Source organism: Nesoenas mayeri (genome assembly GCF_963082525.1).
Source record: "Nesoenas mayeri genome assembly, chromosome: 4".
Lineage (NCBI taxonomy): Eukaryota > Metazoa > Chordata > Aves > Columbiformes > Columbidae > Nesoenas > Nesoenas mayeri.
Window position 1 is genome coordinate 7,842,704 of NC_137540.1, and position 72,089 is coordinate 7,914,792.

A 72,089-nucleotide genomic window follows, 5' to 3' on the forward strand; every position below is an offset into this window, starting at 1 on the left:
ATGTCATAGTCAACTTGATGAACAAATTTTTATCTGACCATAAGAAAATTATTAACGTTCTGTCTCTGACAGAGCTTTTTGTTGCTGTGTATCACCGTAGTAGTGTATCTTCCTCAAAAAAATATTATTCCCATTCTGAAAATCACACGTAACTTAAAGGTGTGAGGGGGAGTTAAATAAAGTGCACCTAGCTTTATTGTTAACCTAAGTATGTTTTTCAAAAACAACTTTCTTTTCTTTGAAAAGTAAGGTATGATCATTGTAAAACTATGCTGAACAGTTTGTCCTTTGACTTTATAATCTTTACACTGACTCATCAGAATTGAAAAACTATTGCACCATAGTTATGAGTTCTGGTAATTCAGCTGGGATTGCTTTGTCTGAGAGTCCAATAAGCGCTCTTCTTGGCTAAGCAGATATTTTTATGGAATTACCTAGTTTAAAATAACTCAATTTAAAGTCCTGTGCCATTACAAGAAGCAAGTCAACAGAATGAGAGCCTGTCATATAATGTGAATTACATATGTTGGATTATATTGGGCGTTCTTTTTCCTAAAGGAAGATTCCTGCTTAAGTCTATCATTGGGGTTTGAGGAAAAGGAAAATAAAAAAGTGAATTAAAGTGAGAAGGGAAAGAAGGCTCTGTGGGAAATACCTGTTAGTACAATAGTATTCTACCCTATAGCTTATCCTGTAAAACACCAGTGCTTAAACTTCTCCAGAGACAGCAGAGAAAGTGATCCTACAAATATAAATGTCAATTGATGGATAAGATCCAATCTCATTTGACATCTGACTCTCAGTTGAGAATGTCTTGGTGAAGGGGTTAAACTCTTGAGCCGGATCCAGATAGCCCAAGACACGATTTGATATTTCCCCAACTCTAAACATCTTTGGCTCCATTAGGTGTGGGATATAAAGGATGCAATACCATAGCTGATTTTGAAAGGAAGATGAAATATTGATTTGATCATCTGTAAGATCTGAAATTCCTGCATTTCTTCGATTTTGTTTGCATTGCTTTTTCTTCAGTGCAATATCTACCATGTGCTAAGTTCTGCTGTTCATTTATGGTCTTGCCAACCTGTACTGCTGCATACAGACTCAAAATAACATGTTATATGTCTGAAGAATAAAGACATCCTCATCCTTGTGTAGAAACACCTACGATTTTGTTTGCTACTGCTCATAATAAAAAATAATTTAGTTATGAGGACTTACTGTTGGCTGATAAAATTGTACTCCTGGGTCAGCTTGGGTTTGCTAAAGTAGAGAAAAATATTTTATAGTATTCTTTCTGTGTGAAAACATTTGGCCTGTTGTCGCTCATGACTCCCAAATAACATCAAAATAAACATTACTCATTACAGAGCCCTTCTCCTAATGTGACATCCCCTTTCAGGCAAACTTGCTACTCCAGTGCATACACCCCACCACCCTGCACATAAATACCTGCTTGTGAAAGTGTGTGCGGTGAGTGATTTAGGAACTTGCCTGGGAATTGGTCAATGATCTCTGTCTATCTCGTGCTCTACCCAGCCAGTGCAGCTACAGTTGGCAGTGGCTGTGGGGATGTCAGGTTTGATGAAAATTGAGCTAGTCCTTGAAAGAGAGAGATATTCCATGCAGGGCGAAGCTGGTGAAGTAAATGTGGTTGAAGTCCCAAAGGTGTAGCTTGTTCTATTTCCATTTTGCAGGCAAGTAGATTCATCTGAAGGGGAGGGAGGGAAGGAAGCCAGATCTATAATTGCTCACTTTCTTTCATCCCCCAATCTCTTGATTAATTTTCAAATGCCTTAATATAACTACAATCCTGTTTACAAAGGGAGAACAAAATGATTACTTTTTTATATAATAGTAAATGAAATAGTTTATGCCATTACAATTGTTTTTTCTCTTATCAACTTCATCATGCTGGCCAAGAAAACGAAACCAAGGACAAATGCAGAGATAGCAGACCTGGAAGTAACCTAAATACGTGCAGACAGAAAATTGCCCTGAGATTACATAAGCAACTGAACAAAAATGTTTAACTGTCGTCTCCTCTTCCATGAACTTGGTTTCATTTATGGGAATTTTCTAGTACTAGAAATCATACAAGCAATTATTTTTCATTGTATGACATGATTTCTCATGCACCTTCAACAACAAAGGACCACACAAATTTATACAGCAGGACAGATCAGAAATCTGGCATTAGATGCCTCATAATCAGCATCTATGGCCCCTCACTATAAATGCCACAGGTGAGGTATATGAGAGATTAACATGAAAAGTTTTATCCTAATCTCTGTCAAATTTGCTGCCTTTGAAAGCTCTGTGATTTTCCATGCTATTATATTGTGGGATATCTTAGTCTAAACTACCCACAGTTTTTACAGTTATCATACCCTATTGCTCCTTTTTCAGATTCTCAAGCACTTTGCTATTGACTGTTATGAAATTGCTCCCAGTGCACACAGTTGTAAGAGAGCAAGATTCAGTGTCTTAATCTCTTTTAGTGATTAAAAGGATGATTGATCCTTCCATTCTGTTTGTCTTGTCAGTTACGTTGATGCCTTCTTTAATTTCCACTGTATCTTTTTCAGTAAGATGCAAAACCCACAATTTACTGTAAGTGAAAACAGACCTTCAACTGCAAATACTGTTTTCCACAGTAATCTCCATTACCTGCTCAATGAAGCTACTATCATACTTGGATTTAGTACTATCACTGCATGCTGAGCAGACATCATTACTGGGCTGCCTAATGCTTCATTTTCATTTATTCAGCCCCTGAACTTCCCACTGCTTCTAAAGGAGAAAGTACTGCAAATAAGCCTGCCCTGAAGGTTAATATTTTTGAGCTGGGGCCAGTTAAGGTAAGAAGGAAATTTTATACCTCTCCTCCATGAAAATTCTTTTCTTCTCATGGCCTGCTATCTAGACATAGAAATGGATCAATATGACTGCGTACCGAATGACACAGCAGTGCTCAAGGGCAGAGGTGGCACCTGAGGGAACCGCAGCTCATATCAGACAGATTAAAGTAGTGCCCTGAATTGCAGGTGGAGAGGTAGGGTCTTCTAAGGTATTGCACTCACCAGAAAAAAAGTGAAGAGAGTGGAAAGCAAGCTTCTCATTCTAAGAGGACAACATGCCTCCAAAAGTTCAGCAAATAATTTCCCATTGAATTTCTAAACTGCAAAATTTGGTTTTCCTGTGGACCTGCTGGTGTTCCAATGTATCCTAGAGGCTACACTGTAAAAGCTTGTTGCTTTACTCACTTTTGCTTAGAAAGTTGTTAACCAAGGCATATGTTGACTGAGTTTGAAAAAACATCCATAGAAGTTAAATTGTATTTTGTTGATAAAGTAGAACTCTCCTCAGGCATGTTTTTAAAGACAAAAAGAAAATTTCATATTGGAAGCTAGAGCTTGAAGTGCAGAGCCATAAACTGTAACTATTTTAACGGCCAGTGTTAACAAGAAATAGGTGACTAAAATGTAAAAATAATAAAACATGTTAGAATTAGAAAGTTGGAACTGTACTGACTGGGATCCAGACTTTTGTTCTGGTTGTGTATTAAAGGTTAATGATTAGAATGAAAGAATCCAAGCAAGCTCATCTTGGTAACAATGCAGTGGAAGGTTAAATGATATGATATGGTTATGGTATGATAAGGTATAGCAAAGCAAATTAATACAGTTTGACTTGCTTTGTTTACACAAATAGTATAAGAGAGGGCATTCACATTCTGAGAAACAGAATTTGTGTCCAGGAATTTTTAAAAGGAAAGGAAAGGGAAAGGGAAAGGGAAAGGGAAAGGGAAAGGGAAAGGGAAAGGGAAAGGAAAGGAAAGGAAAGGAAAGGAAAGGAAAGGAAAGGAAAGGAAAGGAAAGGAAAGGAAAGGAAAGGAAAGGAAAGGAAAGGAAAGGAAAGGAAAGGAAAGGAAAGGAAAGGAAAGGAAAGGAAGAAAATTAAGTCTCTACTACAGTACAGTAAGTCACTGTACTTCCTTGTGAAGAGGCTTTGAGGTAACTCCCTGCAGCCTTGACCCTAGTGATAAATAAAGCACCCAGCACTGGCCTGCTGGGGAAACCCAGCAGAACCCAGAATAGGTGGTGGGACTGCGCTGCGCTTCAGCCAGTGTGTTATATATGGAGCTCATCACTCTGCAGCAGGAGATTACATCAGCCTTCAAAGGCACCACAGCCCACAGTGCCACACAGCTCGGGCCAGATTTCTAAGATCTAAATGGGGAAATAATTATGACTGAAGAAATCCTGACTGTCTTTCTCAAATCAGTTCAGAACATTTGCATTTCCAAACAACACAGATGTAAAAGGTATTGTGGCTGGAACAATGACCGCTGCAGGCCAGTAATTACTGAGACTTGTGAACTCTAGGAGACTCATGATCATTAAAGGGTTTTCAAAGCTAAGGATGGAGACCAAAACAGTCATTACAAATGTAGGAAAACACTGGACAAGGGAATTATTTCTGATATAGTTCATTTGTGACCTGATGGAACACCACAACCATTTCTCAAATTAATACCCTAAATTTCTTTTGGTAGAGGGCCACAGAGTAGAAGTCTACACGTGCAGCTCAGCCAGAAAGCAGTCACTGCAGCAGATTGCTTTGTCCCTTATTTTTTTGCAATGACAAATGTAATGAGGAGTGTTAGTTTAGCATACAGAGAGCCAAATTCCTCCCAGTGGAGGCAGAGAGCATCCATTTATTATCCCTAAGTCTTGTAGTGGGAGCAGCTCAGAGAACAGAAGGAAGTCAGAGGTGCTTAGACTCTGTTGCCCACATGTTGCCTTAATGTCCCTGGACACAGGGAGCCAAATACCTCCTTGGCATAGACCCAGTAAGTGTTTCATGTTATTCCAAGGATGGACTTGGCTTGGAGGAGTTTCATTTGTTGTGAATTGCAGTTTCTTTTTTTATTATTATTATTAATATACTTGATTTATTTCCATGTCTTTGATGCTTTCCAGAGCAGCTCTTTTCTCATTGTCAGCTTCAACTACAGATTTCCTGGGACTATGAGACCTCCCCCTGAATGCCTACAGCAAACCTGTGCGAGTGCTGCTCCTGGCTGTCACTTGCAGAAATTTTATTCCATTTTCTGCACTTAAAATCGGAAATTATACTGGAAATTTGTGGCTGACAATTAAGGGATAAAAATTATTATTCAATTATATCCCTGGTAGTTGTCAGAAAAGATATCTGGATAATGTTCCTTCAGGAATTTACATGTCCTCACCAGCAATGTCATGACAGAGACTTTATACAACGCTTCATTTTAGGTAACCAAAGGGACGCTGTTAAGTTAGTGTGGTAATTCTAGTGCTGACTGAGAACTAAAGCCTAACTTAAGGTGAAATTAAAAATCAACACCAAACAAATGATAGCAGTTGTTAACATCATCCCGGTGACTGATAAGATTGTTTTAATCTCTTTTCAGGTTTTTCTGGAAATTGAACTAAAGCAATTTAAACCCCTCCAAACCTGACCAGCACTTGACTGCAGTCATGCTTCCAGTTTATGCTGGAGCAGTCTGGAGTGAGCTATCTTCTACTTTCCATATGGAAATTCATCATCTTATGCCCTTTGGGAAGAGGACAGACAAAGCATCTACACCTTGTCGATAAAGGCCCTAGTGCTCTTTTCTTGGAGGGGCAAAGCCTGTTCTCTGCCCCTTTCTACCTAGAGACAGCCAAGCAGGGAGGGCACTGGCACTGCCTTGGGGAGCTTTGCCCTCCCTTTATGGCTCCTGTGCAGCAGAATTAATAGTTTGAGCCCTGCCTTATCCTTGGACATGTGTATTGGGTTGCTGACAGCTAGGCAGCTTCTTAGCACTGCTGGCTGACCCCAGTGGTGTCAGCTAGGAACAAAGCATGTTTCTTGTATGGGAGGGATCAGTGTGCTCATAACTACCACTCTCAGAAATATATTACACCTATTTTTGGCTGCAGCTAGGCTTGAACCTCACATTTATAGAGAAGATCAATGCTAGAGCTTGTGTATAAATGCACTACTGCTCTTGACTGGCAGAAGACACCACTAATCTCTTCTACTTGAGCTAATTCATTTGTCACTCCTCATTAGGTTGTAATGGCTTTTACTGCTAGTGTTGTTTTTAAGGCTTACGATACGAAAAACATATATTTTTGCTGTTTAGAACTAGCTCATCCACATATGTTTTCTAGCTCTTCCTGAAGAAGGAAATTGTTTCCAGTAAAAAATCTGCAAGTCCTGTCATAATTACAGTAAACAACTTCCTCTGCAGCCTATAAGATCAAGCAGGATTTTTCATCTTCAGATTAAAAATGTAACAGAAAACCTCAGGGCTAAGGAGAATAAAAATGGAGGTGATGTAAAAAGCATGCCTGAAATCAAGGCACATCTATTATCTCATCACTTATGGCATACTCTGGCTTAAGATGTCTTATTTAAAATCTGTTCTCGCTTTTTCCTTGTCCTGTCCAATTAGAACAAAAGAAAAGCTGAAATGGTTTTAAATGTTAAGACTATGATCTTCAGTGCTGGCTTAGTTGCTAGAAGTTAAGTTCTTACCCAATCCATTAAAGGGCACTGGTTTCCCATGTCATATCTAGTTTTGGTCACAGCAGAGAAATGGGAAACAATAAAAGCAGACATAATTTGAAACAGATTTTTAGCTTTCTGCTTGATTTTTTTTTTTTTGCATTGGTTTTTCACTTTTGAAAACAACTGAGTAAGAGTTAACTTGATACTCTGAAAAAAAAAAAAAGACCTTTTCTCAGTTTCTGTTCGAAAACCTTGCCTTTAAAACAAGATGCTACACATATAGTTGTGTGCTGTAAGATTGCTGATGACGATTAGGACGATTAGGTAGCTAAAGTTCCCCATGGTGGCTGGCAATATTTCAAAGGCAGACTTCTAAAGCTCGTCAGGAGATACATTTTTAAAGACTGGATGATCTCTGTCCTGCTAAAGCTCCTTCCCTGATTCAGCACATGTCACTCAGAGCATGTGTTGGCTGTCAACCCATCCGGGTGTAACTTCATCCATATCAAAACAAACAAACAAACCAAAACAAACAAAACCCTCGAACACCACCACCAAGAATCTAAGTGGTCAGAGAGTTGTAACTGATGTGAAAAGTGATGTTCATCTGTCTCCTTATAAACTAAAACAGGAGCCATGAAGCCAAACTGATGTGCCTGATTAAATATCTACTCAAGTGTACTTCATACATGGAGAGAAAGGGTTAACAGTTCCAGAGACGAGGGTTTCTATTCTACAGTTTTTCTCTAGTTCAGCATCAAATAAGGTCAAGGCTACTTTGTATACAGTTTCCTACCGCATTAGCAACATCTTGCTTGCAGGCTTAGCAAGGCCTTGCTTACAATAAGTTCCCCCAAGCAGAATCAGGCTCTATTCAGTTAATTTGTTTCCATGAAGCGCCACATCGTGATGACAAGCAGTAAATGCTAAATTAGGTCTTTACTACGTAAATCATGTAACTGCGTATTTAGAAGTGTCCCTCACAGCAAGGGTTCACAATCAGCACTGTAACTGTGCTGCCCAACAAGGCAATTCTATTCCAGGTTGCCAGCCTGCCTGCATGATTATGAGCAATCTCCTGGAAAATTGGCCCAATGGGAGGGGGAAGAGGAATTAGACGTGTTTTAAAGTTTGAAGTCAGTGATCAAAATTTATTGTTCCACTGTGCATTCTTCTGCCCATGACTGCCTTGAATTACTCAGCAAAGGTAAATGAGCCTAGAAAAGAGAGGGAACAGTTGAAAAGGCCTTGAAAGATATATGTGATTTTTGCTGGGTTTTTGAGACTTTGGAGATGTCATTTCACAAACTATAACGTGAAAGTTCAAGGAAATCATTGTTAGTAAGAGGAAAAAGTAAAAAACCCCAAACCTCAAAAACCCAAACAAGAAACAGCAGGGGGGAAAAAAGGAAAAGGTAGTGGCAAAGATTGAGGGTTTGGAGCAGTTACACCTCTATCTGCAAACTCTTTCTGAAAGCTGCTGACAGAGCTTTGGCATCTGATCATCTCCTAACTGCTGATTAACACAGCACTGTTTTATATTTAACTCAGGCCAGAGCAGGAGGGGCTGGGGGTGGGGTTGTGTTGCTTATAAGGGGAGCACGGGAGGAACAATGTTCCTCTGCGTTGGTTCCCTCCATCTCCCGGCCCAGCTGCGCTCCTTTTCATCATTCACATTTCCTCCAAATGCCTGTTGTCTTTAATTAATTGAGTGTCTTGTAGAAAGCGAGGTGGGGGAGACGGGCAGAGAACAGCTACACAATTAAAATAGAAACCAAGTCTGCTGAGTTTACTGAATGCAAGTGCTGAAGTGACTAATAAGCTTTTTTACTGTTAATGTTTTGCTCTGAGAACAGACCCCGAAGCAGAGATGGAGGGCATGGATTTTGAGGATAAGAAGTCCAAGAGGTACTGCATGAAGACAAAGCATGTGGCTGTCATCTGTGGCGTCGTGGTAGTTGTAGGTCTTGCCGTGGGGCTTGGCGTGGGATTGAGCAGACCTAAATCTCAGCAATCTTCAGGAGAAACAGATCAACCAACAAACCCTCCTCCCACAGTGGATTTGGTTCCCTGTCCTCCTAGAAATGATGACACTGGAGACTGGAGAAATTTTAGACTACCAACTTACATCAAGCCTGTCCACTATGATCTGGAAGTCAAGCCTGAAATGGAGAGAGACATTTACACTGGGACAGTCAATATTTCTATCACTTTGGAAAAATCTACCAGCTACCTGTGGCTCCACCTGCGAGAGACTGAGATTACAGAAATGCCCACACTCCGGAAATCCTCGGGACAGCAGATTGCTCTGAACGACTGCTTTGGGTACACGCCGCAAGAGTACATAGTGATGAAAGCAGAAGCGGAGCTCTCTGTCACTGATGAAAATGATCCCTACATACTCACCCTGAAGTTTCAAGGCTGGCTGAATGGTTCCCTGGTTGGGTTTTATAGGACCACCTACACTGAGAATGGAGTGATCAAGTAAAGCAGTTTTTCTTTTATTTATTAAACTTTCTTCTCTATTTCTACTTGCTCAGGCCTGCTCTATTCCTGTTTCAGCTTCTCAGTCTTGTCTCTCACCAGCTTGCTGATATTTCTGGGCTGTTCTTTAATTTTCTCATTCCCCTAAGGAAGATGCTGTATTCAAAACCCTTTGGCTGTTGACATGTGAATGTGGGCTGGAGAGATGAGGGGTTTGTTATTATTCTGAAAAACTTTTTCAAACTCTACTGGTCCCAGGTTACCTTTGAGCTTTACAAATGGCTTCCTCAGAAAGCTGCAAGGATCGGGGTTTTTTTTTTTATCTCTGTAGTACAATAAATAGCATATAGCTCTCACCACTCTCTCCTGTCACTCCCCAAGGTAACCATTTTGGTGTAAAATGCTCTTGTGATAGTTTTCCTGACATTATGCCTTCTTGACATTATAAGCCTGAGGAATATCCAAACCAGAACTTCTCTGTCTCTCCTGCAGCTCATTTAAATTATGGATAAGAAAGTCCAAATTATGAAGGTTATATTTGACTAGGATTTTTTGTGCTCCAGCTCTTGCTTTTTAATATATCCATAGTTATTCAAAGACTACAAAGCCTCTTACAGTTCAGTTAACCCATTGCACTTCCAAGGTTTGTACTGCTTCAGGGTGGAAGCTTGAAAAAAACATTGCCCACTTCTCAGAGGCATTTCTTCACATTTAACGTATGGAGTGGACACTCTTTTTTTTTCCAACATTTACGTTTCTTAAATGACTTATTCCGGTTTTTATGGCTAGAAGATAAACTTGGCTAGAGTTTTCCAAGGCCCTGTAGCAGGAACATGGAGACAAAGAGTGGTGTGTTTTCACGGCACTTGTTTGCCCTCCTGGGACAACGGCATCATGAGTTAGAATTGCATCAGCTCCACTCAGCTTCTGACAGGCAATGCCAGGAGTAGCAGTAGTGACAGGCAGCAGCAAATCCAGGAGGCAGAAGAAAAAGCAAGCATTGATTTTTCATACTTAAACATAATTATCTGATCTGTGAAGAAGCCAAGCAGAAAGTGGATCAAACCCTAGCCAGCACTTTGCCTCTTGTTTTCCTCCATCTACCACCTAAGTATTGCTCTGACTTGGAAGATGCTTTGAGCATCTGAAATCATCACAGCAGTTTTAGAGTGTAAACACTTAGCGTGTCTCTAAGTTAAGGTGTTTCACTTCCTTTTTGTTGGTAAAGGATAGCTAGATATTAAATGAATTGCCCCAGGTCCATTGCAACACCAGGATAGCAGGACCAGAACTCAGATCTCCTGAGTTACAGACCAGGAGAGGTGAGTGTCCATCCCTCAAAACCAGACAGTGCAGGAAGACAAAGACCAAGCATGTGGTGTCAGGAAGGAGAACTTCAGAAGCTGAGGAAAGCATAAAACGTGAGCTCACTTCAAGAGTGTTCCTATGTCTCAGTTTGGGTTCTAGAAGCTACATACAATTGCAAGGATGATCCTAGCCAGCAGTCTGAAAACACTAGATACAGAAAAGAACTTGAGTGTGTGTGTTTGTTAGGCTTGAGAAGCGCCCTAATAAGAATGAGTGAATGGTGATTTCTGAAATGCTTTTAATGTGGCTAAGTTTCAGCAGATTGTTTGTGGGGGTGGAAGAGGTGATGTACGTGATAGTGATAAGTACAGCTTTGAATTGAAAGCAACCACCAGCCAAGTCACTGCTATGTGATGTGAGGGTAGGTGATAGGATGGAGTGAGGAAGGGTGGGGAGGGAAGGCTTTTATTACTCATTAAAACTGCATCTTCCCCTGGCTTTCTGCTCAAAACCAATGCTGACTGGAATTAGCTTTTTTATTTAACCTTTGCCTGAGGCAGACATAACTCTTGGAAACTTTCAACCCAAATAGTTCCTATTTTGTTATGTTGTAAGTAAGTACAAATCAGATCAGGTAACAGCAAAAGTCAAGCAAGCCTGCTAATAGCAGATGTTAGAGAAGGTGGTGGCTGAGGTGAAAATTAGAGTGAATGAAAGGAAATGAAAGTGAAATTAACCCACTCCTCATCCTTTCTGGTCAGTGTTAGAAGCAGCAGGACCTTTTGAGAGAATTGATAACACTGGAAAATCAGCTCCCAGGGCTGAGCTGCTCCCCAGCTGTCGATCTGTGAAGGCAAAGGTTTGCCAAAGAATTGCTATAATGCCTTTTGTTTATAAACTGGGCACATGTCCAGGCTCTGCTGTTGCTTAGATTTAAGTCTCCCACCAGATGTTGTCGAAAACAGGTAGGGGTAGACATGTGCTGAACATGCCTGCAAGTCTGGGATCCTTGGGAGGCTTAGAGAGAAGAACACCTCATTTGGGAATCCTGTTCAGGCAGATCATACAATCCCCATCAGGACAAATGTGCTTCTGGACGTGCCCAGAAGTGGATCTTGAGATACCTTGGGAACACAGCTATTTAAAATGACGTGCACATGCAGGTAGGGAGCAGGAAAGCAGAAACTTTGAAAATACAGATTTTAGACATAGACCTGGCTAGATCCTCCTGTGGGTGCCTGAATCCAGCTGTAAGCATGAAGTCCTTTGCTAAAGCTAGTCCTCTGTCTGTGTATTTTATTTCCCCATTGATAAAAGGGGAATAACATCCCTTTCCTACTTGGCATGATGCAGTGAGCATAAATAACTTACAATTGTGTTATTTTCAGATATTAGGAAAAGGGGAACAACAAGAGTCCCGTCATAAGTGTGATGGGTTCTTTGTACTCATTAGTTCCTCTCAAAGAATCTGCTAAAACCCCCCTTTTATTTTCTCCTTACTATTACAGATAATACAAATATGTCACTGCAGCTGGTTTTGATTTTGCATTACTATTAGTGACAAGGTATGGCTTTCCTTTTATAGGAATTCTCTCTGTCCTCTGTAAGAGGAAAACAAGAGACTTATAAAAGATATTCAGCTGGGCAAGTCTCTAGCAGGGAGACTTGCATTCTATTGATTAGGGAAAGCCAAAATATTATTTAGTGTACAGAAATAGCACTGCTGGATTTCTTCATCAAGGAGAAAATTTTCTCAGAAGAAGCAATGAATCTGAATTTAGGGAAAGAATAGAAGAAAAAATGCCTAAATTATCTCAAAGGGAGGGGGTTTGCATCAAGTCCTGTGCTTTGGAATAAAAAAAAAAAGGGGGGGAATTCATCATGGTTCTAAATGCAGCTCTGTTTTATTTGAGGAACAACAGCTGGATGCTGGATGCAGTCTCAGCCAGACCTTCACTTCTTATTGCTATGATCATTACAACTGTTACCTCTAGTTCACATTTAATTGTCTGGACATCAGCAGCAAGTAGAAGGGCAGAAGTCACCAAGCACTGAAAAAAATCTTATCTAAAACCTACATTATATAATTTGAAAGGAAATTCCAACATTCTAGTGCCACTCCTATGTATACCATAGCCTGGAGTTCTCATCATTGACCTCATAGGAATGGTAGTGCTGATGTCTGTCTGTCTGCCCCCACAAATATATGAGGATAGATGGATTACCAGCTTATAACTCAACAGAGATATCACAGTGTTATCAGTCTGTAGGAACAAGATATAAATGTGTCAAAATATATAGCCAATTTTTTAAGCAATAGCTGTGAAGCACTGCCCTGGGGACTTGAAGTTATCTTCGTTGTGAAATAGTAGCTTTCAAAGCCTACGAAAAGTACAGAGTGACATCAAACAATTTATCAATCAACAGAAACTCTGCTGAGCCTGAAGTTATGCTAAGGTAAATATTCATTATGTTTTCTGCCCATGAACTTTGGAGTTACTGTTCCAATGAATGTGTATGGTAAGAACCCAGACATTACCTCCATCAAGCTTGTAAATGACCCTTGCTGCTACAAGTTCCTAATGACCAGTTTAGTATTTAACCATCACAGGGAAATGCCAAGGGCAAAGAAGCATTGAAAAATTGGTTGTCAAGTGAGCTTGTAGGATTGCTGCAGACCTGTAATTTATGATATACACTTTTAATTACTTTTTGAAAAGAAAAACTACCTTAATAAAGTTGGAGCAGCTGTAGAACTGCTGTCAGAAAATGCTCAACATTCCAGATTAATTGAAGAAGCATCTGTGATCCCTTTCACCATCAATCACTGGAGAATACACTCTGCCACTATGTAGTTCATCAATGGGGGAGCCCAATGTCACTGTGAGGAGCATGCACAATATGAACATTCACAGCCTTCACCTTATTTTTTACATGACCTCTATTGTCTAGGTCCTCCAGTTGTTTTTACATAATTGAGTTGACTTTCTAAACTCCCTAACATGGCTAGTACTGCACCTGTTATGTACTAGGATATTCACCTGAACTTCCCATGCTTTCTCCAACAGCTTCATTAATGGAGTCAGGGCAGCATAACAGCACCAGCAGAAAACTGTATGTGGTAACTGCAGAAGAAGAAACACAGAAGCAGGATAAGATTTTAGGGACACTTATACAATTCCAATGTGTCATCTCAGGAAATGTTCAAGACTCCAGTCCCAAGATAGGCTCTAGTGGGTAAACAACACACAGAGTGACTTAAGTAAAAATCCCTATAGCAAGACGCTAATGTCCTTTCCCATTATATTATCAGTAGTTTATTTTAGGCACAAAAATCAATGGGAAAGCACATCAGGAAGATAAGCAAAATTTTTACCAACCATGAGGGGTCATTCCTACCTTATTGCCTGGCTCCAAAAAATCATTGATGATAAGCAATTGGCTTTAGCTTTTGCTCTGAAACCAAGACAATGTTGATTACAGAGGTAATATCTATGCAATGTCAGCTTGTGCATTTCTGGTGTTGCCTATTTTTATGAATGGACAAGTACACACAGATATTTGTAGTTTACTTTAGTTCATGAAATTGCTAAAAAATATGCTTAGAAATTGCAGATAAGTTTTTAAAGGTACATAATGAAGACTTGTCAATGTGGTGTTTGTTTAAGGAGCATTGCAGCTACTGATCATGAGCCAACAGACGCACGGAAATCATTTCCTTGCTTTGATGAGCCCAACAAAAAGGCAACTTACAACATATCTATCATCCATCAAGACGAATATGGAGCACTTTCAAACATGCCAGTACAGGTATGTATTTCCAGCTCTGCTGCCTAAGTGGAATGGTTCTGTAAAGCCACTGGAAGGGTGACATGGATCAGAAAGTCCTGATACATTCGTAGACTCTACCATCCAGACACTGTAAAGCTAATGCTTAATAAATATTCCATAAAACAGGACTGCTTGGTTGGTCAGAACTCCTGGTGGTCCACCAGCACACAATATCCAAAGAAGAAATGAAACATCTCTTCTGTCTCTAGCTAGCTAGCCCTCTATTCAGATTTTCTAGATGAGCATCCCTTACTAACTATAATGGCAGGTTCTTCACTCAAATCAGATGGATTCTGGAAGACAGTCTAAAATAATCACTGGAATGACATAATGGTCCAAAGTGAGGGTCTGCTGACCACAATCTAATGGAAAAGGATCCTGATAGTAAGAAAGTCTGGGATTATTATGTTTAATAATACAGGATCTGAAATCCCATCTGTCAGCTTACGGGTGTGGACACTTGTCAGTCCACCATGACTGTAATTTCCTACATAATCTATTTCTGGACCTGGTGGGTCAAATTTCAAGTTTTATATGAAATTCAATGGCATCATTTATTTACCTCTGGGCTCTCTAGGAGAAGACTGAATGGCATTCATTTGGGAGGGTTTCTAGTGAATAGTTTAAGTGAGTGTCTAGTCCAATGTATGATTTCTAATTAATATGTTCTGAAGTGGGACATAAACTGCCAAGTTTGGTTTTTGTGGTTTGGTTTGGTTTTTTGGGGGGTTTGTGGTTTTTTTTGTTGGGGGATGGGGAGGAGTTGGGGGTGTTTTGGTTGGTTGGCTGGTTTGATTTGGTGTTTTCTTAAATAAAAAAAGAACTTCCAGCCCCCGGGCTGTTGACATTCGCATCTTCCCAGTCACTCTCCCACCCAGAAATCAAAGGTCTCCTTTACTGTGTACTGTTTTATTTAGAGTCCCACAAAGCTTAACTATCTCCCAGCAATGCAGCTGAGAGAACTCTTACCAATCTGACACGGCTGCCTTACAGACCCTTTGCAAATGTAAAGCTCTGACTTATTGTTTTTAAAAATATTTCTATATGATACCTCAAAAATCACCAGGCATTTTGATGGACAACACATGAGAGTGTTTGCTGTACCTTTTCTCACAGACTTCAGATAAGTGAGGGTACCAGCAAGGAAGGTGAGGGGATGAGACTTGATGTTATAAAGATTTACTGGGTTTCAATACCTACTTTACACCTTTACAACTAGCCTTTGCCTGTAGTGTGGACATAAAAATTACACTTTCAAAGGGCTAACTAACTACTGCTTGTTAATTACTTTGCTAAATTCCAAGTACAGTCTGGGAAATGTATATTATGCTGGGTGATAGGAGGGCACTTTTTCATCTGGTGTGCTCACAAGGTCAGTAGCTCTGTTCTTAGTAGTGAAAGAACTTTAGGAAATCTTTTCAATGGATGGAAATGTAATAGTTTGGAAATGTAAGGCATGGTGTGCGTTGCACATCCTGTAGTAGTTTTGGTGGTGTGGAGCTTTATAATCATCATGGCAAAATCAGCTCAGCGAAATGAGAAACTTGTACATTGCATATGCACTTTGCACAACATTGATTCTTTTTCTGCTTTTTCACTAAAGTTCTAACTTTGTTGAAAGAAACAAAAGACATCAAAATAGAGTCAAAATGAGTGAAATAAGAGAAAAATAGATTGTGAATATCTCAGTGACAAGAGATTTGTGAACATATCTGTGAAAAAGTGGTTTTTTGCTTATGGAATAATTTTACCCATAGCATTCACTATCTGTGCATTAGTTATACCGTATTTATAACAAACAAATCTCATTAAGCATTTTATCTCTACCAGAAGGTGAATGTCTTCTATATGCTGTTTGGTTTTGTCCTATTTAAGTTAGTCATCCACTCAGAAGCACAAGAAATTATCAGATAGGCAACAGCAGATAACAAATAGTAGAAATAAATATTTAGAGGATGAGTCACATACAACAGGTTGCAGGTTTGGTCATATAGTTCAGTTGAGAGGTAAGGACTTTTGGGAAAATGAGGAATGATTTTTAATTGATTTACTAAATGAAACTATGATCAGCACTAAACCTTATGTACCTTTAAACAACCCACCAATTAGCAGTGCTAATTTGTATCTGAATGAGTTCAGGATAAATTCATTAGACTGGTCTTTACCCTAAGTAGCATCTCTGCAATCCCTCACTCCTACATGATGGATGTATTTAAGAGAGGAGAACAACTAGTCTCTTCTCTAATCTGTCCACACTGATGTTATTTTATGCAACTATTTCAAGAACAAAACAGACTAGCATACACTGGAAAACTCCTATTGACAAAATCCCTGTGCATGTGAATTATTTCAAATCCTTGATGCAAAATTAGAAGCAGGTAAACTTATTTGTGCAGAAAAACAAAGTCCAATGTTGTGTATTGCAGTATTGATGGAAAAAACATTTTGTCTGTTCTCATGCCATCAGCAATGGGATGCCAGAAGAGGTGGACCCGGAGAGTTGATTTATCACTCCTATGTAGTTGCAGCCTTCACAGAAATATTGTACCCTCTTCTACATGTGTTTGCAATTTCCAAAATCAAATTAATTATTTTTCCATTTCTGCAGCAAACGGTACAGCTGGGTGATGGCTGGAGTCGGACAACTTTTGAGAAGTCAGTTCCCATGAGCACTTACCTGGTCTGCTTTGCAGTGCACCAGTTTCAGTGGGTAGAGAGAACATCTGCTAGTGGAATACCTGTAAGTCCTGTTGCAGCCTGAACACGGTTCAGATGACAAATGTATTGTGATATGCATTTAAAAAAAAAAAATAATAATGGGACATCTATTTTTAACAGGAATATATTTTTCCCTTTCCCATACCCTGCTTTATGCAGCCTATTTGATCAATCAGGTGTTCAGAGTGGTCCCCCAACCTTGACTACACAGCATGGTTTGCAGCCCTTCCCAGTCTCCCACGTGGTACCTCCCATACTGGCACATGGGTGAGGAAGGAGCACTATTTCTCCATCCTCAACCCTGGCTTGAAGCTCAGGTTCTCAGGGAATGTACAAGTCTAGGGGTACAAGAGATTCACAGGCCATGGATACAAACACTTTACAGTTTTCTGTGGGTTAAAGGGTGTGAATCTATGCACTTGATGTCTTCCTATTTACAGTCATAGAGACATAGGACTAAAATGATATGTGCCATTGTGTATTGGCCCTAATATTCTTTATTTTACAACAGTGACTTAAGGCAACTGCCCAGTGTAAGTTCTGTACAAATATAGAAGTGATAGTACCTGCCTAAACATCTGGACATTTGGTAGGCGCCCTAATGAAATGAGTATCCAAATCCATAAATTTTAAACAGTGCCTTTATTTAGATGCAACAAGCAGTCCAATCCAGTTCTCCTGTATATTCAAGTCTCCTGAGGTGCAGCAGATCAGGCATAATGGAATCACAAGACATTACAGTGTATCACAACCTGAAAGCCTAAATACCATTTTCCCCTCAATATAAAGTCCTCATTTAGCCTAAACCTAGTCTGGGATTCTCAATCCACTGTTAGTTATTTATTGGTTTACATCTTTTCTTCATTTGAGACCGAGAATGACCCCAGAGCTGTATGCTCTTGCCATTGCCCTTCTTTTCCCATTAGGGGTGTCTTGCAGTTCAGCTGAGCTGGCAGCACTTTCCTCCTCTTCTGGAGACAGAGACACCAATGGTCAGGGAATCTGGACCAAAGCTTCAGCCAGACCACTGTTCCCTGAGCAAGTAAACTCTTCCTGAGTTTCTCCATCCAAAAAAGCTCAGCAAATCCTTCCCTACTTAAAGCTGTCCACCGATGAGAAAATCTGCCTTGTATAAATCTCTGAAGCGCTGATCCAGTTCTCAGCAAAATCTTCCTGCACAGTGTTGTGCTGAGACCTCCCTCCTCTGCGCGCTTGCTAGCATCATGCTGTATGCTTATATCATTGCTCGACAAATAACTAAGGCTAAATTACTCTTAGCCAAGCAAATGGAGCCTAGTTTGAGATAAAGATGCAATATTCTTAGATCCCTGCTGTTTGCCTGAGTAATTTGCAAAACATATTAGGCCACCCAGCCACACAATTTTGTTAACCAGATGGTCTCCAGCACAGCTGCTCCATTCACTATCAGAGACAGGTTATTTGTCCTCGATATATTTTCTCTAGAGTTTGATTATTTTAAGAATCAGAACTTGTACAGCTTTTATAGAACACAGTACGGTAGGGGAAAAAAATGCTGAAGATGTACGTAAAACATTTTATTTTCTAGATGCAAAAATTAACATTGTATGCTTGTCCATGCCACTTTCCAGAATATGGCTCTCAAGTCAATATTTGTTTGAGTTTTTTTCTTCAAGCAAAACAGTAAAGCCCACAATGTTCCTGACCAGTTGTAGCTTTTCTAGATAGAAGAGAGTGTTCACTGAAGAATGGTAGTTAAAATGTGTGTGTGTATAAGCAGGGGTATTTGTGTCAGCACAGAGGTTGTCTGAAGAGATGTCTTCTAATTCAGGTCTTGGCTGCTATATATTTTATTAACACTGTTCACTAAACAACGTCTGAGGACTTGCCTTCACTACAAAACCTGGGTTTTAAGTGAGATTAACATCATAACTGTTTCCTTTCTCTTAGCATGGACATAGTTTTATCAATATAAAGTTTATGTGTAAGATTGTTTTTAATTAAGGGAGGCACATAAACTCTAACACTACAAATTACCTTTTACCCAAGAAAAACAGGCTATCATTAGAGTTTTTAACCAGATATTCAGAAAGTCCTTCTCCTAAGCAAACAGTTCCTTTCTAAAGGAGCAATGAGATATTTAGATTCACCAACTGCTGAAAAAAACATACCACAGTTTGCTATATAAATTGCTAGCAATAAAACCTTCATCCAACAGAAAATATCCATGTGATTCATATATTGCTTTCATATAGAGCAACAGCATACAACTTACCTGACATGGTAAATTATTTAAAAATTCCACCATACACTCTGAAAGCCCTTGCCCTAACAAAGACATTAATGGAATCAATGGTGGGAAATGTGCCTACAGCTGTAAAGGATGCTCCTGAACTGTCAGGTACCAAATGTCTGGTTTGGAAAATCACAGAGTAGATTATACAAATGCAACCCAAAGTCCGTTCTAGTGCGTGATGAACGTTTTGGAAACCATTAATATGGATCAGCTAGGGGACCAAAGACTGCTAAATTGGGTAAAGAGCTTACTGAAGTGGAAATTGCAGATTGTAATTGCAAACTGACCCTGAGGGAAATCCCCTGGCTGCAATGGATTCTCTATTGAATTTCATAAGCTTTTTTTGGTTTTGTTTTTTCGTTCCAGCTCTATTTATGACCACTTTCCCATCCTCCCCTCTTGTTGGAGGAAGTGCAATTTCATGGTATTGAAATCAATGTGCTGTCAGGCTTCAAGACAGCTCCTAGAATAGGCCAGCTCCTTTGTTCAGTTTGAACCCTAAACTCCTGGCTGTAAGACAGCATTGGGGAATAAACAACCCACACCAACACAGACAGAAGAATGTGCCCCATTCATGGGTCACAGAGCCTGCAAAATGGGATGGATTGGTTTTCCTGAAGCCAGAAACTTCACTCCATATAAAGATCTCTTACTTTCCATGTTGGAGGTTTTGGGGGACGGTGAAGAAAAAAAGCCTACAGCTCCTGACAGTGGGCATGGCAGCAGTATGGCTCTGCTCTTGAGCAGAGATCTATGTGAGCTTTGGGACAAAAAGATTGAGGGAAAGACCCCCAAAAGACTCCATAAATTCCCAAGTCGGACTTTGTCTTCACAATGTAGAGACAACATCTCAAAAGGCTTTTTCAAGCTGTAGGTCTCCTCATCATGGTTGTGGGTGCCATAAGGACTCTAGTCCTCCAGGGCTTGAGGTTTCCTATTGCTTGACAGCAGCGGCCAAAGCAGTCACAGGCACCAAGCCCCAGAGATGGAAAGGTCAACACCCAACACACCATTTTTTGCATTAAGGAAAGAAAACATTCTCAGATATGCAAGTGAAACACAGGAATAGTCACTCACCACACACAGGGCTACCAAACATGCCAGTTTTCCTGGACCTGCCTGCTGGGATGAGAGAGAGCTGATTTTTGTCTGAGATTTCCAGAGGGGCAGCAGCCCTGCAGGCTGGGTGGTATGTGTCTTGAGGTTCTGGGCAAGCAGCCACTTCATCTGGTAAACACACTATATTCAAAGGGTCTGAGGTCTTCAAACATCCAAGGACAAGAGGAAATTATGATGATAGTAGGTAGGAAAAGTAGAAAGAAATTGAAGAAAATAAGGCTTCAGACACATTTCAGGACAGATGTGCTCCACCAAATTAGTCTGATGGGATCAATGAATTGCTCAAAACAAGTGGATTCCCTTCAGTTGTTCTTGCCCAGTTTTCCTTCTTGAGAAAACAAGGCCATGGGGAAGGAGGGGCTGGTATGCACCCAGACCCTGCTCCAAGCTTGGCCACTGTGAGCTTCTGGACATGGGTCTTTCCAGTTTACATTTTCAGCATACTGTGGACAACGTGCACAGATTGTGCTGACTTGGTCTATCTCTTCTGTACATTTGAAAAGCTTTGTTGAATAAATGTGTTAGGGAACAGAATTCAGTGTTCAGGCCAGTCTCTTAGAGAGAACCTGCAGTGTTACAAGTATGTATGTTAAATGACTTTTCAATGCTTGCCACTTTCTAATTTCTTTTAACTTAAGACTGCTCTAATTGTCTCTTTCTATTTTACAGCTGAGAGTTTACGCCCAGCCACTGCAATTACACACAGCAGAGTATGCAGCAAATGTAACAAAAATTATATTCGACTTCTTTGAAGACTACTTTAATTTGAGCTATTCTCTTCCAAAACTAGGTGATTATTAATACTTACATTTTTTCATTTCGCTAATTTACTGTTATGATTATGTTTCTCCTACAGGTCTATGTGCTTTGGTGGAAACCAGCATGAAAGCATTTGGTTGCTAACTGCTGATATTATGTCAGGATGTTTTAAATCTATACCCATGTAGTTAAAGATGTTCTTAAATGTCATGATGGGAGGGCTGATCTCAGTTACAGTTTAGTTATTGGTTCTCACAGTTTAGTTTGCTGAAGCACTGATCCTGGCATGGTTATTTTAAAGTGTCTTGTGGAAAATCAGGGGAAGCATTGGTGTCATCAGCAAAGGAACATCATGAGCTAAAATAGAGCCAGAAGAAGTTTGGGAAAAATATGTACCACTTCCATGGGAACTTCTGGACAAAAGTCAGAAGTGAAATAAGTGAAGATGTAAACTGCCAGAGAGTATGTCATACTATTTGTTGACCTTAGTGCAAAGTGGGTGTGTAGCCACTTCTTAGAAAGAAAGATGAACACGGTCCAGCATATAATCTGTAGTTTCTACTGCTGGGCTAAATAAAGACCCAGAGCTAAACAAGAACAGGCACGTTGTCAAATTTCGCCCATGGTTACAAAACAAGCAATGAAGAAGTCATGCGCTTGGGCATCCTTTAGCTTGGCCTATCTGGACTCTGGATCTGATTTGTGTAGTTTGAACTAATAAAGTTGGGAATGTAATCAGAGTTTTGGAAATGCGGCCTCCTAAGACCTCCAAAGAGGTAATACAGTTAGGCTCATGAATTTAAAAGGATGGAAAAGTATTAGCTACAAACATATTAGGGCAATGTATTGGGGAAAGAAAACCCCAAAACTTTGAAGAAGATTAACCGTGCTATGCAAGCTTTTTGTTGGCTATTCATACATGTACCTGTCGGGCTAACTTGTGTTACTTTAACAATAGAGTTTTACCTCCTCTTTTCAAAATATCATCTGAGTTTACTGTAAAGCTTTGTTTGCATTTCAATGACAACTGAATTAGAGAAACCAGTACAACATGTTGGTTTTTCACACACTGGTCCCCAGTAACAATTGGGACCATATCTCATCTATGCTTCCTATTCAAACTTTCATTTCCATAAAAGCCTGGTGACTTGGCCACATCAGCATTTGGATAAGGGTCTGTCTGCACTCCAGGGTGGACTGGTAACCCCAGGTCAGCACTATCACAGGGTAGATGCTCCTGTAGATTTTATACTGTTTTTCTCAGAACGTCTATTATTTGGATCACAAATCTTGACTTACTATGTTGTTCCCACAGTATTAGAAGTCAACTAGACCAAACCTGATGAATCAAGTATGTTTCATTTAAATATTGTATTTCACATTGATTTATGGCTTCCGGCATTGCCATTCTCCTTGTGATCCTTATTTTAGTGTTAGTGAAGCCCTTGCGAGATTATCAGCTCTGATTCTATAATCAAGTTATTTAAATTAAAATAATTAATTCATATCTTCTGTTAAGGTGGAGTGAGGGCAGTTTCTTCTATTCAGTTTTAAATCTATCTGTAGTTTTTCACTAACTCACATAGAAAGGCTGTAGTCATTATCTGCAGAAGAAAATGCCAGTCCAATTGAGTGCACAATTCTCATTTAAACTTCTATTGATTACTGACCATAAATGAGTGACCCCCACAAATTGCCAGGATAGAAACAGATGTTGTTCACTGCATGGGGAATTTATTTCAGTTAACGTGTCAATAAATATTTTTAATAGAACAGTGTGACAAACAATGACATGCCTCATTATGCTACAGATAGTTTCAGGAGGTTTACTGCATACAGCGCGTCCCCAGACAATACTGTTAATTTCTGGAGCCCAAATTAAGCATGTATGATACACACGCTCCCAGGAGGTGGCACAGCATCACCTCGTAGGACAGATCCTCAGCTAGTGCAGCTGATCCCAGCTCTATTCATCTCAGCAGAGCCAGGGTGCTGCTATCAGCTGCTGCAGCCCAGTTCTCTGCTTCTTAAACACAGGTGATGGGCTGCAGCCCACAGCTCTAAGTCAGAACCACAAATGGTAAGCAAAACAGGTTGTGAATACACAGAAAGGGGAGAAGCTAAGTGGCGCAGAGGATACAGTGATAATCATGTTCTCTTTCTTTCAATGTAGATAAAATAGCTATTCCAGATTTCGGGACAGGTGCAATGGAGAACTGGGGGCTGATCACATACAGAGAAACAAACCTGCTGTATGATCCCAATGAGTCAGCCTCTTCCAACCAGCAGACAGTAGCTGCAGTGATAGCCCATGAGCTCGTGCATCAGGTATGTTTTGAGACACTATTCATTTTTACAGTGCTTCAAATGTGGAGTCACACCATTTTAACCTTAGAAATACTGCCATTAACTCCATCTTGGGATCTTCTACATGTGCTCACAATTTGATTAAGAAGTATCGTGTTAAAACAGGGAACTGTTAGAGCTTTAAAGTACCTTCACTACTGCCTTGAATTGTTCTTAGGAAGTTAGATGCTTGGGTGCAGACTATGAGCCAGCTTATGAAAATCTGTCTGAAATATCTTAAAGGAACTAATTTGCATTTACAGATGTCTCTCTTGGGCAAGCAAATAGGAACAACTATACACTGGGGAGGCTGTCTGAAAACATATCCTTAAAAACATAAATCAGCAAATCAAGAGGAAGAAACTAAAAATATTTTCAGTGGCACATGAATCATTAGCAATCTCCTCAGTAACATGTAATTTTGTAATAAAAACGACGTTTCAACACAAGGCGAGGCCTGAATTCCTATTTAAACCACAGCATTATGATAATTTTCATCTGGCAACAGGAATAAAAGTGAACAAATTAATTTTCTACTTGGAGATGTGAGATACTGAAAGGTACATTTACCATTTAGCTAACACTGCATCTTTCAATGTTTATCATTCTAGTGGTTTGGAAATATTGTGACCATGGACTGGTGGGATGACCTGTGGTTAAATGAAGGATTTGCCAGTTATTTTGAGTACTTGGGAGTAGATGCTGCAGAACGAGGATGGGAAATGGTAATTATTTCTGTCTCATGGAGAGTTGGCAGGGCTGGGGGAGCATTTTGGAGAGGGGTAGAGGTCAGACAAAGATGATGAAGACTTAAAGTATATTTGTGGAAAACTAACATAATGCAGTGTAACATAAAAAGTTGGTTTAAAATTTTCCATGTACCTATGCTATGGTGTGAAACTAGCCAAAGTAAACTTCGTAAAGTATTAGTCTGCAGGGAAAAGTCACTCTTTTTTAACAAGTGAGTCAAGTGCTTGGTTATTATCATGGCAAAAAATACCTCAGTGGATTCTGAACAGAGCCTTAATGATTTTGTTTAAAGGTCTAACCCTTGAAGATAGAGATTCTCCTTTATTTTTTGTATTTAGTTGGGCTGTAGTGTCTCCTCATAAGACACATCTTAGGATCGTTATCCAGCCTGGTGAGGGCTGGGAACCTGGGCCTCTCTTCACAGCTTAGGCTATACATCAAGGAAAATATCAGATCCCCCTTTCAGCTGCTGCCAGCATTTTAAGTGTCATTTCAAATGCTCCAACACACAATCTCTACTCTGCACAGTGCAAAAACAGGTAGTGACAGTGGATGGCCCACAACGCTGCCTGTGCATCTACACCAACTCCAAACACTTTAAGGGGGTTGCAGGCAAAGAGGGTAACTTTAAATATGCATTACACTCTGAGAAATAATAACAGAGTGTGAATAAAGGGAGGTTTCTAGCTTTCTCCTTGCTTCCCTCCCAAACAGACATGATGGCGCACAGCATGTGTATTTCCTTCAGCTGTCCAGTTTTAACGAGATCCTGGCTACTAGAAAATATATAACATAGGGCAGTAGAAGGAATCGGGGTAGGTTTTGCATAGGTTGAGCTTATTGTCAAAAACTACTAGCCCCTGAGCCTAGTAACTTTAGAAGCAGGCAGTGTTTACTCAGTGCCTCACCTGCCTCCCTCCCTGCTCCCCATAAATATCTCTTCTCATTCATGTTACATGAGGCTGAGAACAAAATCATTCCTCAATCACTTCTTTTACATTTGAAGTAGGAGATCTGTTGTGCTACCTACATTAGTAAAATTTTACTACTGAGCCTGAAATTTAAAAGACCTTTTTGTATCTAGACACCGTGTTTATTTAACACCTAGAGCCGTTTCAGTGTTATCTTCCTAGTGAATATAAGAAGAGAAAAACTAAATAGAAATTTAGTCTTTTTTGGTAAATATTGATTAGGAAGTAGGGGAATTTTGACTGCATGTCACTTCATCTTTTAAAAAATTATAATAACTTTTTTAAAGTTATAAACCTTGGGATGGGGAATCCTGCCTTCTTCCTCCAGCCTTCCCTTCCTCTCCAGCTCCTTTTTCACAAGAGGTGCCCGTAATGCTTTGCAGATATTGTCACACTTGTGAAATTGGTAATACAGGCTCCTTTGTTGCCTACTGAGTTTTGTTGTTGCTGTTGTTACGATACACGTGGGAAAACAGGGTTTTTCTAATGGTAATTTATGTTAGTTAAGGAAAATATGTATCCCTCCCACTCAGACATAAAGTAAGAGTTCACGAGTCCTTCTTTAGAGGAAGCAAAATTTAATTCCAGCTGCCAGCTCCTTGAGAAGCTCAATTCAAGCTTATTATTTTGTGTAGCTAGGCATATAGAAGAGCCTTTGTTTCTATTCTAACATCTTCTCTTTCTCAGCTTGACCAGGTTTTAATTGATGATGTGCTTCCTGTAATGAAGGATGACTCTTTGCAGTCTTCCCACCCAATTGTGGTTGATGTGTCAACTCCAGCTGAAATCACCTCTGTGTTTGATGGGATTTCCTACAGTAAGGTGAGATATCGTCCTCTTCTGACTTTGGATTCAAAGAAAGTGGAGACTGGGGAGAGGCAATAAAAGTCAGAGGAGCTTGTAATCATAACTCCTAACCCACCTGGGCAGTGAAAACAGGAAAGTAACTTTTTGTCTCATGCTGCTCACATTATCTCAGCCACCTGAGAAGCCTTAGCAAAGATGGGCAATCACCAGCCTCTGCTGTCATTGTCTCTAAATTGGGAGATAACTTAGCTCCACATTTCACTGAGAGTTGTGGAGCTCAGGACTGAATTGGGGTACACTAGTCTGTAGCCCAGAGATGGTAGAGGGCATCTCATCAGGTATTTGATAAGCTTTTTGCTTATCCTTGGGCTGTCCCTGTCAGTTGTTCATGAGGACCTGTGCCTATCTAGGCTCTCTCAGGAGCCAGCTGGAACCAACTGGAAGAATCCCTTGTTTCATGGGTCAGCCATCTCCCAGACCTGTTGCTTCTGACTCTTATACACTATGTTTGTGTTGACAGCTTCTTGTATGACTTTGATGCTGTAACAAGTTTCCATTGAATACACAAAATCGACCATTATTAAACCCTACTTGTTGCTTTCCCTCCAGGCTCCCATTATCAGCTAAACATAACATATTGCATTGCCTTTAGCATTAGCTGTATTGGAGTCTGTAGTTGTAGATATTACTTTTATTAGCTAGACTTGACCCATCCATTTCCATCAAGTTTTCTGTTTTCAATTGTTAAATCCTTTATCCAACAATACAATCAGTATTTATTGCATCATAAATGTCTCACAGTCAAATCATAAACTATGTGAAAACCTGCCTTGTGTAACACTGTTCTTAAATCAAACTAACTTAAGTCAAGAAACATACAGAGCTAAACCAAATACTCCAGACAAAAATGTATTTTAGTAGTGAACTAAGTAAGAGACACTTTGGTATGGTCTGAAAAAAATTACTGAGGAAAAAACCCCTAACTTTTACTCATCTTTTTGTGCCTAGATAATTGCTACATTAACTCATTTTTTTTAAGCTAAAACACTTGAGGACTCATGCATTGTTTGGGAACAGTCTGCTTGGGATATAATTTGGCTTGGGATATAATTTGGCTTGAATGAGAAAGTCTTTGCGTAGATTTAGCTCAAATTACTGTTGGTATTTATATATAAATGCAGGACAAAATTAACTTGTTTCTTTCTGGCTTCATTTTGGCTTCTCTTTTGCATGTTTCTTATCAAAACAATCTCCTCATGATGTTATTCATCACTAAACAAATAAAGCATAATTTGGAATGCTCTCTGTTAGTTTTACCAGAGCAATTACAGGGTTTATATAATCCTAAAACTCCAATGAATTGCCTAAGGCTCTGTGGAGTCATTACGGTGGATTCTTCAAGGGAACCTCTGACTGCTATATGAGGGCGTTATGCATCAAGGAAAGATGTATTCCAGTAGAGCTGGTGACTGCACAGTTAATGTATATAATGCTTTAAATACACTCTTAAAAAGTAATTGTATCTCAACTCTTTTCCAGTTTAATCTTCTCTCTTAGGATGAAAAATTTGAAGTAACAATGAGATTTTTTTCTTTGGAAGTTCAAACATTGATTACCTTTTCAGAAAACAGACTCTTAAATAATTTCTGCTAGAAATCTGGTCTTGGATCCCCACATTTTTGGAACCTCACAGTTAAAGGAGCTTAGGACTGAATGTTCCACATTTCTGCTACATAAAATCTTGTCATATACTTGGCAATTACTACAGCTTTCTAGGAGAAGTTATGTGGGTGTTGAGACTTCCCTCATACCCCCTTTGGACAAGGTCATCTATTCAAGTCAAAGTTGCTCTTTTGAACTTCCCCAAATAGTTATGGAAGGTTATGGAAACACTCGGGTTCCTATAACTGGTGGTTTTGTTAGCATGAGATTTTTTCAAACATACCCATTTGTGGACTGTATAGGAGGGAAAGGAGTAGGAGAAAGAGACTGAAAAGTAGTAGTAGAAGATGTAAGGGGCTAACTATACATTGCAATCTAAAGCAAAAGAAACTTCCATTGCATGCAAACACATCCACAGGTGTGTATTTCTTCTTTGATTTCTAATATAAATGAGAGAAGGTGGTCTATGAGAGGTGATAGTGGATGAGAAGTGTCAGATAGGCAAAGGTGAGGGACTGAGATACCCTAGTGCACACACGTGGCCTTATGATCACCATTAATCATAAGTAAGCTTCTGATTAATGGATACCTATTCTAAATTTCACTGAATCATTTTTTAATGATGTTTTGTGGCAAACACATTGAATTATTGTGCCAGAAAAGAGTCATCTGTCGACCACCTTGACTCTGCACCAATAGTCTGGAGAGCGCTCTGAGGCATATCTGTTCAAATAGTCCCTCTACGGTGACTCATGCAATCAAGTTGACATTCTCAGACATGTAAATAGAGGAGACAGGATTTACTGAGAATTCAGATAACATTCTTGTTTTCATGGAACAACTGGATTTTTAAACCGTTCATAGAATTAGGTTCCCAGCTGTGCTATGATTTAGTCTGGAATATGAAAACACATCCTAAAATCGTATTTTGCATTTTAGATTGGGGTTGTACTACTTTTATTTTATATTATTTAATATTTTGTTCCCACTCTGTTCTTTGTTTCACATGACTCTTCTGCTTCTCTATTCTCTCTTCCCTTTGCTTCTCTCTTCTTTCAAGGTCCTAATTGTTGTTTTGGGGTTTTTTCTTTGATACCCAAATAAGCAACTTTTCTGATTCCAGTTCTACCCTGCTTCAGAGGCCAACGCTTTTCCACCAGTCCTCAGCAGAGTTCATTCTGAATCTTGCAACAGCATCTCCACCATGTAAAGCCCCAGACTTGCAGCATTTCTGAAGCTGGGTGCTCAGCAGAAATCAGTTCCTCTATCAGGCTGTGCTGCTGGTCAGGGCTGTTTTCCCGCTGCCCTCACCCCTGTCCTGTTCAAAGTGATAGAGGGAACCCCGCTCACACAAACCAGCAGAGTGGTGGGACAGTGACCTCTGGCACCAAGGCTCAGGAGCCCTTGTGCTGGCAGAGCTGAACTTGGAAATGGGCGTCTCATCCCAGCTGAAGACCAGCTCTCACATCCAGAATTAAGCTCCAGCAGGCAGGCATGCTGTGTACAGAGGAATTAGAAAAACCACTTCCTTAGTCAGATGGATGGATTCTATTTTTGCTTTATAAAATATTCATTCACATGTTCCTTTTTAGGAGAACAGAAATCCAGTGTTAGAGCAGCACGGAATGACCTTCTCCCCTTTCCTTTTGTCCTCAGGGTGCGTCAATCCTCAGAATGCTTCAAGACTGGATTACACCAGATATCTTCCAGAAAGGCTGTCAGGTAAGAATGGCACCAAAATATACCAGAAATGCAGCTCATCCCCATGCAACAGTAGCAAAGAGATTATTCAAAAAGTGCGTATCAGAGATCCTAGTATTAGGAGCAAAAGTATTCAATTCATTTCAGTATTGAGTGGACAGTGTCAAGGGGAAGAACTTTCACACTCCCACAGAAGCAGGAATGTGAACTGCATGAAGATTTGATAGCCTGCCAGTGACAACCTGAATTCATGACAGCTTTTAGTGGAGAAACCTCCTCCACCCGGCTGTCATCCTGTTGTCAGCTAGGAACACTCATTCAGTGCAGCTTCATATGGTCACAGTCCTCCAACCCACCCAAGTCTGCTATGCACTCTTATGTCTTACAAGCTCATCCATGCCCTGAGACTTGATGCTGGAGCACCCACCCCTAGAAAGCCAAGGGAATAGGGAACAGAAAAGAGATGTTGCACAGTTCATAGTGCTTCCCTGTGGAGAATAAAACATGATGCTACAAAACAGGAGAAATAAGCCCTCCCGGAAAGAGGACGTTATTTGTCCTTTCCTCTGACCAAACATCTGTTATCTCTGAAGAGTTACAGCACAGATTTACCACATCTGTTCTTCCCTTCTTCCTGGGGAGCACTTTTATAGGTTGCTACAAGATGGTTGTATTTTCCTTTGTTTTTCCTTTCATATATTCCATCAGGACAGTTCCCCAAGATGGGAAAATACAGCCACCTTGTCCACAAGAGTCTAATAATTCCCTTCAAAGCCTTCAAGAACTTTAAAGGTAACTGTGGCTAACAGTGAAACAAACAGCACCATCTACTGACTAAACATTATTAGGATCCAGATAACAGGGTAGGAAAGCACTCCTTAAGCAACCATGGGCAGGACACAGGACAGGAATAGTGTTCAGGAGGTGCAAACACTTAGCTGAATATCATTATTCCTTGTAATGTTCCTTTTGATTACAACTGAGAGGTGACCAGACTTCACTACTTCCACTCAGAGTTCACAGCTACTGAAATCTCCTGAAATAGCTTCCTCCTTCTAAACAACCTCCTACATTAGACAGAAATTTGCAACAGGGTATGTTGTCCATTTCAACAAAATACAAAGAACTCTTGAAGTAAAAATTTATTTCATACTAACAAGTCACACTGGAAAATGCTGACTTCTAACATTACAGGATACATTGGAAAGCAAAGGAACTTTATCAGCTGAATATTGATCCATTTAACCTCCTACTCACAATATGACCTCTCATGAGTAGATACTCTGTACAACAGATCCTGTTTGAATATATGTATTGTTTTCATAAGCAAAGAAGAAAGACTTGGTAGTATTTTCACAGTTTTCTACCTCTCTCTAGGCATATTTGAAGAAATACCATTTCCAGAATGCCAAGACACAACAATTTTGGGAAGCTCTGGAAGAGGTAAGTTTTGCAGCATCTCAAGCCCTTGCTAAATAAATGTTACATTTCTCACTCACTGATTTCAGCTTTCCAAACTTCTTATATTCTGCAGCTTTTCTGTCAATAAGAGATCGCAATCTAGGCAGCCTCCTACTATATTCCAATACATCTTATTTCTAGCAAACATCTATTATTTCCTCCTCTTTGTGGCAGAAGACTCTGGAAATGGAATAAAACACAAAAAAGGAGGCCTTACTAACAAACAGCCTGTTACTGAAACACTCCCGTGCAACTCAAACTCATTTCATGGGTGAAAACACCCCTCAGCCACCACACACACGCACCATATACTCTCTCTTACCTGTAACCAGAATCAGCTGTTTGAAACCTCTCAACGGTATTCATTCCCATGTAATTTTGGTGCTTATCTCCATCTCTAGCTTCTGAGTTGGGTCATTTTCTGTGCCACCATTTTCTGATCTTTCCTTTTCCTTGAGGTTGGGTTGTTTCTTTCCATCTGTCTCATTGCCACCAGAAGCCCACCTACATACTACCAGCTTCTTCCCGTGATGATATTTCCTTTTCTTCCACTGCTGTGGATGCTCACACAGCCTAAGTTGTACTTCTTTGTCTCCTTTCAATTTCCCATCTTCTCCTTGGTCCCAGACTTCTTCCCACTCTCTCTCTGGTGCTCTGCATCTTCATGTCACCTGTCTCGTCTGAAGAAGGAAACAGTGACCCTAGATCCCTTCCATCACAGGTGGCATACTGGGGAGTCAGTGGGAGCTTCCTCCAGCTCCAGTCTCTAAGACAGAAGTTCACAGTATACAAAATGAATGAAATTTTACATTAGTGCAACTGCTGGTCGTTAATACTGGCTCCTGCTTCCCACTCAAATCAGGCCATGCTGCAAGAATTCTGGCTTTGAAAAGCCTCTTGATGTCCTTTCTGTTCTGTTTGGTTATTTTCTCAGAAAAAAATTGAGAGATCTTAGACCATGTAAGGGGCCTCAAAGGTTCCTCAGTATTTCTTGTCCACATTACTGAGCAGTCTCCTGCTCACATGCTTCTCATGTCCTCTTTCCACGTTCAAGTTTCCAGCTCATTCCTTCTTTCAATGACAGGCACCATAAAAGGATTTAATGGAGCATTTTTTTTGTACTGAACTTGCTCTCTCCTCTGTCACTTTCTGCTCTTCTTCCTCTAATATCAGAGAGAATTTTTTTTTTCCCTCTTTGGACTGAATTTGCTTTTTCATTGAAACCTTCTCCCACCATTCATAGGCAAGTAATGAACCCGTGGCAGAAGTCATGGACACATGGACTAGGCAGATGGGTTACCCTGTTTTGGAGATGGGAAGTAATTCAGTATTCACACAGAAACGTTTTCTCTTGGACCCCAGTGCAAATGCTTCTGATCCTCCTTCTGATTTTGGGTGAGTTCCTGCTGTAAATGTTTATCCAAAACAGACAGAAATATTGTACAGATACTCTCTTCAGCTGACATACATGTAGGAAGTGTTATACCCATTCTTGCTAAATTTACTCTTAGCATTTGTTTTTAAAAAGAAACCAGCAGGGAGTTAGATACAAATATTTCAAGTTTAGGACAGCATCAGCCCTTTGTCTCAGGGTTTCTTTCTCAAACATGGCAGAGGAAAATTGGACAGGGTCTCTCAGAAAATTTTCTTTCCACACACAGACAGCTGAGATGATTGCAAGACATCTGTTGAATGACTGCAAATGATAGCCTGTCAGACTAAGAATAACTGACAGAAAATTGTCTCTGTCCAGAAACCAGATACCGTAATCTGGGTATTTTATAGCACAATAGCTTATTTCTTCTCCTGTATGGTATAGGATCTATAATACATCACAGGGTCTTCACGTACAATACAGTGTCTTCTCTATCTGTCTTTAAAACATGAGTTACTGCGAAATAGCTAGACATGTATAAATGCTATTAATTTGCATTGTAAGCAATTTCTTTCCTTTTTAACTCAGGATGGTATTGCTTAATTTTATCCATCCAAAAGATGGTTATCTAGCCAAAGTTAGACATCTTGGGTTCTTATGTGGCTGGACAGCCGGCTGCAGACATTCCTCTGCCCTATTCATGACAGGTAGGATGCCGTACAGGAGGGTATCTCTTAACTAATGGATGACTAATCTGAGGGGAGATGAACCTACCTGTGGGGTGATGGACTTGCACAGAAAAATGGCTCAGGTGCACCATGGCATTAACCAGGTGAATAGCTGCTCAGAGCTGGCACTGTGGATATTCTTAGCCAGCCCAAATTTTGAGGCAATACAACTTTGCTAACATTTCAGTGAAACAGATTCAATTTAACGCATGTTATGCAAGTCTCATTCCTTAAACTACACCAATCAGCTAAACCAGTAAAACTTGCCTGTATGAACCAGAACTAAATCTACCCAAATGCAATTTTCCATTAGCTTCTACCAGTTATTTTAATACAAAGAGCAAGGACAAGGAGAAAATGAAGAAACAATTGTGGCCACTTTAATTCATTCTGATTAAACAGAAAAATCTTGAGCAATGAGAAGGCCCATGGTATTGGCAGTTTTGGATAAGTATCAAAACAGTTGGATGAGATAATTTTGCAATTTTGCATTTATCCCAATACAAGCAGAAAAGTTTGCAGGCTTTTGAAGTAACTCTAGCTGCAAACCACAGCACTATGCTTTCTGAAGGCTGGTGTTATAGACTATTCAGGCAAAAATACTTCTTTGTGTTAAAAATTTTGACTTATTGCACTATGCTCTGAGGTAGCAGACTCAGGAATCCTACTTTTGCTTGACTTCAGTCACGAGTTACAGTACATTGCATTTGTCATTTCTTGAGTAGAAAGCCCAAAACTGTTCCTAACCCAGTCTGTCAAGAAGCTGAGCTGTGCACTGTCCTCATTATTCCCAAAGTGAGAGGGGAATTTGTTTCTAAATATGTACTTTTTGTGAAAGACTTAAAAATAAAATGCAGTAATACATATTAATGCTGATACAATCTATTCTGGAACAGATTTACTCCCTTGCCTAAAAGTCAATCCACTGAAAAACACTTCTTCCTTCCACCTTCAAAGACAGGGATGAGGAAGCTCCTGAAGAGGCTCTACCCCAGATAGGACTGGCCTATTTCATGTCTGGGTGTGGGGTTTTGAATTAAGCAATGAAAATTCCTTGTGTATGCTTTATTCTCTGAACACTGAAGGGATAGTCTCCTGAGCTGTCAGCTTGTTTCAAGCTTGTTTGGCTTGAAAAAGCCCTCTCCTGCATGTGGGCACTCAAAAGAAATGGAAGGTCAAAAATTTGTGCTCTTAAAATAGTGCTGCTGGGCAAATATGTAGCTACAGCACAGCATGCCAGGAACACATCCTCAATATCCACAGTTAACAGGACATGGCTATTGTATCTTATGCTCAGGAATAGTATTTCTGTATGCAATCTCAGGAACATACAAAGAAAACAAACAAAATTGTATAGGTTTTCTCTTGGGGAAACACAATATTGAGTCTCCTGGACAAAAAATAACCTCTCTAAATTCCATTGCAGTAAACTCCATAGGAGAAATAGTAAAACCTAAAAATTTATAAATCTGTCAAGATACTTTTGTTTGAAAGATACAAAACAACAACTGACCTTTCTTTCTGGAGGCAGCAGGAGATACTGTAGCCTTCATTTTGATATTTTCTGGAAGTTAATGACCATTCATTCAATCCAGGGCTGTAAAGATGACTCACGTTTTCCAGTAGCACTTGTCACCAGGGGTTTTAAGATGGAAGAAAAATCTCCCTGGGATAGACTGTAATATGCTAACATGAAACAGCAGGTGACTGCTCAAAAGGGCTTAATAATTTTAGCAGCCCTGTGCTGGTGGCTCATGGCATCCTCTGCCGTCTGCCTCCCTGACTGCCGGGTCGCAATTTCAGTCAGGATACGCCATGACTCCCTTCCAGCCCAAATGTCTCAGCCGCATCCTGGGCATCCCTAGACTGAGGAGCCTGCACCTGCCCACTGAAGGTGCTCAAGGAATCGAAGACCAAGAAGTAAGGTTGAATTTGGCTCCCAGTGCTTTATAATGGAGGAATTAAGATTGTCTTGGATAAGGAAAATAGGCTGGAAAAAGCAAGAGGTCCTACCGACTGTATCACAGTGTTTGCTTAAGTTCTTCCAGTTTTCCCACCTGTAAAAAAAAAAGGGGTTTTAATACTTAACCACTTATTTCAAGTTAGCATTGCAAAGATTAACTGGTGAATGCACAAAGCCCTAGACACGTAAGCATTAATACTGACACCAACCATACACATATAATCATCTTTTACCAAATTAATTGCTTTGTATCCTGCTAGATGATTATCTGCCATGACATGAAGATACTGCCCAGCAGGGCCACAGGTTCCAGAGCTGTGCGGTAGAGCACAATGGAAATTCATTCATATGGTCTTTCTCTGCTTATGGGTAATTATTACCCTCTCCAGCACACAAAGTCACCAAGAGGTGAAGATTGCATTCAGAAGGAGATGGCTCTAGCAGTCCCATTGATTTTCATTTAAAAAAGAAAAAAAAAAAATAATTGTGCAGCTTTCAGATTTAAGTCTAGGCATGTAATTAACACAGTACTAGATTAACTTGACTAATATCTCAACATCAGTTAATGCGCAAAATCTCACTCCACTCTCTTGCTTTTGAGAACTATTGATAAATACAAAGTTTTAAGACAAGCTACTGCTATTCCCCATCACTAGAGCATGAACATGCTCAGACGCTTCATGGTTTTTATTTTGCTTTTCAGGGAATATATCTGTCCCAATCATACCACATGAATATCTGACATTTTGTTGCCTGAATCATAGCACAGAAACATCTTTACAGCATAAACAGATATTGATAAAATGCTGTGGTTTGTTACATGGGATATTTGCTAAATGTATATGTATATAAGCATGCAGCTGGCTTCATAAAACAAGATGTAAGCATTAAAACAAATACAAATATATATATTTTTTTTTTATTTTTAGCATTTGGTTTCAAATGTCACCTAATTCTCTTTCCCTTTAATTTCAGTTACAAGTGGAATATACCAGTGAAATGGAGACTTGGAGCGTCAACAGATTATACTCTCTACAACGCATCAAACTCTGCAGGTAAAATTCCACTTTTCTTTTAAGGGTAATGGATGGATAAAGCTTTTCGATGTCCTTAAATAGGAAATAAAATACAGAATTAACTTTCATGCTTTTCAGTTTTCAGATCCAGGAACCAGCACACAGCTTGGTTGTGTTGAAGTTAGTAATCATTTCTGCAATAAGATGATTATTTCCCCTATACACATTGACATTATGGCAATTTAGGCCAAATTCAGTAAACTGGTTAAGCATGAGTTTAAATACAGTCCTATTCAAGGAAGCATCTAAGCATACTCTTAGTTATGATGTACTAAAATCAATGGGACTTAGATAAGCTCTTTGTTAAGTCTAAGAAAAGAGGTGAAGTGAGAAGCTGATGAACGCATCTGTGGCATGTTAAACTGGCAATCTACATTCAGCTGAACAAAAAGAGCTACAAACTATTAAACATGTTTTCTAATGCTGATTTCAGGAATGAGGAAATACCTACACGGGTAGGTCAAATCTGAATTTCTCCTTCTACAAATCTAGTGACCAAAAAGGGGGAAAAATTGGGGAAAAAAAAATACTAACAGTATTTGTTTTTAAATTTCAACATATACTATAATTTCAGGAATATCACAATCAGTTCTTCTCTTCTTGTGCTTATTTGAATCTTAGCTATTTAAAATGCAATATGTCTTTCATTCTGATTTTGGTTGTTTTGCTTTGTTTTGTTTTAACCTGGTTGCTCTTAGTACCTGTGCAAAACCAAAAGATAATGTCTTATGTCATGATACAAGTCAGAGATTAACACAAAGAAAATCTCCTTTTCTAAATTCCACAAGACATTACCGTGGCCTACAAGGGGCTATGAACTTGACAAAACCTGCAAAGGCACAATTAAGTGCTTACTTCTACATCCATAAAAATCTTGGCTAATAGAGCAAACAGCAAATGCAAGGGAAAAATGCCTTTCAGAATACCTTGCATGGAACATCCAAACAGAAAAGTGCTTTAACTCCAGCCACCCTCAAACCACAGATTGAAGCTCACTGTTTTCAATGGGCAATAGATGAACTTTCATAATTAGCAGCACCAACTTGACCAGGCCAAGCTCCTGAGAAAGGAACATTTGCCAAGGATTCATTTTAAATGGGATATTCCTTAAATACGAGTTCTAGAGTAAAGTATCCGCCTGTTTTGCAATTCCTTTATCTATAGCCAACAGAAATTGAATCAAAGAAGAGTACAGGGAAGAAAATCCTTTAAAAGTTAGTTGAAATCTGGAGTTGGACTCGATGATCCTTGTGAGTCACTTCCAACTCAGGACATTCTATGATTTTATGAGTCCATGAAATAAACTGAAAAAATGAAACTAACACAAGATAAAGTATGAGAATTTTAAAACTGATAGTAATCATGAGAGTGAAAAACCTTTTAAAAGAGATATTTGCAAGAATTGTTTCTTTGCAATTTCATAATTTTTGCGATGACACTAATTTTCACCATCCTCACTCTCATCACAGTGACCTCCATTTTAAATTTAACTAACTAGCTGGCTCAAGTAATCACACAATTCATTATTCTAAAACAAGTGCTGGCATTCAATAAAGCTTGTAATAGCTCATCTTTACTCACAGCCATTTAAGAACAAATAAATAATAATAAGGTTTGGATTTTGGTTTGATATACATTAAAACCAAATATTACTTTTGGAGTCACGGAGGCTCCATTGACTTCTGTGTCATATAAGATGCACAAATTGATCATTGCTTGTTTGTTTTGCAGGAATTACAATAACATCGGCTCCTAATAGTTTTGTAAACATTAATCCAGACCACATTGGATTCTATCGGGTGAATTATAACAGTCAAAGCTGGGCCACATTAAGCACTCTTCTGATCAACAACCACAGAGTGAGTGTCATAACATTAACCCAGTTGGTGGGTGTCTTATAAAGGTCTGTAGAGGCTGCTTTTCCTGCAAATAATCTATCTGTTATTCTTAATTACTCTTTCCTTCTTTTCACACAGAATTTTTCAGCTGCTGATCGTGCAGGGATTTTGGATGATGCCTTTTCTTTAGCAAGGTAAACTGATTCCCTGCAGAGATTTCAATGCAAGTTTTTCACTTTCACTTGCCTACTAATTAGAACTCAGCTTAGGTGGCTGAAAGAAAATTTTTGGATTTGTTGCAAGCCTTAATTGTTTATTGGTCTGTAGTCCTCTAAAAGAAGCAAATTCAAGTATGCATTGACAACTCGCAGTACTAACGCAGTCAAGAGAAGTGGCAGGGAAAGAAAAACAAAAAGGGGGGTTGTAATTGCACAGGTCTTAGAAAGGGGTGTTTTTGCAATGTAAGTAACAATAATAGAAGCACTCCAGAAGAAGTTAGATGTCCAGAAAATCAGAGGCATGCCTACAATGCATATCATGGCACTAGGAAGTTACCACCTCAGCTATCTTGTTTGGAAACTTCTAGCTCTTGTACCCAGCCATCCTGACACTGATAAACTTTAGGTGACTTTCTGTGACACCCTGCAAGTCTGAATCTCCTCAGCCTTTCAGGATGTCCCCAGAGTTAGCAATTCCTTTTTGTGTGACAGGAGTTAATGTCATCAGTTGAGGGCTACCCACTTGTGGGCACACTGGGCTGCTGCGCAATGAAGGCAACGAGAGCTCCCGCAGTAAGGTGTTGGCCAACAGTGATCCTCAGTGGTCTCTTTGGAAAACACCACCACCCAAGTTCCATTCCAGCCAATTTTTCCCTCTCCCAAAATTTATTGTTTCAGACCTTCTAAAGTAAATAGTGTTGTAATATCTTGAGAGAACCAAGTTCATCAAATTCATTAAAATAACAGTAGCTATGTTTTTTCCTTCTACAGACCTGGCCTCCTGAATTACTCTGTTTCCCTGGAGCTCACAAAATACCTAATAAATGAAACCGACTATTTACCTTGGAATAGAGTTATATCATCTGTAACTTACGTCGCAAACATGCTTGAAGATGACACAGATCTCTATCCCCAGTTCCAGGTGACAAAGCAAAAAAAAAAAGCATTCCTGCATGGTACCACTGGATCTGACAATTCAGCATCTATAACAGCAATAATGTTGAAGTTTAAGTGATTTTCAGTGTTGCTGAGCTATCAGTATTTACTTTTTGTTACTATACCTTGAAAGGACGTTGTAGCATGGAGAGCGTTGGTCTCTTCTCCCAAGTAACAAGTGATGGGACAAGAGGAAATGGTTTTAAGTTGCACCAGGGGAGGTTCAGGTTGCACATTAGGAAAAAATTCTCCATGGAAAGGGTTGTCAGGCATTGGAATGGACTGTCCAGGGCAGTGGTGGAGTCACCATCCCTGGAGGGGTTTAAAAGGTGTTTAGATGAGGTTCTCAGGGACATGGTTTAGTGCTGGAGTTAGGTTAGGTTATGGTTGGACTCGATGATCCTGAGGGTCTCTTCCAACCAAAATGATTCTATGAAAATGTGCTGAAAACTGCTTAGTACTGATCTCCGAATTACCTGGAATCTCAATTCACGACTATGCATTCAGAGGAAAGAAATTATTTCCAATTATGCTATAATCCATCACCATGAGTCACAGTACAGATGTTTGTTAGTCAAGGCTGTCCTGTGTCCATCAAAGACCTATGTGTATGGCAGCACCATCTCTGACACCTGTCCTCAGCACAAAGGACGACTACATCTCAATGTGGCAGTGGGCAGGTTTGTTAGTTGAGCCAACATGCTGAACATGTCACTAAAATAAGCATGACCTGAATTCAGCATTATGTCTGGAAAACAGTTGTGGAACTGTGTCCTTGCTGTGCCTCAACCTTCATTTGAGAGCACAGACAAGGCTGGAGAGCAGCAGGTTTCCTTCGTCCCACCTGTGCATCAGTATTGCAAACATTCAGACTTGGCGTGCTGTGGTGATCTGGAAAGATTGTGCATGTGCATGTTTGTGTTACTTTTTCTTTAAGATGCTAGTTCTGGGGAAAATGAGAATCAACTGTCAATACAAATCTATTGTTATTTAAAGAAATCTACACAAGTAACTAACTCCCTTTTCTACTCCAGGAATATTTTCGCTCCCTGGTAAAACCCATTGTGAATCAACTGCAGTGGAGTGATACTGGAAACCATTTAGAGAGGTTGAACAATCGTTTTTTTTTGGTTTTTTTTTTTTCTTCTCATATTGTTGATAGATCGAAGGAATGCTAAGCAGTAGTAAAATATCTTTCTCCCCATTACTTTTAAAGGCTTCTTCGTGCATCTGTTCTAGACTTTGCCTGCAGTATGGATGACAGAGAATCTTTGAACAACGCTTCTCAACTATTTGAACAATGGCTGCAAGGACAAACGTGAGTGTGCATGGCTCTTGTGGCTGATAAAAAACACAGCAAGTGACTTGTTCACAGGTCTCAAACAGGAAAGGGGGAAGAATATTCAAGTACTGTTTCTTTATTTTAGTATTCCTGCAAATCTCCGACTCCTGGTGTATCGCTATGGAATGCAGAACTCAGGCAATGAGTCATCGTGGAATTATATGTTCAAGAAATACCAAGAGACTTCATTAGCACAAGAAAAAGTAAAGCTGCTGTATGGCCTGGCATCAGTGAAGAACATCACCCTTTTGGACAGGTGATTTAAAGTCGTGAAGATTTTTCTTTCCCTACAGAAGAAACTGGCCACCATTTGCTCATTCCCCTTTCCTCTGTCGTGTGCTGTCATTTTTGTCTGATTACAGCATGAGGAATGCAACACATTTTCACAACCAGTTATCTAACACCCCCTCTGAGATTGTACTATAGCAGAAAAAAAGCCTTGCTCCTTCAGTGGAAAGATATTGAACACATGGTAGTTTCTGCACACAGAAAACTGCCTTCAGCTGTTTCAACAGTGCCTTCACCCTGTGGAATTTTAGCTGCCTAATAGTTAAGCATCAGGAGAAAATTAGCCTTCTATGTTTCCTCTATAATCAATGAAGTGAGGCAGGACCTTCAGAGCATTGTTGAGACCAGACCAAGAAACAGATTTGAAATCAGCAGGAAGAATTTCTTTTGGGTGTTGTCAGTCACCCTCCATTGGCTACAAAGGGAGTTTGCTTAGACTAGATGTCTACCTTCTAAGTAGCCAAAATTAGGCAAACAACTTGGAGTAGTTACTAACAGACCTATGAAGGCATCTGTGTGAAGTCACAATGCTCCTTGAAGTGCTGTGCAGAGGTACTTGAGCTAGAACCAGAAAAGATGTATTCATGCCACCATGGCAGTGCTGGGGAGGTTGGTCCAGCTCTCAGACCAGGCAAACATCTCCCCAGGCTGCTGCTCTGCACAGACATAACAGCTCCTGTCAGTTTATCTGATACCTTTGCATGCAGTTGTGTCATGTATCAGAGAGGTGGACAAACATCTTCAGCAGGGGCATTCATCACTGTGTTGGAGCCCTATCTAAATATCATAAGATGGAGCAGTCTCTGCCTGGAAGAGGACCAAGTTTAAACAAGATGAAACTAGGAAATATAGGAGGTTCAGGAAGAGTAAATATAAGAGTTAGTGTAATTAAAATAGTGGTAGGAAGCAGCTGTATTCCTACATTCTTGTGTTCACAATGGCCATAACCTAAAGCCATTCAATAAGTAATTGCTGACATGATTAAGACATGAATTAATTAGCTAGATCAGCCTATATTTGCAGAAAATAAAAATCCCCCCTAAGGCAAGGAAAGCTTCTCTCTTAATTTACTGTTAAAATGAAAAGGAAGGGGGAAAAAGCAAACAAATTGAGAAAATTGTGCCTTACATATATGAAAAAAGAAGACAGTCCGTAACCCCAGCACACAACAGCTCAAGGGTGTTCTTCTCCAGCTGCTCATTCCATGCTACTCATCTCTCTACAAATGTGTGTGCTGAGGGATCCCTCCACTCCATCAGTCAAAACCATTTTTGCTGTAACTGGAAGTATAACTGCAGTGCTTGCAGGCATACTATGCCCAGATGAATTGTAGCTTTACGTGGATAAGAGTTTCAGAACAGCACAGATTTCAGTCTGAGCAAGTCATCTACATGTGTACTCATGGTCCCCATAGCTTGGCCTATTACTTTTTTTGGCGCTTGGCTTCCAAATAGGCTGGCCCACTGAGTAATCCAATCTTTTTTTCACTACTATTAAAATACAGGACTAATAATTGGTTTGGGCTATTTTCAAGTAACTTACTTACTTTCTGAAGATAAGCCTAACTGCTTAGGTTTCTTTCAATACAATTATCTCTTGACACAGATTTCAACAGATACTTATGTTTTAGATCGGTGTAGTTTACCTTTAAAATGCTGTAGACAAAAATAATATTCCTGCTTAAAAACAGTCTGTAGACTATGGTGGCAAATACTTGAGAAATATAGATATTAACATGGTGTGATTTATCATCATCATCAGTTAAGTCTACACCCAAAATGTTAACTTAATATTTGCTTTCCATCATCCTTCATGAAGGGCTTTCATTGATTCTTCTGGCATTTTCCACAGGTATCTGAAATATATTTACAACACCAGCCTCATCAAAACCCAAGATGTGTTCACAGTCCTGAGATACATCTCATATAACACCTACGGGAAGACAATGGCCTGGGACTGGATACGGCTGAACTGGCAGTACTTGGTTGACAGGTACGTTAATTAACTCACTGGAAACTTTAGGTCTACATCCATCCATCCACCTATCTTGTTATATTCCATGCTTTTCTATATTTTCACCATACAGCTATAATAATTGGCCTTTACATAATGAAAACAAAAAGTGTATTCAATGCAGTTGTAACCACCTGTTGTGAAAAAGTACTTTGCTGCTAACTTGAAAATCATTCTTCCCCTAAATGATCACTACCAATAAATGGTGATTAAAAAGTATAGAAAGTTCTACCAAGGCCATAGAAATCTGGATATTGCATGGAAATTAGTCACTTTCTCCACTCCATTGATTTCATGACAAGAAGACAGTGTATAGATTTTTTTTTCAATTCCTTCTAGTAGTAGCAATAAGCAGCAGATGTATAGACAAGCGGTGGAAGTAATAGCAAACTTTTCCTTTGCTTTTCCCTATTTGAGTGACTTCTGTCTCCTTCCTTCTCCTTTCTAAGTGGCTAGTGATGGCACAGAAGCAAAGCACACCTGCAAACCTAGAGCTGTGAACTAGACAGCATTTGTATTGCTCACCAGCAATACACCTAATTGTCAACGTAAGACAGTAAGTCATTAATTAAAAAGAAGAAAAATACCCTAGAAGAGATCTCTCCATTAGTAAATGTTTTTGAGAACAGCACAGATATTGTATGGGAGTACTGTTTTTCAAGTATTTCCAAAAAAGCCAAAATCTGAGTGCCTCTGTTTTATTGTAGCACAGTTAGAAGCTTAAGCTTCAGATAATTACATGTGCCTTTTATTTTTCAACAGTTTTGCATCAAATATCATTTATTTAATTGTTTTTCTAGATTCACTATCAATGACAGAAACCTTGGTCGAATAGTAACCATTAGCCAAACCTTCAACACCGAGCTCCAGCTTTGGCAGGTATGGTGACAGCACTTCCCTTGGGTTTAAGTCAGTACATTTAACAATATACCGGCCAGGAAGTTTGAATTTTTATCCTCTAAATATGTTAAACAGCATGAGTTACTGTAAAACTACCCCAGGGCTACTAGCCTGAGCTTAAATATCTCTCCCAGTCAAAACAAAAACCACTTGCCCAATAGCAACATTACTTGCTTCATGTCAATTCTTTTTCTCTCTCTTTTCCAGATGGAAAATTTCTTTGAGACATATCCTAATGCTGGGTCAGGAGCATCGCCCAGGAGTCAGTCAATTGAGCAGGTGAAGAACAACATTGAATGGCTAAAAGCAAACAGGGAGGAAATACGAATGTGGCTAGAACGACAACAAGGCCATTAAAGTCTTTGTTAAAAATACCAGGGACTCATTCTGGGCACTCAGATCCTCAGAGATATATAACAATGTGGCTTTCTCACCTTAGAGGACCAAAGCCTAATATTTTTCTCTACAAACACTCAGGAGACCAATGGCAGAGCAGTATTTGTGTAGTTGTTGATCCCAGATCCTGCCAGCACTTGTGTGCAAGAATAGCTTTATGTTTTGAGAGATGAGTTTGCCTGAACAAACAGGATGAATGTTTGAAGTTACTCAAGGCACAAGTGATGGCAGAACTGGGGTCCTCACTGATCAGGCTGGTCTCACTCCTTCCACTTACCACTCTGAAAAGCTACTTCTTGGTTCGCGCAGTAGTAAATCTACTACACTCAGGGATTCCTTTCCAAGTGCACCTCATAGGAGCTTTCTCCTGAAGGAAAGGGAATTAAGCAGTAGTTTTAACATTGTCTGAAAATGATCCCCTATATTTATACCTGTAAAAATTCTACATTTGGGATTTAGCTTAGCATTCTGGTACTACAGAAAGGGCAGTTGAGCTTCCCTCTCCATTAATTTTTGAAGTGTAACTTTCAGTACACAAGGGATCAATATTATCAGCTTCTTTTTCAACGTTGTACTTGGGATTCTGGGATTCTGTGGCTTGGGGTATAGGTTATCTTCATTATTTTTGTCTTATTTCTAAATCTTCTCAAAATAAGAACTTGTGGCGGTCGTTACTGCAAATAAGACATATGGTACTCACTGTCTCTTTTCTAAGGAAAAAATAAAACTAAGAAATGTACCTGGAAATCTCAGTGTTTTTCTAACAAGTGGTAAACCTGCCTGGCATGTAGAAAAGCAGCTGTTACATAGCCCAGCTATGCTGTACATATAGTTTCAGTGACTTTTGAGAAGGAAAAATCTATTATCTCCTCTGAGAAAACACACATTAAAAAAAACAAAAGAGAAATTCAGGCACAGGGGACAGATGAGTCCCACTCAGTCTGTTGCAGAAACACAGGCACCAAAGAAACAAGACTGTTACAAGTCTGTCTGCCACCATGATGCTGGAGAAGGCAGCAGAGCTGCTCTGCCTGCCTTCCCAAGCTGGGAGCTGGGGTGCCTTGGAGCTCCCTGGTTTCCACGTCCTATGTCCTGACACCAAATGAGCAGCAGACATGACCCCCAGCCCCATCCTCCTTGCCTTCTCCCTGGCGTCCTGAGTGGAAAGGTGCAGCAGAAGGGGAGCAGCTGGAGCCAGTCCCTGTCTGGATGCCCTGGAGCAGGGCCACAGAGCATCTCCCAGTAGGTAGCCCTGAGACAGATTACGCACAGCTGTTGGGAAACTCTGCAGTGAGGTGGGAGGACAGAAACATAGAAAAGCACTTCCCTTCATCCTACAATGCTATTCAAAGGGAAATCTGGAGATGTTGAGGAGATGGCTCTAATGTACAGAAATCCTCCAGTACAGTCTCTGCCTGCTGCTGGGCTTTGGTATGGCACACAGGGCTACAGAGAAGCTTATACAGTCCCAGATAGAAACGCTTTATGCTGCTCCCCCAGGAGATTGAGGACTGGTGCTGTTTTGGGCCTCTCTATAGATACCCAAACAGCTGTGACAAGCCCAGACAAATCTGGTGACCAAGTCAGTTGTCCTGTCAAAGGAAAATGTCAGTCATTTGCCTCCTGCAAACAAAATATGACAAGATTTTGACTAACAGTGGTTACAACTTTCTACAGATACCAGCTGCTCTTTAAGGTAAAGCAGTGGAAAAGGGCCAGGCAATTTCTTCCAGTTTTTCTTCTTGCTCAGATTCACACACAGAGGATGGTGAAAGTGAAGCTGCTGCCCACACCCAAACTATCAGCAGCTCAGCACCCACAGAGATGCTGTCCTGGGGCAGCTGCCTGCTCAGTAGGACACACGTCAACTCGCCTTCATGATTCTACAGTTCTGATGAGTGAATTGAAGGAACAGAAGCCAAACAACAGCTCTCTTGGTTTCAAGATCATGAACTGGTTTGGCAGTCCTGCACTGCAACACTGACTATCAGCATGTTGTATCACTGTGATTATACAAGAGTATGATCAGCTCAGAAAAATGATCTGGGTACTGCTGGTGCTGTATGTTTTAATTGAAAGTTTTTTAACTACAGCTGGCCATGAAACAATGCAACACCACTATGAAGATATTCAAGCACATAGCTCAGTTGTTTTCCCTTTCAGAGATGGTTTAATGAAATGTGGCAGGAGAAAAAAATATACTCTAATCATTCACAGGCTTCTGCCACAATTTGCTGTAGGGAGGAAAGTATGAGGTATGGATACTATGGGTATCATACAAGATTAAGTAGTTACTTTAAGAGATTTATATCCTGTGCTACATGTAGACCCTACTACCACTGAGTTGGAGCAGACTTGCCAACATTGTTAGCTACAGTAGTAGGGTTTAATCAAGGAAAACATAAGTAATAAAGATTTTCTATAGTTCTTGAAAGATATAGCAAAAGCAACCTTCATCCAGATCACACAGACATAGCCTGTTCAAGACAAGGCACATATTGGTAGTATTGTATATCCCTGTAGTAGAAAAAAATAAAAAAGGTCAATCAGAGAGAAAGTGAAAAATACCACTGAGACAAAGAGAGAGCAAGAAGCCCAGGACAAGCCTGAACAACTACAGGGCTTGTGACCCTGAGTGGATGGAGAAGGGGGTTTAAAGCAGCAATTGCTGCCTGTCATTCAATTCTTGCTCTGTTTGGAAGGGACCATGTGCAGCTTTCGTGCCTGAGCTGCACTGGATCAGAGAGACATTTGGCTGATGCTTGGCTACTTCTGATGTTACACAAAGGTTAACTGGATTTCTACACCAATTTTAAGTGGGTAAATGAACATGGAAGTAAATCCAAAAGCCCCAGAAGAAGGCTGCTTTTATGGTAGGGTAAAAGTTCTGTCAATTTTAAATAATGTTCTTTAGATTATGCAGTGCTCTTGCTACCTTTAAATGTCTCATAGAGACTGTACTGTATGGCATGTGCCTCTGTCAGACTGTTTGTCCTAGACGGATAACAAATCTGGTACATGCTAAATCTTTCAGTCAGGAACTAGTGCATTTACAAATGGTCTGTGATAAGCTTAAGAATGCCAATTTGAAACTGAATCCAAAGAAATGTGAACTGTTTTAAAAAGAGATAATTTTCCCTCGGTCATTCGATCAGTGAGGAAGGAATTTCCACTGATAAAGTCAAGTGAGGGAGTGCAGAACTGGCTGGCCCCTTAGATCCATGCAGCTTTTTGAGGTTCTGCTGTTCCTATTGTACCATAGCAAAAGCTATTGCTCACAGTGAGGTAGAGAAACGCTTTGAGTAATCAAAGTGCGATGTGGTGGAGTTAAAGAGGGGCCACTTGTGACTGTGGCAGTGTTGCCTTACACTAGTCCTGCAAATCCTTCTCATCAGCCACAGCTGTGCGTCCTATGGAGCCTGAGCCCGTGAGCCCCAGGAGGCTGTAAACCTGATAGGCACATGAAAATCCTTTATCTTGGTGGTTCAGGTAAAGAAACAACTGAAAATACTGTATTACTGCAAAGAACAAAAAATGAATAGCACCAATGCAAATATCAAGGCGTCAAATATCAACTCCCCATCTGAGTCAGTTTCTAAACAGCAGTTAAGATCACTACAAAGCACGCAGACATTAAAAAATGCCATATATGTATGGTGTGTCTCACTGTTGAAATAGGACATGGTTAGGAAGCATCCCTCCAGTCTTCCCACAATGACCAGTGTTATATCTTGGCTACCATCATTTTGAGTGATAGTGGCTTTTGGGACTTCAGGTGAAAGGGAATAAACTAGTTTATGATGGGTGCAGGACAGACTAGCTAAGCAGGGCCAGAAGGATAGGACCTCATCCCATTGCTAGCTGCAGCAATGCCATACTGCCAGATTAAAATTTCATCCTGTATTATGTGTATCCAATTATGAAAGTTGGTCAAACAAGGTCGTCTTTGCTTTTCCAAGTATGTAGGCAGAAGCCAGATGATCTGGAGGTATTCCAACTTCACATCCACACCTATGAAAATTGAATGTATGCCTGTATGGGGAAAACTAGTCCAGATATATATAGCTATATGAGACTAAGGAAAATTCTCCAGCTCACAGGTATTATAGTAACTCATATGGCTGCCCAGACATCTGAACTTTTCTAAGATGCACTTTGGAAAAAAACACAAATCTATTTATAAAAGCATCTGAAATATATATGGTCCAGATAAGCCTGAAAGTTTCTGGCATCTCAGCACGATTCTAAAGAAAAACATGGCCAGGACATAGTATCTGAGAGACACTGTTCTGAAGTAGCACTCACAGGTTGTTTCAGTAATCCCTCACCCACAGAAAAACTTTCTGTATCAACCCTCTCTTCTTCACTAATATATGTCCAGAGATTGCTATCAAGCTGATACCTGCTTGCTGGTGGTTTAATGATGCTGAAGCAATGTCTAGGGATGGTCTCAAGAACCAGGTAGTCAGGGAAAGGAAGGGATCCATGTCTGAGAGAGGACTAGAGCCTAACTCTTCAAAAGGAAGGCTGGCTATACAGGGTCATTATTCCTAGTAAGAATCAAGAGTTAATTTGAAATAAATGTTGCAGTTATATATGAGATATCCATCATACAACCTTCACCGTAGCTTAAACCATCAGTATTAGTTTTCCTTCGGAGATGGATGAAATGGTCAGGTGTCCTCTAAATATCCGATCCAGTGCTTTCAAATTTTTTTAATTGTTTGCAGTGAACAAGAGACTGGTCACTGGTATGGTTTCTTCCAAGGAGTGCAAGGCCAAGCACAGATCATGAGGTTGTGCCATTCCAGAGCTCCCATTCTGTATTGCTGGTTCCCCAATGCACGCACACACCGCAGGTCCAAGAAGAAGCCTCTCGAACCAGGAACAGCACACCATGCTGCTACAGAGCTCATGCTTGTGGCAGGTCTGCAGCTCTGGGGTATTTTTTATGTCTTTTGCAAAGTAGGAGCCAGAAACCAAACAACTGCAGGATGCTCTCCATAGGGTGGTCAATATATTAATACCTATTAACCAGAGCAAAAGTTGCACAATGTTAAAGCAATAAAGGTGTTAAGCCGTAGGTAAAGTTCTTATGAGCCAAAAGAGTTACTGTGGCAGTTTAAGAAGCAGATTTTCCAGGTGTCTGGTGGGCAGCCAAAAGCTGATTTGATTCATTTATTTTAGCAAACAGTCAATTTCAGCAAACTGAAATTACGACCCACCCAGGTTAATTAAGCAACTTCAGCTGGAGAAAACCCTATGGAACTGAAGTTACAAAATCACTGATGAAAAGTCATCTCCCCCCTCTTTTTCTTAGGCTGGAGCACTTGCATAAAAAGCAAGCAGATCAAGGCTCAGTTCTGCCTCCTCCACAGAAATGCACGTGAACTCTTCCACAAGACTGTACTGGGCCTGATCTTTCAAATTCTCCTGTGGTATTTAAATAATAGCCAGAATCAAAAGCAAATTAGTGGCTTTCTTGTTTGGTGCTTCACATGAGCACCTGAGAACACAGGATTGCCAGACCCTTGCATTTTATAATTACTTTAAGTAATGATGGATACCTTCAACAGAGGCTGCTAATAAGCTCAGATGTGCATTAATAGGCCCTAAGTAATTAGAAATGTAGAGGAGTACCATACCATAGTACAGTGGTTTGAGCAACAGCCTGAAAGGGCAGACGTGGCTTAAAATTCTCTCCAGCAGAAACAAAAATTCACCAAGTCTTCCACCTCCCACACAAGATCTCTGACCTTGTACACATAAGGGGTGTTCCTCTCCTCTAGTGCTCTTGTAAATGCAGCCCTTCTTTCACTTTACCACCTCAAGGACTCCAAACCAAAAGGCTCAGTCCTGTGAAAGGGAACATTTCTGTGTCAGGTGAGACAAGATTTCAGCTTTTCATTTCCTCAGCAGAAAACAAAGCTTCATTCAAGCTGCACAGACTCACTCCCCTCCTCCCTAGTTCAGGAGAAAAACAAACAAAAATGTGCTCCCCCAGCGAATGCCCCGAAATAACACAACTGTTGGCTTCACATAAGGGCTGAGCTCCCCGGCCAGACTGCAACAGAGGAAAGACAAGCTCCAGGCATGAAAGAAAACCAGTGCAAACTAGGAGGTGAACCAGAGCAAACTACACCCTCAGGTATCACCCTAGCCACAAAACAGCAGCACACAATTGTGCAATTTGAGAAAGGCTGATGCAAGCAGGGACTGGTTTTAATGAACATCAAGTCAGTCACCATGTATTACAGAAACAGAACAGCCAGCAGAGTCAACAACGCGTAATTAGCATTGAAACAACACAACCGAGGGGCAGGTCAGCTATGGTTAAGATCAGGTTGCAGGAAGAGGAAATTGGGTACACAGGCAAACAGTATGTCCTAGCTGGCACTTGAGTGGCCCCATCAGAAAAGTCAGGGCTCAGATGAAGGACATCATTCATGTAAACATGATGCCATGCTGACACACCAATATGGCACCTTTTGCTCTGATGGCTCTGCAGCCCAGCCAGACCGGTCCCCATGTTCCCTCCCCATGTCTGCAGGTGTACAGCTAGACAAGAACAAAACAGGGCAAGAAATGTTCAGACATCTTGGCATTTTGAAAGAATAGAGAACACGTAATTTGGCCAAAATAGTTCATTCTGATCTAATGGATGGGTAGATTTACTCAGGAAAAATACATTTTTGTTGTACCTTCTGTGCTGTCCAAACGAACATGGAAACAATATGCAGGACAGGGGAACAGAGAGGCAGTTAAGTTGCCAAAGCAGGTTGATGTGCATGTCCTAGTGACACAAACAGCCTGTGTTTTATTTATTTAAACACATCTGGTTTACATGTCAACAGTCCTGCACAAAATATTTAAGTTCTTTGCAAAATATTGAAAGGATTTTTATTTTATTGTTTTAGCTAGGACTCCTTACCTGTCAAAGACAAAACAGATGGGGAAGATCAAGAACAGAAAGCAAGCATCAGAAAACATATCAGTGCAGTATCATTAAGTTTTTCCTATGCAAAATGTATTACTACAAAAACATATGCTAAAGTAAAACACACATTTCTTGTTATAATTAGGAGTTATTACTCAAATACTTCTTAAAATGCAACTCAAAAATTTTGATCTATTTTCTGTGTGCACTAGAAAAACTTGAATATTGGTGGTCTGGGAAATGTGGTTTGTCCCTGTATTGCCTAATCTCAAAGAGTTGTAATAGCTAGAATGATTTTATGGTTAAACGAATGGCTTAGTGATGAAAATAAATAGGATAACTGTGCAGATGCATCATGGTGATGAACTTTTTTTCCTCTTGTAAAAGAAAGAAAAGAGTTTCTCCTTGGTGGGAGATGGAGGATGTGTAAAGTCTTTCCCTATTTTTATTTCTCCACAGTGTATTAAGAGCAACCTCTAGTGACAGCTGGTAGCCATTACATTTAATTATAGCGGCTCTAACACAGTGTGCATGCTTACGAAAACACTTCCTTAACTATTTGTAATACATCTTAAAAAAAACCTCAAAGCTCCCTTAGAGATCTTATGAACAGCACCAGGCATTAAGTGCACAGGTCCTTCTAAGTATCATCGCTTAAGACTACTTAACCTAAAATAAATGGCAATCATTAAGGGTAAAATTTTTAAGCATGAAAAAGAAACAAACAAACAAAAAAACCACACAGAAAGTAAGCTTCTACGTCACTTTCAAAGATTGCATTTAACCATTTGAGTCATCGGAAATTGCTCAAAATGTAAGTTATGCTTCAAAAAGCAGAGGGCACTGCTATGAAGGACCAAGAAGCCAAACACTTAGAACCTGAGTGAGTCACAACAAGCTTGCATGTCTGCCCGTACACAGCAGGCACACTGGACTCTGGCATGATTTCTATTTTACCTTAAGAAGTTGTTTGCAACTTATAAGAAAAAAGAAGCTTCCCAGCAAAAACAGGCATGTGTCTTTCAGCAATCCTAAATGCCCATAAACTCCCTTACACCAACCTGAGCCACCCATAGCAATTGAGGCATTGAAAAGATCTTACCTCTCCTTACAGACTTGACTTTATGAACATACACACGCAGTTGTGCTTTGAGGGGTTGTGGAAACAAATGTCTGGCCGTGCTCATGCTGGGTAACTCACTGCATGGCAGGACCTGTGCTGCCATGGGGAACGAGCTCTCGTTGCCAGAGGTGGGAACGTCAGGGCCCATGCTGCAGAGACCCTTCCCCTCTGGCCTGGCAGGAGCCCACAACAAAGCTCTCAGTGTTTCCAAAATGGGCTAATTTGTTTTTAATCCTTTGCTTTTGAGAATCATATGTTCTTTTATCCCTCTTTGAAAAGAAGTTAGGAAATATTTGTTTAAGAAACCTTAGCACCTGCCTTTTGTTTCATATACAGAAGGACGAATCATCCCCCTCTGCCTGTGGCAGTTGTTCTCCTGCAGACATTGCTCTGCTACGACCCTTGGAGAGCTGCTCCTGCCAGCCAAGCTTTGATTACAGAAAATGGACCCAGGCTCACAGTCATGGCTGTCTGTATCTTCAGTCTTTCAGTGACACTTCCACAGTGTTAAAAATCATGGAATCATAGAATCATTCCAGTTGGAAGAGACCTTCAGGATCATTGAGTCCAACAATAACCTAACCTAACTCCAGCACTAAACCATGTCCCTGAGAACCTCATCTAAACACCTTTTAAACACCTCCAGGGATGGTGACCCCACCACTGCCCTGGGCAGCCTGTTCCAATGCCTGACAACCCTTTCCATGAAGAATTTTTTCCTAATATCCAATATAAACCTCCCCTGGTGCAACTTGAGGCCATTTCCTCTTGTTACTTGGGAGAAGAGACCAACATCCTCCATACTACAACCTACCTAGTTGTAGACAGCGATAAGGTCTCCCCTCAGCCTCCTTTTCACCAGGCTAAGAAATCCCAACTCCCTCAACTGCTCTTCATCAGACTTGTGCTCCAAAAAGGGAGACTGGAGAGCAAGAGAGAGGCCAGGAAACGGTGTCCCAGGCAAGACATCAGTCAGTCATCAGGCACCATCCCCTCCGCATGGGAAAGGCAGCATGTGGCACAGTGGGGCACCCCCTCTGCCTTGGGCAGTCGGGGGGAGAAGCCAGTAGAGGGTTGGGACTCCCTTGCATAGCTACTTTCCATGGGCTATGGTGGACAAAGTCCACCTAGACAGAAACAAGGGTTTGGGACATGAGGTCCCTGCCTTCAGGCACATCTCTTGCCTCCCCTCACACCAGCCTTCTCTGGTGGGGTGGCCTTGCCTTTACACAGTCTCAGGAGGCTGAGCTGAGCTGCTATTTTTCTCTTTTAAATTAAAAAAGCCTCTCCCTGAGAGCACAGGTGTGGATTCAGCCTTGTCACTGGGCTCTGGGTGACAGCTGAGTTGGGTCCAGCAGCTGCACCCCCACAAGCACCTGAGGTGGCTCCAGCTTCACCTCACACCAGCCCATGGGCAGTGACATCCCTTCACAACCCCCAAAGAAGCAGCTGCCTCAGCTGCCCCAGTGGGCTCTCCCAGGCAGCATCACCCATGGCCGTTCTGCCTCCTCACCCCAATGGGAGATGTCTGTGGTGCCTGGGATGAGCCCAGCCCCAGGAAAGGGATGGTCCTTCCTGGTACAACACATGATGGAGACTTCTCCTGGGGGGCCAGGAGCCTGCCAAGCATTTGTTTCTTCTCCACATAGCAGGCAGGACCACATCAGGTTGGGCAACACCCAAACCTTCAGCAGGCTGAGTCCCCCATGCCGCCGCACAAGGGAGGGCAGCCGCGGGTGGCTGGGCCGCTCTCCTTACAGCCACTCATCGGATGCTAATCCAATCATCCCACTAATGAAATCAGGCTGTGCTGCTAATGAAATCACCCTGTGGCAGCCAGCATCACTTTGCAGTGCTGCTGATCTCAGCATCGGGGCGGCCGTGCTGGTGGATCACCTCTGCAGAGAGTTCCCAAAGCCGCTCCTGCCAATGGGGACAGGCTGGGTCCACTGCCATTCCCCCTGCCAGCTGGAGATGGCAGGAAGCAAAAAGCAGCATGGCTGATAACAAGACAGAAAAGGCACCCATTTCTGTATTAAATGCTTCACTTCTGATACTACCATACCAACATGGTAGAAGGTGCTACAAAGAATGCTAATGCTGTTTGTTCTTAATGTCTTGCTGCTCAGGAGCCTCTTGAAGAAGCCACAAAACATACCATATCAATATTTTTTTACTTTAAAAACTGCTGGATGTAGGGGAGCATCCTGAAGCACCCAGCTCATGTTTGGAGGGGGGTCTACCTTTAATTAGTTTTTTCTTTTTCAAACAACTTGGAGCTGAAAGAAACAAAGGAGAGGGTGATAACAGTATTGTTTGTATGAAACTTAGTCATAGTAAAGGCTTTAGCATTCTGTGAGCTAGCATGTTTCTTCAAAGGTCTGCTAGTTAATTGGCATGTTGTTTAAGGGAAGGTTTTAACCGTGTAGGGGGCATAAGCCTTTGTAAATAATATTATCATAAATGCAGAAGGCCTTATCGTGCACTCCTTGCTCAGGCAAGTCTCCTCTTGAGATCATTTGGAGTTTTGTCTGAGTGTAGGAGCGCAGAATCAAATCTATAATGAGCCAAACACTTAAGCCAGTGGTACAGAAAAACACATCCAAGCAGTTTTCGGTCACATCTGCTACACATCAGTACTGCTGCAATCTCACTAGAGGGAGCAATTTATTTTGAAATATTAGTCACTGTTAGCTCAGTGCTTAGCTGGGCCACCAGTGGGTCAAAATTAAAAGGACTTTTCTGGAGCAAATACACATCTTAAGATAAAAAGACAAACAAGGGGAATAGAGAAATGAAAAGACAGCACTAGTTAAAAATCCTGACTTCTGAAACAATGAGTTGTAAACAGAAAAAGGAATCTATGCACCATATGGAGATGATTTTTATGTTGTTTTTCCTGCTGAAAAATCTACAGTAGAGATTTTGTCCGTGTTTCCAGTAGAAATTCCTGTTTTCAAGGATTACAGATCATTTAGGTTGGCCCTTGATGTGAAGTTTTGCTTTTATTTTAAAACATGGGTAGAGCTATTCTCTTTTTTATCATAGGCTGTAAAAGGAAATAAATTCCCAGACGCATCAGGATTCTTAGAAGTATTGCTAGCACTCAGGCTCTGTCAACATTTCCATCTTAAATCATTATTTAATGTTGAGTCATAAACACCTTTCCGTAAACATTTATTTAGTGCCTGACAAGGTCTCCCCTCTAAAGGGGTGGGGGATGGTATTACTCAAAAAAAACAGGGTTTAAAAATATTTTTAATGATATCTTTAAAGGCTGTGTTCTAAATATGTCATGGTTCAATACTGTCCTTATTCAAAGCCTATATCGAGCTGAGTTTGTTCTGGACTTGTACAGTGCCTGGCACAGGAAGATTCTCAGAGACCTGAGGCACTGCAGTGAAAGCAAATAATACAGATTTAATACTGACGGTGTTTATGCAGCCTGACCCTGCGTACCCAGCTCTGGGTCCTGCTGTCTGCCTCGGCTATGTCTTGACTCTGCATTGGGATGAAATGTGGGAATGCGATCGCTCCGCTTTGCCCCTGCCCAGTTTGGAGGGAGGGAGGAAAGGGGGTCTGGGAGCCAGGAGGGAACCAGAGCGACCTCCACAAGGTGTGGTAATGTGGAGCACCCCTGTCCCACAGGCGAGACACAGCCATCAGGAATTAATCCCTCCTCACAAAGCTGAAATGTTCAGCTTTGTGCATCTATGCGAGCGCTTTGTTTCATGTGCTCAGCAAAGAGTCCATTTCCTCTGGTGGGTTTTGGACACAGCCTTTAAAAGCCCTAAACTTGCAATCCTGGCTGCTAAAGAGGAGCCTTCTCTCTAAGGAGCACCAACTGCGTGGCATGATTTGCAGTACAGGAGCTGAAAAGGTCTACATGTTAGTAAGCAAGATAACATCACTACCCACCATGATATGTATTAGATTGAATTAGTGTTATTAGCAGAAATTATCAGCATCACAGTTATGTTTGGTGATGACATTGGCTCTAAGCTTTATACAAACAAATGTTTTGACTTCCCAGATGTGAGGTACACAGAAGACAGCTTACGCCCATACCCTCGCTGCATTTTGGTAGGTTGGGTGGGGGTCTGTGCTCTGCGCTGCCCCAGGCCCTGCCCGTGTGCTGGTACAGAGAGCACCTTGTTATGCTTAATGAAGCCGTGCTTGAGATACAGTGGGATCTGTCTGGGTCTAAGTGCCATTTATCACAGGGTAGGAAGAGAAGGGAAGAGGAAGAGAAGGGAAGAGGAAAAGAAGGGCTGTGCAATCTGCACCTCCATCATGGCCTGGAAGAGCTGCCTTTCTTATACTGCTGCTGACATTTTACTGTCAAGAAAATTAAATGTCAGTTTTCACTGGAAGATTTTAAAAGAATGGCAAGTGCAAGTGAGTGCAGATTTACGGCAACACTCAGATGTGATTGAATAGTGGGACAAAATAACTTTTTGTAGTTTTAATCTCCAGTAATCCACTAGGTTGGGTTTTTTGTTGTCTTTTGTTTTTTCTTCCAGACTGAGATTTTCTGGTAAGTCTTTATTTATATATATATATATATATATATATATATATATAGGTCCTGGTTTATTCTACTTGCCTTACTCTGCAGCTGAATGGAGATTTAGTAAATGTGGCATCAGGAGGCAAGGAGAAAAGGAAATCTGACAGACCGACAGAATGTGACTAATAATAAGCAGTTCAGAAAGAAAGTCTTTTTGTTAGCACTAACCTAACTCCATTGCTGCGTGAGCAAGGAAAAATCTGTTTGTTTCTTTCAGCAAAGTAGTGAAGCACAAGTCCAACCATGTGAATAAAGTCACTGACTAGTTCATATGCCTATGCACAGTGCTAGAAATTTTTAAATATTTGTATCTTCATTTACTTGCTGAGGGGTCTCCCACTGCTTTGAGAAAATTTCCATAAAGAAAACTGAATACTAAAAGAGGTTTTTAAAAATATAATGAACATGGATGCAAATTGCCTTTGTGTGCCTCCACTCCAGCTTACAGTCATTGCTGGTGACACCTGTCCCTGTAAATATATGTATATTTCTGTTCTCTTAGAAGTATTGCAGCACCTGTCTTTATTACGTTAGGTCGAACAATTCTGATGTAGCCAAATGGTATTAGTACATAGGAGAACATGTCGTATCTAAAATTTGCTTTAGCAGCTTAGCCCAACTGAGGCAGCTGCAATAGCCTGGATTCTGAATTGCTTGATTTCTATTAATGAAAACCCTGAGCAGCCTAAAAACTGAATAAGATATGTATGTAAAGTGCATATAATCCTTTAATTTTAATAAATTCATAAAATTTAGTTGTCCATGTCATAAGAAACTTCTTTATGGTCAAGGCTCCTTTGGACTAGCAGTAATGTTAACAAGACAAAGTTGGCTCTTAACAAATTTATTATTTTATTTGTTTCCTATTAAAATGTGTTGCTGGTTTAATGGAAGTTATATTCTTAATTTGACAGATATTTTAGGAAAACTTCAGACGACTCTGTATTTGTTATTTTAAAATGCTTGGCATTACATGTAAAACCTAAAAAGCTATGTGTAAAAAAAAAAAAAAATAGAGAGCTGTTGTATTTTTTACAATCCTAAACTTAAACACAAACTCCATCTTTCCCCACATATGGCTGGAGGAAGGAGGGTTAAGCTTTTGCATTCACCAAGCTGCACTGAATTCACACGACCAGAGCGCCGTACAAAACCCACAAAGGCATCCAGTAATCAATTCTTTGGAGGAAAGTGGGTTCGTCTATTTTTTGCTACAAGAAAATTTGTGCTTTGCAAAAAGCCCTTTGCCCTTTGCCATGCGAATTAGCAGTGCACTGCTGTTAATCTAAGTGGATTAAGAAAGGGTAAAGACTCCTGGTCCGTGAAAGCCGGCTATGTAGTTTAGATTCTGTACAAGTGGAACTGTGTCGGTTGTGGGGGAGACCTAGGCGGGGGGGAACACAAGGGGGGTCTTTTAACTGCATCTACAGCTCCTGGTATCAATTCGCTTACAGTGGCAGGAAGGTGCTTGCAATTCATTCCTTTTCCTGGCGAGGAATAATAATATCAGTATGGGGTCTTTATGTGAGTATAATGGCAGTCACGACATGGGGGAGAGGGGAAAGCTTGTGCTGGTGCTCTTATGCCCGAGTGGTCGAAGCGACACAGCTTCTGTGTGCAGACCCGGCTGAAATAACGTGTTTCCCAGGAAAGACAGCAGCGCCATTCTGCAGTTATTAAGCACTGGGCTTAAGAATTTTGCTTGTGAGCGTATCTAGGAGCTTGGCATGCTGACTAGATAAATGTTTAAAAATAAGTCTAGTGCCCAAGCTGACAAGCTTGTGCCTTTTTGAATATATTCATCTGAAGAAGAAAATAGATTTATCTGAAAGTCTGTTTCATCTGACTGAGGTTCTCATCAGGGATGTAATTCTTACTTGCCATGTTCCTTACTCACCTGAATATTTTTGGTATCTGGAGACAAAGAAGATAAAGAGGGTTGTACTCTATTAATCACCCTTCTCTTTGTTCTCAAGCTACCTCTCTTCCTTCTATTCCTCCTCCAAACACACTTCCCTTGCCAAATCTTCAGAAAGAAAATAATCGCCGCTATATTCTTTCAGGGACTCTAGCACTTACTGGTACAACATGTAATACTTGTGTCTGATTTGTTTTGTTGCTCTCTGAGCTGCAGCCATTAAAAAAAAAGAAGTCACATAAAAATGGAATTTTATAAATAACAGATGTGAGCTTTTTTTGTGAAAAATGTTTGGGTTTTAAAACTTCCAAAGTTTTTAAGGAAAAAAACCTAATTCTGTTTGCTTACTTTGCTTTTTCTTTTTTTTCTTTTGTTTCTGTCTCTATTTTTCCTGAGGGTAGAAGGCAAATAAAATTTTCCTGGGGAAGACAAAGTTGAAAAGTATTGTCTTCATTTTTAATGTTGTGAAATGAGCACAGAGAGGCTAAAGTCAATAAGTTTCTACAAAACTAGGATACCTCAGAGGTGACACCCTTATTCTTTGGGTATTCACCATTACATGGTACAAATCCCACTGGCATTATTTACCTGTAACATGTCTAGCGATTCTTTTCATTGGAATAAATGGGGTTTGAAGAAGGCTTTTTTGCAGAACAATGTATAATTCAGTGTTCCCTTAGAGCCAACACTTCTGATAGCCCCCTGCTCTCTCGCATGAGGATCTGGGTGGCATTGATCACAAGCCTCCTCCAACTCCAGCTCCCCATGTGCCAGCAGATGCTGCCAGCAGAACCCAGCCCCTCAGCCTGAGCTGCTTTCCCCAGCATGATCTTCAACACACCAATGAATAACTCTTCTAAGCACAGCTGCTGTTGCCCTTATCCACACTAATTGCCTTCTGCTGGTAGTTACAGGCTCTAGAGGGGACATAACCCATTGCAGCTTTTCCTGGTGCCTTCATCTGTGCTGTCTCTTCTGGTCTTCAGCTACGCATGCGCTTCTGTCTCAAGCAATGTTTAGCTCTCCATCATCTTTAAGAAGAAAGTGCTCAGCCCTTCCCAAATTTCAGGCTGGTCTGGATTAATTAAATCTTTTGGCAAGTTCTGCTTTACAAAAAGCGACAATTCCAGACACTACTTGTCCACAAACTCTCCTCAAGATCTTCCAAGCTGGCCAAGAACTATCCTGCCCAGCCCAGTGGAGCCTGATCTGGAGAGCTGGGGTTCAAACATCCAGCCTAAAGGTCTGTTTAATGGATGACTGGGTGGCTCCAGAAAGTGAAACAAGCAGCAGCCCCCACCTCGCCATCATCACAGGGAACCAGCTGGGACATGCTGCCCAACTCTAACAAGCATCTCCAGAGTATGCCCAAACCAGAATTTCACAAATTTGGCTGATATTATTTAGGAGAGCAAAGGGCATGTTCCTGACATCAGAGTAACCCTGTCAGCAAACTCACATCCCTTCTCCTAAACGCATACAAGCCAGTGCTTTGCAGTGGGACAGAGGTGTTTTTCTCCCTTTAGAAAACGAGCCAAACAACAGATTCATTTCATTATCCCTGGAAATACTGGCTGAGACACTTCTGCTGAATCTTTAACCAAAAGATAAATAAATCATCAACCAAAGACAGACATCCTTCATGGATGTTTTTAGCATGAAGAAAAGTATGGAAAAATTTGAAGTGCCTAAAATAGTCAAAAGGCAACTTTACATTCTTATGGATGCAATGTAGTAACCTGTTTCCCAGTAGCAACTTTTGCTATTACAGGCATCTGTGCCACACCTTTTGCCAAAGTACTTCTTCAAGGAAAAGGAAAAAGTGTTTCACAAGTAGTGTGTTAAAAATAATCTCACTCTTCGTAACACATTAGCAGTGAAGCTAAATATGCTTCAGTGTGGGATCTTGCCCCAGCTGCTCAGATCTAGTTATCCGAAGCTGCCTTGCCCTCCTCTTAGAGACATTAAGCTGTTCCTATTCTATTCCTATATTCGCCTTCTTGTACCTATGGCAAGGGAGTTTTACAGTCCAGAAACCAACTGAGCTGCAGGCAGAAGTATCAGTGGCTGCTCTTCTTGCTTGGAGGTGTCTAAGATGTGGTCTGGGGCTTCATCATGGATGAGCATCATCTTCCCCTCAAGGGTTTTCAACACATTTATGACCAGCAGTATCCTAGGAATGTAGTTCCCATGCAACTCTTATTTTTGACAGCAATGCCTAATGTACTGAATAATATGGTCCCTTAGGATTTACAGTGCATTGGGGCTTAATTGGATTCATTGAGAAAAAAACTTCTTCCTAAATTTTCACAAAGTAGATCTTGGGAAGGTCAAGGACCTGGGTCTATAGCAGAAGGAGAAGCACCTTTCTGTGAATTAGAAATCATCATTCCCTTTTGCTTATGGGTGCATTGAGATGGGAAGTTTAAGTGACATACGCAGGGTTACAAAGCAACTAAGTGGTAGAACAGAAAAAGAAATCTGGCATGCAGACTCTTATTTGTCTCTAGTTTATATTTTTTCATTCGCTGATGTTTTCAAATCTGTAGTTAACGTTACTATAATGCATTTAGAATTAGTGACAACTAATTATTTTTTCTTGTGGGCAATAAAGTTGAGTTGATTTTGTGCAGTTGTAAAATTCTGTTATGTATAAAGGAATCTTTATTTTATAATAGCTATTAGAGTGTTTGTTTGTAGGATTCTCTTGGGGTGGAAACTTCAGAAGAAGCATTGCTTTGAGCTAATCATTTAGCAAAGGACAAAGATGCCTTAGATTGCTGACTTGTCCTATAGTTAATGGTTCTCTCAGGCTTTTCTCTGTCAAATGTGGCAACTATGACATCAAATGTTATCTCTGTAAACACATGCCAACTCAAAATAGCACATTGCAGGGAAGGACGAAGAGTTCCTTATCCTATATTTTAGCCAAGATTATGGTCACCAGAATATTCCTCTCACCATGGAAAAAAATAGACTTCAAGATAACTATGCTTTCCAAAAGTTAAATTTTAAAAATGAATGACTGATCCAACAAACCATTCTACTTTCACATTAGCCACCTTAGGGGATCATACGCCAAGTGCATGTAATATGAAATTCTCATTTCTGGAATGCCAGAATTTGAGTTTTGATCTATTATTTGCACAAGCTTACTATGGGCATGAGGATAGCTACACCTATTAGAGACTTTTTTTCTGAGGATTTTGCAGGACAGTAGACTGGCAGTTCAGACAACCAGACTGTTTTGTTGATCTGCCACTATTCTGCCATCTGACCTTGAGCAAGTCTTTTCACTTTTCTCTAGCTCTGTTTCCCCTCCTACAATTTGCCTTATCTATTTAAATGGCAGCCTTTCTGAGCAGGGAATTTCTCACCTTGTGCTGGCTAGCAGCGCTTAGCTGAACACAAACCCATCTTCCCTGGGATTACTGTATTGCAAAGCTAGCAAATAATGCTACCAATTAAACACAGTAGTATAAAATACTAAGAAGCTGTTTTTCCAGAGAGGATCTTAGCTCAGTCAGAGGGGCAGTAATGCCACTTTGTCCAGTGCTTCATTTCTGCTACTCTTCCTATCCAGGAGCTGAAGCTGTGACATGGCATCACCAACACTGCCACTTCATCGTCAGGTTTTTGGAGACAAACTTCAAAACTTTGAAGACAAGGGCTGCAGCAGTGTGAAGCCAAGCTGGCCAGGCTTTGGCTGCTGAGCCACACTTGGCTTAGGAGCAGGTCAAATCTGCTCCATGCTGGGCTTTATCAAGGAGGATGAGAGGTGCTCCTAATCCTGGCTGTGAGTGAAAGTGAGCCTGTGGAGCTGCCAAGGTTTTCCTCTGCCTGCAATGCTGGACATCAGCCACCCGAACTCGAAGCCCCATGTTAGCAGGATGGATCATCCCAGGGGTTGGGGACCACCAGAGGTGACCTGCTCGAAGGAGAGTCAGGCTCACAGGCTGCACAGCCCTGCTGAGCCACCCAAAGCAAAGACACGAGCATGAATTAGTGTATGCCAAGCTCTCTCCCTTTAACCTGTACACCCACCCTGAAGTGGCAGAGGACAGAAAACCCATGTGGTTCACAGCCTGCCAAGACCCCTGTGCCTGAGGAGGTAATTCAGATGCAGCTGAATGGCATGCCTGCTCAGCAGCAGAGCCACAGCCAGCCCTAGTTTTTCCATTGTGGATAATTGTCATTAGCCATGTCTCATAATGAAATAAACTGTGAATAAGAACAGGTTCAGGGTGCAGAGACTTGCTGTGCACACCTTCAGAGTCCTGTGTAACGGATGCACCTCTCCAGAATTTATATTCAGGCACCCATTTAGCAGGGCATTTGCATGTGTGGCATCTGTTCCTGAATGTTGGAAAAAGTATAAAATAAAAACAACCCTAAGAACGAGCTTTTCTTCCTTCTTCATGGCACGTTATTGGTAGATGTCTCTGAGCAAGTATGGTCTGTAGAGCTGTGTCCTGCCAGACTCTCAGTTAGAGGCTGTGACCTGTGGACTGATGATGCAGGGAAACTCTGTCTTCCCCCAGAATCAGTGGCACTAAACACTGGCTAGAGTGAGGAGGTTTTTCTGAGGCTGAACCATAATTTTTGGAGAGAAGGTATGGTTTGGTCAGGGATATAATGTGTGCTGTGGCTTTTGTTGACTTTGGCCAAGTGGCTTATTTTCCTAGCTAGGAAATGTTTGTAAATATGCCCAGAAATATCTAATATATTTTACAAGCCAGGCACAAGCTGTCATCCTGTAGCATATCCGTAGCAGAGCCATTTCCTCGGCTTTCTTCCTATGAACTAAACAAATGCCCAGACTATTGAAGGCAGCAGTTCACTTTAGAGCAGGATTTCTTAATACAGGTCCCAGGAGAAACATGCCTACCTACCTCATCAGCACCATTTTGGGAGCTGAAGCTTTCTCCTGAAAGGGTTGCTTGGCACACACTCGCTGTCCTCGCAGTATCCTTTTCCCAGCCAAGCGCACAGCTCCCCCCTTCATCTGCAAGCTGGGAAGTCAGCGTAGGGGAGTGCAGGCTGCGCACACACACGGCAAATCCCAGAGCTTTCTGCCTGGAATCCCCCTGAGTCAGCAAACAGCTGGGTTTCTATCCCAGCCAGGAGGCAGCTCTCGGATGAACATCTGGCTCTGGTCTCTATCTTGTCTGCTGCTCCTTCACACATCTACTTCCTTAAAAAGAGCTTACTAGGGGGGGGGAGCAGTAGGAGAAACTGGCTCCAAGTTCTTTTGACTACTTAAAGAGGACCACCCTGTCGCACTGTCAAACAAAAGTTATATATTTCCTACAAAAAAATATAACACTTAACTAAGGGAGACAATTAGATGTAGTTGCATTGCAATACAGTTCCACCATCTTTGGGATGACTGGGAGGTTTACATGCAAAAATGCTGCCTGCCACTCGCCTTCTCTTCACTTTGAGTTCCCAGGGTGTTAAAGAGGGGTGTCTGCACAGAAAAGGCAGAGGGAAACCTTTGAGTGTCTGGGAGAGTTGTGTTAAATATTAAGTAGAGATCTGAGTCCACTGAGCCTTGCAGATGGATCTCTTGCTTTGCAAATTGCCCCAGAAGAAGCTAGTGGCAATCTTAGAGACTCGTGTTGCTTGGTGTGGATAACAGTGGTCAAGTGTCTTCCGCAACAATTTCCAAATAAGTACAAGCCAAATGAGAGAAGAACAAAGGACACTGCTGTGAAGCAATAGATTTGAGGAAAAAAAAAAGATGTGATTTTGTGGCCACTCAAATATGGAACGTGCTGATGGTTCCTGAAGATTTTCTAATGGAAAAATCATAAGCTGCAAATAGTTAAATCAGAGTCTCTATTTCTCAGCAAACATCTTAAATTACACATAAAAATCTCTTAAACGCCTCAGCTTAAGGGAGGCCCTGGCTAGCTCCAGATCCGTCGCCTTTTGGGGATTTCACAGCAGACCACCCACTGGGAAAATGAAAAGTTGGCATCTCTACCACTGTGGCACTTTTTCCTGGAGACGAGTCCCTAAAATGCTCTGCTCTTCTCCCTGGGGAGACAAAATGAAAAGGTCTAACCTGGTCAACATGATTTGACAAAGAAGGGAGGTATAAATCACCCATGACGTGACTTTCTCTAAACTATTAGGAACTCTATTTACATGTATTTGGACCAAATGTTCTGTTTCACCCCGCTACTTGCATGTAATGTAATCAGCTCACACTTGTGCAAATAAGTCTACAATTTCATACAGAGACATGCTACATGCTGTAGATACCTTGTCTCAGATAATGAGCAAGTTGTATCAATTATTATAAATCTGTCCCAGCCTATTAAAGTCTTTCCTTAATGATGTTGCAGTGAGGTGGCTGCTTCATTCTGAGTCAGTTTCTCCTATAGCTACACTTGCCTTTTTAATTGAAACCTTTTGTGGCACTTAGCGGAGGTCAGCTGTTTCCAGTTTATAGGCCAACAGGCCACTTTGTCTTCAGAGACTTCTATGAAGATTATGCTCATCACCTGAATAAAAGGCCTGGAATTGGAACTGCTAATCTTATGTATGAAAAAAAGAAAAAGCTAACAAAAATGAACGCGTGCATTAAGCCCAGTAAGTGCCCATTGCTAGGTAGAAATTAAAGACTTAGTTTGCCATTCATATACTGAAATGATCTTCCTCACCAAATTAGTGAGCATTTCACAGCCACCAGCACGCTTTTATCTTCACATCACATGGGAAACAAGTGTTGCTCTAGTTCAGGTCAGAGCAGGTGGAAGTGGTACCTGACAAAGTAAGTCTGAACCAAGCCCGCACGGCATATGAAGTACACAGTGTTTTCCAGGTGCCCATCTCCTCTGGCACACACCAAGGACCTGACAAGAATGTGTTGTGGCTCCCTCTTAGCTTGCCTGCGTGCCTGGTTTCCTTCCCGTGCTTGAGTGTAAATGACTATTCTACCTGGTTTTGACTGCTTAGAGCATTGTATGTAACTAGGTAGCCAAGATATGTACCTGCATCTAAAGGTCTGGAAACATCTCAGATCCATCAGTTTAAATTCAGTCTCAGTGGCTTGATCTTGTTCATGTGCCCGAAATGTGAACTAGCCATGTAGTCCTGCATTTGCTGAGTTCAGCAGATTCACACCCGATTTGACACATAGGCTCAGCTTTAGGAGCTGCCACTTCACAAAATGATCTGGTAGCAACACAGTGGAGCGCCCTGCATGTAGCATAGTCCAGGAGATCTAGTGTGTCTGTCTGAATCTCTGTGCTAAAGGCACAGAGTCATTCTGCACTCACATGCATAGCACTCAGCAACCATCTCATACTCTTGGTACAAGGGACGCAAATCCGACTCAGCCCCCAGCTCCCTTGAGGGTTTACTGTTTGCTCACAGAAGGAGCTGGGATGGAAGAATTCACTTTCAGAAAGGTCCCGTCCATAAACACTTCACAGGGCAAAACAGAGAGCACAAAACAACTGAAAGAGAGATTAGTACAGTGTCTTCAGGCAACAGCAACTCTTGCAAGAGTCTCTCAGCTACAGTTTAACATCAAGAGCCCCTTGGGGTACTGTAAGCACGTCCAGTTACTGAGCTAGACTGCATGACCATGTTTTAATCACAGAGTCCACAGAGGCAGGATCACATATCTAATGTCATGCCCTTAAGAGGTAAGTGGAGTTGGACTACAGCATTATGCAAAGATGAGTGTCAGATGCAGTCTTGGATTTCTTGCCAGGGTATCAATAACTGCTCTTTGTGATTTTACACTTTTTGCTCATTTGGCTCAAGTCCATGTTTGCAGCCTCAAATCAGGCATCTCTTAATAGACAGACAGAGGCTTTCCTTTGCCCTGCTGGGAGACATCACTGCGCTGAGGGCAACTCCTCAAGGAGGTATCTTCTCAAAGGGAAGGACCCCACCATTCCCTCCAAGGACAGGACCAGTGGGTTTCTTCTAAAGTCCTGCGCTAGGCTCTGTACTTCTCTTTGTGACAGCCTGGCATTCATAATCCTCTGGGGTAGTAGGATGGGCATTCTGCCCACAAGGCTCCACGTGCTCTGCTTTTGTACATGTGTAAACTAAATTTAACGGTGGAATTAATCAGATGCCATGAAGAATATGAGAATCATTATTACCATTATAGAAACTACATTAACATTACCAATTTAGCTGTCCCATTTTTCCTCTGCAAGCTTATTTCAATTAGGTTTTTTTTTTTAAGAAAGGGAAAGCCTGCCATTAAAATAAATCCGTAAAACATAATCGCTTGGGTGTCATCACCAAAGAATGAGATTCAGAATTATCACCCCTGTAACACATCACCCCTGAGGTGATCTAGACAGCACATAGGCCTTTCCTAATATGACCGCACATGGGCTCCAGTGGGATTGCATTCAACAAGGGTTTCTTGTGACAATCTCTGCAGAAGAAACCTCACAGGAACCAGAAATAAGATCTCTTTTCTTCTTCTCATGCTGCTTCATTTTTTCTTCTCAAGGCAGAAGAAAAAAAAGGTAAAGAAACTGCTCTGTGATTTCTAATACATGTTTCTAACATGAGGCTGAGCTGGTGTCTGCTCATGCCTACAGCGTGAAGACAGGGTCAGCGTGGTCTTCATAGCCTGGGCTGCAGGTTCTCTTCCTTACTCCATGAAAAGCCTTCACAGAGTTCCTTTGGTGGGTTTCCTCCAATTTTAATTCATCTGTTTTCCCAAACATCAGATATATCCTGGTCCCAAACAGCTGATCAATTTCTATGGCAGTGGATTAAGTATTTCCTCACTGGAAAATTATTTTTCCAGGCACAGAAAAACCTGCCTGGTTATTCTCCTCATCCAGCCATGTGAGATGAAATGAGCCTATCTAAGGCCATAAGAAGGGAAGCTGTCCCCAGTCCTTTCTCTCCAGCCATGGAGCCTGGTCCTGATTCAGCACAGCCTGTGGGCACATGTTCCATTCCTGCTCCAATCCAAGATGAGCATGTGCTGGTTTTACCTTGGAAGCCAATGAGATTTAAACGTATGCATACATGCCCCATTGGATCCATAAGCACATCACAGCTTTTTCTCCTTTCAGCACAAGGAGGAGAACACTACACTGACCAGGGCAGACCCGTAATATTGCCATGTAAACAATGCTTGCTCGGGTCCACAAGCTGTATTATTTATGTCCCCAGAACTGCCAATTCTACCGGAGGGGATTTGAGTGGTCTCAAAATGGCAGTGCCTGGCCATCACAAGAATTAAATGCTCCATTGTTAGAGCTGCACTCCAGTCTCAGAAGCCTTTTTGTCAAGAAGACAGAAAAATGCAACATTCCCTGCCCCCTGGACAATAAAAAGGAAACACCCTATAAGATGCTGAGAGCCTACAACTGTCACTAAGTCAGCAATGAGGCTGCTTCTCAGGGTAATTATCTCTTTTTGTTGCAAAAAACCAAACCCAAACCATCCCTGTCAGTGGGAGCCATTTCAGGGGCTGAAGTTTTGAACAACATCTCAGGTGCATAGACCAGGATTTTCAAAAATTACCTGTGCTATGAAACATCCCTCCCCATGTCCTTTGGTTGGACTCACTGAGCCATAGCTGCTGACATGCAACAATGGCTGTCACCCTGATCGTGTCACACCGACATTATTTGTCAGGGGTGTTGCCGGTCACCCACTGATTACAAGCTAAACTCTCTGACCTCCTGGCTCAGCCAGCAGTTACAAGTACATCAAGTAGGACAAAGGTGTCCCTTAACATCGAAATAAACCATGAGAATAAAGCCTGACTGCATGTTGGTGTTAACAAAACACATGGAGTATTTTTATCTCTGGAAAGCTATTTCCTATTTGTAACACTACTTGAAACCGCTTCCAAGTCTTCATTTGATGTTACTCATCTTCATATATTTTATGTGTCTTGTTTTCATTTTCCAAACATGTTTATTAAAAAATGTTCTCAGGGTAATGGCCTTTGTGGTAGAAATTTCTGTTTTGGGGGAAGAATAGCAGAGTTGGAGGTTTTTGCCAGCTGAAGGAAATAACAATGACTGGGTCTAGAGATTTGTCACAGGGAGTTAGAATGCAAAAATTTACAGTCTGGCCATGAGACAGTCCAGGCTAAAGCCATGAATTTGTAGGAAGCATTGTCAAAAGTTGGGTATTATTATTTTAATCAAACACTGTTTTACTTTGCACTAGAAAAAAAAAAAAAAAAAAAAATGTGAATTGCCAGAGACTTTGGCTCTGCAAATAGAGGAAAGAGGGCAGAAGTACCACGTCCATCTCCACTGCTCTTCCCATCCTGGCTGAGGAATGGGAAGCACACATGACCTTCCCTGGAGAAACCATGGGAATTCAGCTGCCCCGAACCTCATAGGGAGAGTTTCTGCTGGCTTGGGAACTCCCCTCGCACTCAGCACTGCCAGCTCAGGCTCTGCTGACTTCAAAGGGAGCACCAAACAGGCTGGGACCCACTCTCACACTGACATGCTGTCCTCCGGCCTGGCAAGAAATCGCTTCATTCTTCAGCTCTGCATCTACCAATGTGGGTGCAAGAATTTGCAGCTGGAAAAGTTGGAAACAACTGCATAGGTACAGGGCTTGTAGATTCCTGCTCCTCTCCAGATAATGCAGCCTTGAAAGTGCCTGACAAAGATTTTCATAAAGGAAAGGTTTAAGCTCTTTTATGCTTATACTGTGCCAGTGACCTTAACTGTTGGTGGGGTTTTATTTTTTTAATTGAATGAGAGAAAAGAGTTCTCTTCACTTTTATCTTAACAGTACGAGGTCTGGATCTGCTGGAAAATTACTTGTGAGACCTCTGGATCTCTTATTTACACAGAAGTAGCCTCTTATATTTATTGCTCTACATATGGCCACAATCCAACAAATCACTCAAGCATGTGAATAACTTTAAGCATGGAAGTAGTCCCCCGTGAGTGGAACCACCACCACACTAAATATATATATCAAGTGATGAGCCCAGCTCCACCCTCGTCTTTTCTCAAGTGCTGCCGTTTCTTCACATACACACCCAGCAGGCCAAGGGCTTGTTGCTGGTGTTCCTTTCCAATTGCGTAAATCGCAGCTGAGGATTTAAACTGTGGGCTGCATTGATCGCTGCACATTCATCGATCCTTGCCTGCGCCTACCCACCGAGGCTGCGCAGCACGGCGCTCCTTTCGGATTGAATTCCTCCTTTTCTTCCTTTAATTCGGAGAAAAATACCTAACAAATTTGCAGGGGAGAGCTTTGCTGAGTTTTATAGGACCCTGCTGCCATATATGAGTATCTCTTCTTATCATACACAGTCCCCCTCGGAGGGCGGGAGCAGCAGGGACATCTGCGAGGCGCCCCACCTTGGCTGGCCCCTGGGGGAGGGGGCTCCTGCCGCCCTGGATGGCTAAGGGCTGTGTGTCTGTCCCGCTTGTTTTCCTCCCTCTCCGCATTTAGGAGGGAACGAGGAGGCCCCAGAGCCCCCGACGACTGTGGCCACCGACACCTCGGGGATACCTCGGGGGGCCCCGCTCTCCCTCCGGGGGAGACCCCGCATCCCCGCCTCGGGTTTCCCGCTCTCCAGCCCGGGGCACACGGGGCCAGGGTTAGGACCGCAGACGACCGGTGGGATTTCAGGGAAGGGAAAAAGGGGGAAAGGAGGTGATGGCACACACTCCCTAGAAACAGTAAGACGTGAAGCCGAGCGCACTAAGTGCATACCAAGATTTATGGGTGGACTTTACAAGACGTTTTATTACAACCTGGGAGATGATTCATTTTTATATGCAGCATATTACACCGCAGGGCTGTCCCAGTCTGTTAATGTTCAACGCGGGCAGGGCTTGGCGGGGGGCACTAGCTCCGCGGCCGGAGAGAGGGCTGCGGCCACCGGCCCCACAGCCCCCGGGGAGCCGCGGGCTGCGGCTTGGCAGCGGAGGAGGAGGGGGAAACCCTTGAAAAAAAGGTCAGAAGGAGGGAGAGAGTGGTAGGCGAACACAGCTCTCGCCTCCGATCAGGCGCGGGTTTCACCGATGCGGTCTGTGAGTGGCCAGCCCCTGCGTGGCCCTGCGGGGGTGCAGCCGCTGGAGCATCCGTCTCATGTGCGGGCAGCGGCTACAGAGCAGCTACACACTCTATGCGCGCGCGTGTGTGTATATGTATATATATGTATGTGTAATACATACGTGTGTATATGTATGTATGCGTGTATATGTGTATACATATATATGAGGGCGTTAACTCTGAGCCTCTTTCCTGCGGCACCCCGGCTCGGTGGGGAGCCCCGCTGAGCTGGAGACGAGTCTCTCCCACACTCATGCTTGCACGCTCGCACACACATACACACACAGGCACAAGGCTTACACGGCTCCTTCCCCAGCGCTGCGCCTTGCCGCCCGGGCAAAGGGCAGAAGCCGAAGGGCTCTGGGCTCTTCCTCACTGCCAAAGCGAGACACACGCGGGCTTCTGCTCCCGGGTGGGCTGCCGGGGGCTTTGTTGCTTTTTTGTTTGTTTTTCTGTTTGTTTGGGGTTTTTTCTTGTTTGTTTTGTTTTTTTCTTTTATTTTCTCGGGTTTGCGCTGGCGGTCAGTCACGTCCATCCTCCGCTCCCGACGGCTGACTCCAGTCGTGCAAGGCACGCTGCTCGTCCGCGGGGCTGGGGTCGGCTCAGCCCAGAGTCCCCGGGGCCTTCGCTTTGCAGGGCCGCAGCCGCGAAAAGCTTTACCTGCCCGAGCGGCCCTGCCTCTCGCTCCCCGCGAGGGGGTCAGGCCCAGGCGCTTCCCCAGGCGGTGATCCGTCCCCGCCTCAGTCACGCTACCTTCTTCCCGTGGGGCTGAAGTCCGTGCGGCCGCCGCTCGCACGCTGCCATCGGTGGGCAAGGGCCAGTGGCGACCGTGAAGGGGTCGCGGGGCCGGGCAAGGGCGAGTGTCCCCCCCCCGGGCAGGCACAAGCCCGCCCTCCGAGAAGGCAGGGCCGGGGCCGTTCCCGCTTTGGCGGCAGCAGCATTCGCTCTCCCCTGCTTGTCTCCGCGCAGGCGGGAGCGACCCGCGCTGCCCCCCGCGCCCCCGTCGCAGCCCTCCGCCTTCGGGACAGGCAGGATGGTCGCAGACGCAGGGGAGAAAGCGAGCAAACAAGTCCTCCTCTCCCTCGAAACCACGGATAGACCAAGGGGAAATTCGCCCAGCACCGACAGAGCCCCGTCTCGCCGGGCGGACAGCGCGGAGCTCCCTCCGCTCCTGCACAGGGGCGCGGAACATCGGTTCCGTTCCGCCCGCTTCCGCCCCGCGGCTCTGCCCCGCACAAGCCGGGGCCGAGCTCACGAAAAACGGCCTCAAATGCCTTTTTTTAACTAAAAAGAAAAAAAAAGATATTTCGTCACAAAACAAAAACACAAACAAATTAAGTTTTTTGGTTTTTTTTATTTCCCCTCTTTTCTTCACTGAGAAAAACATGCAGGAGAGTGGAGAAATTAATTCGAAAAAGGGCTCGCATTTAGAAAACTTCAGGTTTAGCAATCAATTAGTCCAGCACCGTATGGAGCTCCGAAGGTGTAAATCCTTCCATGTTCCTGGATTATTGACTGTTACGGTCTATCGGGTGCGTAATATTCAGAACTACACATGTATAACACGCGTACCGAAGCAGGCATTTAGGAAAGTAAATTATATGCCCCGAAAACGCTTAGGTGCGCCGGGAGCCGGTCCCCTGCTCTCTCTCCTTGGCTTGAACAGGGGTGTGCGACCCCTCACCCCACTCACACCC

General features: G+C 41.6%; 1 protein-coding gene across 1 annotated transcript; it reads left to right on the forward strand.

The window, feature by feature from the left end:
• Window positions 1–8,410: 8,410 nt before the first annotated feature.
• ENPEP (glutamyl aminopeptidase) lies at window positions 8,411–43,766 on the forward strand (the record flags this gene model as incomplete). Its single annotated transcript, XM_080343338.1, has 20 exons — window positions 8,411–9,024; window positions 14,001–14,142; window positions 16,772–16,903; window positions 20,945–21,065; window positions 23,208–23,362; window positions 23,992–24,105; window positions 25,789–25,923; window positions 29,227–29,292; window positions 30,649–30,714; window positions 31,976–32,127; window positions 35,774–35,853; window positions 37,606–37,733; window positions 37,851–37,906; window positions 38,702–38,852; window positions 39,901–39,974; window positions 40,083–40,184; window positions 40,294–40,464; window positions 42,348–42,488; window positions 43,310–43,388; window positions 43,617–43,766. 20 exons carry the CDS (start codon window positions 8,411–8,413, stop codon window positions 43,764–43,766), a joined length of 2,829 nt encoding a protein of 942 aa, XP_080199464.1.
• Between the last annotated feature and the right edge of the window lie 28,323 nt (window positions 43,767–72,089).